General features: G+C 40.3%; 1 protein-coding gene across 5 annotated transcripts; it reads left to right on the top strand.

Moving 5' to 3' along the window:
• The first annotated feature begins 28066 nt into the window (after positions 1-28066).
• Mbip (MAP3K12 binding inhibitory protein 1) lies at positions 28067-45320 on the top strand. Of its 5 annotated transcripts, none has more exons than NM_001399697.1 (9): positions 28069-28280; positions 31578-31697; positions 33386-33604; positions 33693-33789; positions 36153-36218; positions 36498-36590; positions 38021-38115; positions 43244-43282; positions 44719-45320. In NM_001399697.1, exons 1-9 carry the CDS (start codon positions 28152-28154, stop codon positions 44824-44826), a joined length of 966 nt encoding a protein of 321 aa, NP_001386626.1. In that variant the 5' UTR covers positions 28069-28151; the 3' UTR covers positions 44827-45320. The 5 variants fall into 5 exon arrangements, with proteins under 5 accessions (XP_063118184.1, NP_001386626.1, NP_001102182.2 ...); NM_001108712.3 differs by having other exon boundaries at positions 36498-36650; positions 38021-38118; positions 44722-45320; NM_001399696.1 differs by having other exon boundaries at positions 36498-36650; positions 38021-38118.
• The last annotated feature ends 17334 nt before the right edge of the window (positions 45321-62654 follow it).

The following is a 62654-nucleotide window of genomic DNA, read 5'->3' as shown; positions in this document are numbered from 1 at the left end:
TCAGATGTCTCTGTCAAGAATTTTTGGGCTCACTGCTTTTAGGCCTGACATTAGCCAGATCATGATAAAGAAGAGTGTGTGATGGTACAAAGTGGTTCCTGCCATGGCAGACAAGATGGCAGAGGGAAAAGAGGGAGGGAGGGAGGGAGGGAGGGGAGAGGATGAGTCGGGGGTGACCTAGACCCTTCAGAAGCACGCATTCTTACTTCCTCTACTATTTGAAGCACATCATCCCCACTTTGCTCATTCAGCTACCAATTCACCAACCAGCCTGCTCATCCACAGATGAAGTAAACACCTTCATAGTCCAATCATCCTTCCTCCAGAAGAGGTGCGGAGCAACTGTACTATCCAGAGGATCATTGCTCTGAGACTGTGTCTCCTCGTAACATCAGAAGCTACACCCCACAAAGTCTCCCCAACATGACTGCGTGAACATGAGCTGAAAAAGGGCACTACGACCTGCTAAACGGACAGGAAGGAGAAAAGCCCAGGAGGCTTCAACCCCACACAAAGAACTACAGGCCAGAAGGAATGTTGACACTGAGGGAAGCAGTCTTATCCAGGAAAAAAAATGTGCTAATTGGTCATCCTATATCAAATGTCAGTCCCTCAGGATGTTTTAATTAAGTTTATATTCAAATTCTGTTACTTAGTAGAAACTCCGTTTCTTACCTGTAAGGTGGGACTATTAGTGGTGCTTGCTTCAGAGCGCAGTTATGAGAATTGAATGATAAATATATGTGTAATCTGTACCCCCTCCCCAAAACATAAACAAGCCTCATGTGTTAGAGGCTTGTGTTAGATGACCAGATGCATGATTCTGAAGGGTCTAAGGTCCCCTGAGCCCTAGGTATAATCATACACACAGGTAACACCATACAGACTGAGCAGCTTGTATTTATGTGTTTAGGAATATATATGCACATACATACATGTACATAACAACAATTAACAACCAAAGAGGCCATGAGTTTTAAGGAGAGTGAGGGAAGGGGGTATACTGGAAGGGTTTGGAGGGAGGTAAGAGCAGGAGGAAATGATGTAGTTTTATTATAATCTTTAAAAATACTGAAAAATATTATGTAGGGGTTTTGGCAAACTTTTTTCCTCAGTATTGTGTAATTCTCTTCCGTAAACTCTGCTGCTGTCTTGTCACAATGCCAAAACGATTATACTATCCAGAATGGATAACGGGCGTGGTTTAAGGTCATGGTCAGGCTCATTGCAAACTTCATCTGACCTGTTGTATGGGGGCACTTGTCAGCGTCCCCTTTGCTCCAGCCGAGCAGACGTAGCTAAGATCAGCTCTTTCCTTGCTCATTCTCATGTCTTGACTTCTAGTTGCTGCATTTTACAGCCGGAATGCTTTCTCCTTTTCCTTCATTCTTTCCTTCCTTCCTTCCTTCCTCCCTTCCTTCCTTCCTTCCTTCCTTTCTAAATTTAACATTTCATGCCTGTCAATAGGACATCATCCCCAAGAAAAATTGAAAACAACTTTTCCCATTCCACTTAGCATTGATCTAATCTTCCTTATTGCTTCATCATATGGCCCATCACCATATGGCCGATTAGGGTGATGACCGTAATTAGTTTATGGAGCCCAAGGCTATATCCTCCACCCAAGTATAGCCCTCTTGGCGGTAAACAAAACAACAAACCCAAAATAAAAGGATAGGTAGCATCAATGTTCCTTGACCAAGTAGGTAAATCTCTTTCTCTTTTGAGACTACAACCTTACCATTTACCCTATGCTAGGCTCTACGTTGCAATCCTCCTGCTTCAGCTTCCCAAGTCCTGTTATGAGAGGTATATATTATCATCTTGACATAGAATATGAAAACGTCTCCTCTCAAATCTGGCCTCAAAAAAAATGAGAAGAATTGTCTTTTTTTAAAAATAAGATGGTTATAGAAATCTTTAACATAGTGTATAATCTCTGGCCTTTCTTCTTCCGAGGTACATCATTGGCCTTCATAACTCCTGTTTGAAATTATGATGGCCATATGATTTACATCAGTCACTGTCATTAGAAGTAATGAACAGCATGCTTGCTAGGGAAGAAGCTTCCATAGTCCCAGTGCTAATTACCATTTCATTTTTTCCTCTGTGGTATCTGTAGAAGAATAAAGGTAGGGGCCCTCTTCAGCCAAGGTCCTTAACTGGCAGTAATGGAGAACAGACGAGGTCAGTTCATGATGGCCACATAAGAAGAGGAAGAAACAACATTGACTTACCTTGTTGGAAGTCACTAAGGTATACTACTATAGTGTAGCAAACTCTAACCTGTAGCACTGCTTACTAATGTCAACACGGGCTGTAGTGTGCAAATACAGACATAGACCAAGCACAGAGGAAATGGCAATATTGAAGTGTCTTTGACTGTGGCCCCAATCTAATAATTAGGTATCTTATTCACTTGGAGCCGTGGTTTTTCCACTGACCTAATGCTGTACCCTTTAATACAGTTCCTTATGTTGTGCTGACTTCCAACCATTATTTTGTTGCTATCCCACTATTGTAATTTGCAACTGTTGTGAATTTTAAATATTTGCGTCTTTCAGTGATCTTAGGTAACCCTCAGGGAAGGGTTGCTCAATCCCCAAATGGGTAGGGACGCAGGGGTTGAAAACTACTGCCCTGAAGTGGTAGGTGAAAAATCAAGGTTGATAGAACCTCCAATCATTGTACTGCTGTTCAATTTCTTCACCTGACCTCTCCTGTAGCATCTGTTGTCCTTTTTAATTCTATGCAGTATTTTGGCATTTTATACTTATTACAGTCTTTACTAAAATACAAACCACTGAAGATTTAGTGATGGATCTTTGAACTGACAAGTTGGTAGCAGATGTAATACCAGACTCACATTGTTGAAGATACAGTTGCAAAACTTTATGTGTATTTCCACCTTTTCTGTTGGTGTATCCAGAGAATCCACATAAGAAATTATAGATTTGACTTTACTAATCTATTTAAGCATTGCCTTCAACCAGCTATGGCGTGTGTGTGTGTGTGTGTGTGTGTGTGTGTGTGTGTGTGTGAGAGAGAGAGAGAGAGAGAGAGAGAGAGAGAGAGAGAGAGAGAGAGAGAAAGAGAGAGAGAGGAGGGGGAGAGGGAAAAGATTGTTTTCTTGTGTTAGTTTCAGAAACAGAATGTATTTCTAAAGTTTTGGTCGTGGAATCTAACTTACTCAGCACGATGACTTTATTTTATGCTAATTTTTCTTACATATCAATGTGCTGGCAGACACCTTCCCCCATGCCTATGTTCTCAACACACATGAGTACCATGTGCTTATGAATAATGAAATGATTAAACAGCATTATGAAAAAAATGGTACAACTCTTTTTTTTTTAATTTCTCACTCTTGAGGACTCTGCAATATTTCCTGCTCCATATTAAGTTTGAGAGCTTCTGAGAAGTATTCTTTGAATTCCAGTCTTTGGAAAGAATAATGATTCAATTAGAGTTTCTTAATCAAGATGATTACTTTATGATAATGATCTTACATGGCTAAGACGTCGCACTTACATTGCACTTCCTTGGAGCATTTGAGTTTAACCAATTCCAAGAACCATCCGTGACTTCATTGTTGTACCTGATTTTTACAAGTTCTTTATCCAAGGACCTCTCCATTCTGAGCTGAAATGGGGGAACGATTTCAGAGTAGAGTGAACCCAGTGTAGGCTGAAAACCACGACAAAATGAAAATGTTGGAACAGGATGAAAACAAAACAGAAATCCTCGTTTACAGTCTTAGAGTCAGCGAAGACGCCAGCTTTCCCTAGATCTCTGTAATTCCTGTGAGGTTTCACTGGAGAAACTGAATCCACAGAGGACACTAAGATACTAACTCTTCCCACAGGAGGAGGAGACACAGACAATGTCACTGTCACTGTTTCAAACATTTTGCTAAGCTAAAGGGGTGGGCCAGCCAAATTTCTGATAACTTAATTCACTCACACGGGAAGCCATAAAAAGGAATAGCACCTAAAGCTATTTTCTTGTAATTACAGAAAACATATTCTACAATGATGACTTTAGGGCTAGCAAGATGGTTTAACAGGAGCAGACACTTGGTACCAAACCTGAAATCGACACAGTGGAAGAAAGCTGACTTCTGCAAGTCGTCTTCTAGTCTCAACATACATGCGGTGGCATCCTCTCCCCCCGAAAATAAGTAAACGAAAAGCTAAGTCTAAAACAGACAACTCATTTTCCAACCTTGATTATGGCATTCCGTTTATCAGTGCTCATTCAACTAACAGTAACTGAACTGAGACTACAAAACCCATGCTACTGCAGAGAAGGAGTACCAGGAAATGTTAGTGTAGTAAATGCTATATGCTGGCACTCTCAAGAAAGCCTAGTGTGAGAAATATCAAAGTATTCAAAGTGGCCTTTAAAAAATAAAGAGTGGGATTTTGGTATTGGACACCAATTTCAGTAAGGGTGTGGCAGATACAGAGGCCAATCAGCTACAGCACTTATAACACACCATTGCCTGATAGGATGCTTGCCACATAGTTGATGGTCTGTTACTTTATGGTAAGAGAAAGTAAGAGAGCACAGGCTGGTGATCTTCGAGTTTCGCAGTAAAGTAGGAGGGTTATTATCTGGTGAGAAAGGAAAGGGTAAGTAGTGAATTACACGTGTGAACAGAGAGGGGACTTGAAGCACCTGCTAAGGGAAGTGTGCTGGGGAGTAAATGGAAGATCAATATCTGGGTTATCAAGCAGCCACGAGAACCCAGCAGCGATGGGATCGACTGACTTTCTAGTAGGTCGGGGTATATACATGGCGGCATGAATTTCTCCATGAATACAGTTGCCACAAAATTCACAGTGGCATTAGTAAAGGATTAAAGAAATGTACAGCAGCCAGGTGGTGTCTGAAGGTGGGGATTGCTTCAAAGGAAAGGGAATGAATACAGAGCAGAGTTTTGTGTTTTGCTAGAACCAAATAACTTGGTATTAAATGACGGTTATTACCCTGTAGGAGAATGAGTTCTCCTGCACCTTCCTCAGAATGCATTCCTATGTGATTTGAGTGGATATGGCATTAGTGAGTCTCTTTTAGAATAATTTTGTGCCAGAACCTCCTCGGGTGTGTCCCCTTGGGGTGAACTCTAAGGGTCATGAAATGATAAAATCTTAAATTCAAGATATTGCAAAATTAATTATGAGGTAGTGGTATCTGCTCTTCTGTTGTGAGATCATTGGAAATCTCATGCCATGTAGCCTGTAATACCCTTTTAAAAATTAAGGAAGCCCCTTTAGAGAACATTAAACATATAAAATTAAAGGTCAGTGTCTAATTTAGCTACCATTTTCATTTCTGTTGCCATTATAGAGTCAAATTTACATTTTGCATATTTCTTGTTAGCATATTTGTAATGTTTAGAAAAATATAGTAAAATGGTCTACCCCATTAAAAAGTGACATGATTCAATACATCCCAATGTTAAAGCTCATTGTGTCAGTATTTAGTATCTTTTATTTTAACCACTTTTCTGACACCTCGTTGTTTCTCAGTTTAAATAGAGTATTTCAAGTGGATAGAGGGCTAACTGGCTTTTTTCAATTTTCCTTTCTGATGAAGCCAGGTAGGTGAGGAAAATGAGATTATGCAGTCTTGAGGAAAATAACATTTCATGGAATAGGAACTCAGAAGCACTTTGAACATATGGTGAATCTTTTGCTTTTGGACTGACATAGCTTCTGTGTCCCTTGGGGTCAGACTCCTTGTAACCAGGAACTTGGTCCCCAGGATAATACTAGGAGAATTTTTTTTTAAGCCTTAAGGGACGAGGCTTCATAGGACGTCCTTAGGATGTCAGACATGCTACCTCGCAAAGGACTTCGGGACTGGTCTCTCCTTGACATCCTGTTTAGTTACGTACTCTCGTTACCTTCCATGATGTAATAGAGCCAAAAGACATGGCTTCCATCAGAATTTCAAGTATGCTAGGTTCAGAGTCGAGTCTCTAAAAACTGTGAAACAAATGAGCCTCTTCTTTATGTATCACCAGTTAGGTATTCTGTTTTAATAATGAAACGCTGACTGATACGGGAACCCTAAATTCCCAGGACAGGGTTGAACTCCCCCGTCAAAGACTCATATACTTGTGTGACTGTATTTTGTACCTCCGTGAGGTAGATGGAGCTGACACATCCGCAGTCGAATCCCCATAGTCTCTCATCCTCAGATACAATGAATGCAGAACGAAGGACCCTAGGAAGCCGGAGGGGGTTAGCTTCTGTTCTGAGTTACATTTTCCTAGGCAGCGTGTTGAAAGGGTCAGGCGCTGAACAAAACATCGCAATTTAACAACTGTCTTAATAATAGCTCATGTTATTAAACACCAAAGAACTTTTGGAACTACTCACATTAAAAAAATTTAGAAAATTGCATTCAAATTATAGGTAATTTACATATGAAATCACTTGCAGTTAATGTGCTGCTTAATAGACATGCATTTGTTCGTGTACATGTTAATACTTTCTCATGGTTTAACAAACTCACCGTTTTTTTTTTAGAGAAAATCTGCATAAAAATTCAATCATTCCTTATTCTTTCATTCCCTCATTATTTATTTTTAAGAGGATGGTGCCATTTCTCGGACATAAGGAGGTAAGAGCAGCTTAGGGGACTTTACGTTCACCTTTGAAACGGTTCACGATAAAGACAAAGGAGATGATACCGTCTACCAAACTCATGGGGATTTCCCAAGTGTTTTTGAAATCGATTTGTATTAACAATAAGCAAATGAGATAAAAATTGTCTGAAGAGTGAGTTTTCTGTGCGAGAATTCAGAGAATGAATTGTGTCATCTTTCAGTGATTGATAAGGACGATAAATGACCTTATATTTCAGTATACATTTCAATATTTCTTTCATATTGTTTATTTAGATTGATTTGGAAACCAAGAAGCTAACATTAAATCATTGAATTTTCCTATTTCTTCCGTTATTGAGGCAACAAGTAGTCATTATAGAATATTTAAGTACAGAGATCTATATATGAGAAGAGCCCTCTAAAGCAACCGTGGTTATTACATTGATGGTGTCCCTTTTATTCTTTTTCCACATAAGCTATTTCTGTGTGGAAGTAAACAGTCTATAGATCATTATTCACCCTCTCCCCTCTGGAATGGGTGTTTTATCCTGGCCTCTAAAAATAGTTCAGTAGCAATGTATGGCATGTCTAGTTTTCAAACATAAATAAATATTACTAGACCTTGTTTCAAGGTCCTCATTTTCCTAGGATGAATTATGAAATTGTATTTACTAAATACTAGAAACAACCATAGAATCCAAAGGGGTTTTTCTGCATAAAATTCATCCTAATGCTTTTGAGAATAATTCTATTTTCATCTTTTAAAACTGCATCAAAAGCCTGGCAGTGGTGATGCACACCTTTTATCCACCGCTCGGGAGACAGAGGCAGAGGCAGAGGCAGAGGCAGAGGCAGAGGCAGAGGCAGAGGCAGAGGCAGAGGCAGAGGCAGAGGCAGAGGCAGAGGCAGAGGCAGAGGCAGAGGCAGAGGCAGAGGCAGAGGCAGAGGCAGAGGCAGAGGCAGAGGCAGAGGCAGAGGCAGAGGCAGAGGCAGAGGCAGAGGCAGAGGCAGAGGCTGGCACATCTCTACAGCCTAGTCCATAGGTGAATTCCAGGATAGCTGAGGCTACACAGAGAAACCTTGCCTCTAAAACCAAACAAGCCTAAAACCTTCACTCTCTATTAATTATAAAGTTTTCTACCAATGTAAAAAAACAAGCCATAATAACAAAAAAAAGCATAATTGATTTCCCCCACCTTCTTGCACATTAAAGACAAGCCTTATAATCACAGTTTGCCTCATCCTCTCATGTTCTCTGGTAAAATTAAAGATCTACCTTTTCGATCTTGTAAGAGAGATTTAAAGAATGTTGTTTTGGTGTTTTTTTTCAAAGTTAGATATATTCTTTAAATTTTCCTTTGTTTTCCTAACTTTCTTACCTTTTGCATCACGGCATAATAAAATGCAGACACCATCATGACTCTTCTCTTCCTTCTCACTTTCTTTCTTTTTTCTTTTTATTTCTTTTGAGCAAGGTCTAAGGTCTAACTCTGTAGCCCTGGCTTGCCTGGAATTGACTCTGAAGACCTCTCTGGCTTTGAACTTACAGAGACCTGACTGCCTCTGCCTCTTGAGTGCTGGGATTAAAACTGTGCATCTCCACACATGGCTATGGTTTTATTATTTTTCTAACGGAAGTTCAAAGAGTACAGTTGAATGTTGAACATTAAAATTCTAGATGAAAAATGATACTGTGAATGGCTGCAGCCGAATGTACTGAGAATTGCTTGTGTCCCGGAACACTGCACTGAACACTGCACTCGATGCTGACAGCAGTGATTCAATAAAGAACGTACTGTAGAGGAGAGAGACGAAACCAATCTCCTTAACAAGCGATCAGTAGGGAGGGAGTGAACTTAACATAGGAAGGACATTGGGCTTTCTCTCAAATAAACCTGGAATATTAAAGGGAACCCTAGCTAATTACTCAGGGGATACACCAAAAGACACTCTGATCTCCAGGGTAGTACACAATCTATCCTTAGAAACCGTTAAGGATGGGAAAGAAAACCAACTGGAAGAAACAAAGCGCAAGCAATGACGGTTTTCTTTGCAACTAAAAGTAAGAAATGTCAGCAAATGTGACAGAAGGGGATATGAGTGAGGATCAACGCAAACCATCAAATAATTGAAATGACTAAATAGGCATGTGACAGTGTGAGAATATAAGAATACTAAAAAAAAATCAGAATAAGCCACCCGGAATAAATATCTCCCCTAAAACTGACCAAGAGATTCCTCACCAAACCTTTATAGCATCTCCCTGAGTCAGGCCCCACAGCCCCATCCCATCTGATCATGTAAGAGGCTAAGAAATTTCCCAGTGTTTCATGTGACGTTATTTCAAGAGCCAGAATTCCAATTCTAAAGTCCTTAAACACTACCGCCTGTCTCTTAGCACTCTTTCAAACACAAAACACTCAGAAATGGGGCAAACCAAGCATGAAACAGAACGCCAAATGTTCCATGGCCATCTCTACCCTGTCCCATTCCCTCACCTTACAAGGAAACAGAAACACTGTAATAAAGTAGATGGTCTTTGGGAAGGCATGTACAAATAAGGTTTCCCTTGTATGTTGTCTTTGAGATAACTCAAAGGGTTGCTAGTCTTGGATGATTAGAGAGAAGCAGAACATTTGAGGCATCAAAAAAGCAGCAAAAAGTCAAAAGATAGTAAAATTGAAGAGATTGTCAGAAATTTGATCAGACTGGATGACTTGTAAATATATTTTGAGATGATGTATGTAAGGTGGGTTCTTAGAGACCAGGTTGAAATGGTTATAGTGTGAAGGAAGTGTGGACAAAATTTCCTGTAGAAGATTCACCTTCTAGGCCATAGTGTGATCGGAATGTCGGTCGCCACTATAGAGAGTGTAATGTTACAGGTCCAGGGCCTAATTAAACCATCTTGGGATATTTGGTCTACTTAATATCCATATACTACCAACCTCTGCATGCGACCTAACGTCTCTGTGACTATTAAGCAAGTCATTTGGGATGTACAAAAGGACTGTTAGCTTCTACCAACCAAAGGCTAAGAATACTGTCAGAAAGTGTTCAGGTTTCAGAACTGATTCCCCCCTTTCCTCTAATTTGATGCTTCTACCAATGTAGTTGAAAAGTATCTTGATTTCTGGATGTCTTTGTTCTGGTTCTATAAAAATTTGGTGAAACTGCTATCTCATTGGAACACAGAATTTGGGTAACCTGAATCTGTGTTCCTGAGACATGGTCACTCATATTTGGCTCCCAGAGTAAGCTATCTCGTATCCCCTTTGAGGAGAGAGTTGTGGGTTTTGGCATCAACAGTAGTTAGATTGTCGTCAGCAGCCCATTGAAGATATGTGCCCTTCCTCGTAATCCACATCCACTTTGGATCCACATCCCATTTCCCAGGAATCACTGTGAAGGAAAACATTATAGCTGCCTCTCCTTAGAATCCACAAGCAGACGGTGCTGCTAGACTACAGACCTAACATATTTTCACTTACAAGTGAAGACTGACGAACAGAAAGTGATAGATAGAAGGCTTACGCAGTGTACTTGCAATAAATTCTCTTTTTCCTTTTATTGGATATTTTCCTTATTTACAATTCAAATGTTATCCCCTTTCCCAGTTTCCCCTCCAGCAAACCCCATCCCGTCCCTCCTCCTACTGCCTCCATGAGGGTGTTCCCCCATCCACCCACTTACTCCCTCCCTTCTTCCTGCCCTGGCTTCTGCTACACTAGGGCATCAAGCCTTCACAGAACCAAGGCCCTCTTTTTCCCATTGATGCCCAATAAGGCCATCCTCCACTACATATGTAGCTGGAGCCATGGTCCCTCCATATGTACTCTTTAGTTGGTGGTTTAGTCCCTAGGAGCTCTGAGGTGTCTGGTTGGCTGATACTGTTGTTCTTCCTATGGGGTGGCAAACCCCTTCAGTTCCTCCAGTCCTTTCTCTGATTCCTCCATTGGGGACTCCGTCATTTCATCATAAGGTCTTCTCCAATTCCTCTTTTAAAACATGGATTTGATTTTGTGCCGCAAAAAGGATGTGCATGAAATGTGAAAACTAAACTGTATATATTTAAATAATCTGCAGATTCAAATATACAAAGGTAAATTAAAGATAACGTACACATTTAGAGAAAAACATCAACTCATGTACTCTTAGTTTCTTAGTCAGATTCTCAGTGCCAGTGTTCTACCCCATAGACAAGCACCAGTGGTAGTTGCAAGAATGGGGGAGAAAAACAGGAGAGTAGTAGTTAAAATGTTAATTAGCCTAAATTTTATATATATATATGTATATATATACATATATATATATATATGTATGAGTAAGAAAACGTGCCTAGTCAGAGTAAAGATAACCCCTGTGATCAGTGTTGTGTTACATTAAGATATGTGGCAATGGAGACCCATCTGCCAAAGTATGACTTTTTTTTCTCTGCAGATATAACATGATTGCCATCTTGAAGTAAAGACTATCTTGGCTAGGTAGCCATGGCAACTAATTGATCAGAGCAATACAAAATAGGTAGGTGTATGTGCATGGTAATGGAGCTATTGATGCTACCTGGTAAATGGAGAAGGGGAAAGTGAGCAGGATGCTCACCCAGGAGTCCAGATATTACTTTATCTGGTTCTCTTGAAGCTATAAGTGATCCTGGGAGATGCTAGAGTATATAGGAAAGGAAGTGAAAAGTTAACAGAAATGGAGACCTCATGATTCAGCTTCCATGAGGTCATGTCTAGAGTGGGAATTTGTGATAATGAAGCTATTTTGACTTTACACATAGCTCTGAAAGTAACCCCTCCTCTATGCTCTCTGAGCAAGCCCATTAAAGTCACTGAATCACCAAGATGGACTTTGTTCATCTGTTGTTGGTGTCCTATCAGGGGTGAACAAGCACTTGCTCTCATTACCCCAGGAAAAGTTACTTAAGTCAGCATTAGTTCATACCAGATGGAGATCTGAGGGGGAAAGGAAGAGAAGCACAAATCTTGAAATGGAACTTACTTCCTGGATGTTGATAAAGGGGTAAATGCTATGATCACATATGGACGGGGCAAAGTACCACACTGGCAATGTCATCTCCATACATGAGCCTATTCACAATTCCCTAATGTGTTCTATGTGTTCTTGACATGACATAAAGCGTTAGCCAATGGCTCTAGAAAAGTGAGGTAAAGGGAATAAGAAAAAACATTTTTGCTACAGAGTAACTATTCTCTCTCTCTCTCTCTCTCTCTCTCTCTCTCTCTCTCTCTCTCTCTCACACACACACACACACACACACACACAGGAGATATTGCAAAGACAGGGTAAGATTTCCATAGCTGCTATAGTTTGCACTACAAATGTTTCCCAAAGCCCATAAGTTTAAGGCTTGCTCCTCAGAGCAGTACGGTGTTGGTTACTTTTCTGTGACTATGATCACCACCTGCTATGACCAAAGCAGAACTTGGGAGGCAGAGGCAGGCAGATGTCTGTGAGTTCAATGCCAGCCTTGTCTATATACCATGTTCCAGTCTAGCCAGGACTACACGATGAGACTATTTTTTAATCAAATGCAATAAAAATAAATAAATAAATAAATAAATAAATAAATAAATAAATAAATAAATAAATAAGAAAACAAATATCTAAAGGCTTTTAAAAATATTGAAATTAAAAGAAACAACCTAGAGGAGAAGAGGGCCTCAGCTCCAGAGACTCAGTCAGTCATGGCAGGAAGGGATGGAGCATGCCGCTGGCTTGGCAACCAGGAAGCAGAGATCACACCTCATCTGCACACAGGAAGGAGAGAGAAAAAACAAAAGCAAGAAGAGGGGTCAAAGCCCACATCTTCTTCAACAAGGCTTTAACACCCAAATGTTCTATAACAGCACTCTTAGTGGTGGGCAGGCAGTCATACACGTGAACATGTGGGGTGCATTTCTCATTCAAACCCTGGCAGTTTGGATTGAAGAGGGTGGAGTTTTAAAGAGGTAAGGACTAGAGAGAGGCCTTTGGGTCATTGAGGACATATCCATGAAGGTCATAATGCACCTCCAGTTCCTTTCTTCTTTTCATTTGTATTCAACCCATGAGATGAACTGTTTTGCTCTGCCATATGCCACGACCATGATTCACTGCCTTGGTACAAGCCCAAAGCAATGAGGTGGGCAAGTCATGGGCAGAAACCTCTATAACTGTGAGCCAAAATTAACCTTTACTCTTTATAAGTTAATCCTCTAAAGTTATTGGCACAAAACTTAAGGTTAATTTCGATACAGCATACGGCATGCATGTTTTAACTCTTGTATAAATATTATTATGTCCATGAGACTCATTTAAAAATACAAGGTTTAATCCTAGTCCTTTTAATAGCTGCTATTGCAAACTATTAAGCTTAAGTCGTTTAGGGAATACAACAATAATCAGGCAGTCAAACTCATGCTCATATTATAGCCTTCTCCATATTATCACCAAAATATGCATCGCGGGTTAAATTACTATGAATAGATAAGAGGGTCTTACCATTTCAGAGACTCACAGAATATGGCGTTTAAAGTTGGGTTTTTTTTTTATTAATTTCAGGCTACTTTGACATTGAGACAAGTCAGCTCCCAGCAGCACCTCATCTGAACTGGAAGATGTGACGAGATGGATGGATGGTGCCTGCGCAAAGGTAACCAGCCACATGGCAGAATGTAGGTTAACATAATTGGGTTGTTCTAAGTTACGATCTAGTCAGAGGAGAGACTAGGTATATGGCCAAGGGATTTGCAGATATATCCTCAGAGTCTTATTTCTGGGAGCAAGGGGCTGGAAAGGACCAGAGCTAACTTCTACATAAGGTGTTTATAATAGTAACTGAAATAAGACTGACAGTTTCTGGCCTAGCAGTTTCTGCTTCTGTTTTCCTTGGTTCTAGACATCTTTGCTCAGAACATGCACAGACTTAATCTAATTTAAAACATTGTTTTAGAGCTGGAGAGACAGCTTGATGGTTAAGAGTGCTAGCTGTTGGGCTGGAGAGATGGCTCAACCGTTAAAGGCTAGGCTCACAACCAAAAATATAAGAGTGCTAGCTGTTCTGGCACAGGACCCAGTGTGAACTCTCTGCGCTCATATCTAAAAGCACAATACTCACCTGTAATTCCAGTCCCAGGGGATCTCACATTTTCATCTGACCTCCAACAGCACCAGGCACACATGTGGTACGCGTACATGCATGCAGGCAAAACACTCACACACATAAAAAAACGAAAGTAAAAATAAATGAATCTGTAAAATACTGTTTTATTTATCTGACTTGGAAATATTATTAATCCCATGTGACAACCTCATCAGGCACAACTTCAACTCATAACTCTTGCCATGGAGGATTAGTAATTATTATTCCAGTTGCTAATGCATTTCACTCTTCTAACAGAAAATTATTTAATTTTAACCCTAATTATGATTAGTCACACATATCTTAAAGCTAATCACGAGGCAAAAGAAGTTATTGATTTATTGATGATTTTTAATGCAAGTATTTTAAGCATTATGTGTTGAATGACATAATAATAATTTGAAGTAATAAACACAAACCTTATTGAATGCTTATTGGATGCCATGATCTTTTTAATTGCAGAGAGAATATATCTTCTGATTCTATGCAAGTGTCACCTGCCAACTAAAAAGCCTATGGCCTATGAAAAAGGGTAGAATAGAAGGTGGGATGTCCTGGAGGTGGCAAGAATTCTGGGATAGAGCCAGGTGTGGGAGATTCGACTGAGAAGATGTGACTGGACAGACGCATGGTGCCTGAGCCCAGGTAACCAGCCACGTGGCAGAATGTAGAGTCAGTAGGTTATAATACCTTATGATTTAGTCAGAGAAGAGCTTAACTATGCAACTCAAGTATTTATAAATATATCTTGAGTCTGAATCATATTCCTGGGAACATGGAGCTGGGAGAAAGACCCAGTCTTAACTTCTACATTTATTTTATATATAGCAAAAGATCTATTCCTTATAGCAACCATGTAACGTGGGATTGTGGATACTCTCATCTTACAGCTTATAAAGAAACTAAAACAGAGATCTCTCACCCCAAAATGACACTAGTACTAATGGGTAGAACTAGAGAGATAAGTCAGGAAAACCAATGAAGCAACTAGGGGATTGAGCCTTGGCAGGACCAAGGGCTTCTCCTCCCATTGGTGCCCAACAAGGCCATCCTCTGCTACATACGCAGCGGGAGCCATGGGTCTGTCCATCTTCGGATGGTGGTTTAGTCCCTAGGAGCTCTGGTTGTTTGGTATTGTTGTTCTTAGGCGGTTGTATAGGATGATGTCATTATGCAGCAAGGCGGGTCCAGGATAAGGTGTAGCCTATCATTGAATGAGAAGAAAGGATAGGCGGAGAAAAGTCTAGAAAGGAGGATGATCCAGATACAGGTGGACTGGGTCAATTTTGTCTTGGCTAGATGGCTGGTTTAAATCTTTATTAATTGGCAGTAAATTTGATGCGTAGATGTACTGTGGATTGAGACTCAACATGTAAATCTAATTGCTAAATTACAAGTTTCTGGAACTTTGATTTACTGGGCTAAAGAGGACAGTGTGTGAAAGAAATGACTGAGAGGCAGTTGGAGCAGGTGGATCTGGTTCTGTTGCCTGTAAGGAGTGAGAACGCACAAGGGCCCGCAGAACGAAGTGTGTGTGTGTGTGTGTGTGTGTGTGTGTGTGTGTGTGTGTGTGTGTGTGTGTGTGTGTGTGTGCGCGCGCGCGCCAGGCACTATAACTACCTCCCAGGGAAGCGTGCAGAGAGGGCAGCTAAAAGGGCAGAGTAGCAGTTGGAGTGAGCGGATCCGGCTCTCAGGAACTGATAGGAAAGGATCCTTTTTCAATCTTACCACAACAGGGTTGCTAACCCCTTCAGGCCCCTCAATTCTTTCTCTAACTGCTCCAATGGGGACCCCGTTCTCAGTTCAGTGGTTGGCTGGGATGGTCTACGGTCTACCTCTGTGTTTGTCGTGCTCTGGCAGAGCCTCTCAGGAGACAGCTGTCAGGCTCCTGTCAGCATGCACTTCTTGTCATCCACAATATTGTCTGGGTTTGGTGGCTGTATGTGTATGGACTGGATTCCCAGGAGGGGCAGTCTCTGGAGGACCTTTTCTTCAGTCTTTGCTCCAAACTTTGTCACCGTGTTTCCTCCTATGAATATTTTTGTTCCCCCTTCTAAGAAGAACTGAAGCATCCACACGTTGGTTGTCCTCCTTCTTGAGCTTCATGTGGTCTGTGGATTGTATCTTGGGAAATTTGAGCTTTTGGGCTAATATCCACTTGTCAAAACAACATAGCCAAACTTATGGAACACAATGAAAACAGTGCTAAGAGGAAAACTCATAGCTCTGAGTGCCTGCAAAGAGAAACTGGACAGAGCATACATTAGCAGCTTCACAACACACATAAAAACTCTAGAACAAAAAGAAGCAAATACACCCGAGAAGAATAAAAGGCAGGAAATAATCAAACTCAGGACTGAAATCAACCAAGTAGAAACAAAAAGAACGATATAAGAAGCAACGAAACCAGGAGATGGTTCTCTGAGAAAATCAACAAGATAGATAAATCCTTTGCCAGACTAACCACAGGGCAGAGAGACTGTATCCAAATTAATAAAATAAAAAATGAAGAGGGAGACATAACAACAGAAACTGAGGAAATTTAAAAAAATCATCAGATTCTACTACAAAAGTCTATATTCAACAAAACTTGAAAATCTTGATGAAATGGACAATTTTCTAGACAGATATCAGGTATCAAAATTAAATCAGGATCCCCATAACTCCTAAAGAAATAGAAGCAGTCATTAAAAGTCTCCCAAACAATACAAGTCCAGGTCCAGATGGGTTTAGTGAAGAATTCTATCAGACCTTCAAAGAAGACCTAATACCAATACTGTCCAAATTATTCCACAAAATAGAAACAGCCAGAGCACTACCCAATTCCTTCTATGAAGCCACAATTACGCTTATATCTAAACCACACAAAGACCCAACAAAGAAAGAGAACTTCAGACCAAAATCTCTTATGAATATTGATGCAAAAATACTCAATAAAATTCTCACAAACCAAATCCAAGAATACATCAAAACAATCATCCATCATGATCAAGTAGACTTCATCCCAGGTATTCAGGGATGGTTTAATATATGAAAATCCATCAATGTAATCCACTGTGTAAACAAACTCAAAGAAAAAAAAAACACATGATCATCTCATTAAATGCTGAGAAAGCATTTGACAAAATTCAACACCCCTTCTTGTTGAAAGTCTTGGAAAAATCAGGAGTTCAAGGCCTATACCTAAACATAGTAAAAGCAATATACAGGAAACCAGTAGCCAACACAAACTAAATGGAGAGAATCTTGAAACAGTCCTACTAAAATCAGGGACTAGACAAGGCTGCCCACTCTCTCCCTACTTATTCAATATAGTTCTCGAAGTCTTAGCCAGAGAAATCAGACAACAAAAGGAGGTCAAAGGGATACAGATTGGAAAGGAAGAAGTCAAAATATCACTATTTGCAGATGATATGATAGTGTACCTAAGTGACTCCAAAAGTTCCACCAGAGAACTACTTAACCTGATAAAGGACTTTGAAAAAGTGACTGTATATAAAATTTACTCAAACAAATCAGTAGCCTTCCTCTACTCTAACAGGCTGAGAAAGAAATTAGGAAAAGAACATCTTTCACAATAGTCACAAATAATATAAAATACCTCCTGGTGACTCTAACCAAGCAAGTGAAAGATCTGTATGATATTCTTTTCTTCAAGTCCTTGAAGAAGACCTCAGAAGATGGAAGATCCCCCGTGCTCATGGATTGGCAGGATTAATATTGTAAAAATGCCCATCTTGTCACCTGAGTTTTTGATCCTAACCATTCCGATTGGTGTGAAGTGGAATCTCACGGTTGTTTAATTTGCATTTCCCTGATGACTAAGGATGTTGAACATTTCTTTAGGAGCTTCTCAGCCATTCAATATTCCTCACTTTAAACAATTCTTTGTTTAGCTCTGTATCCCATTTTTAATAGCGTTATTTGATTCTCTGGAGTCTGATTTCTTGTGTTCTTTATACATTTTGGATATTAGCCCTTGGTCCTGTGAAGGCTGGATGCCCCAGTGTAGGGGAATGCCAGGGAGGGGAGGCAGGAAGGTGTGAGTTTCTAGGTAGGGGAGCACCCTCATAGAAGCAGGTGGAGCAGGGATGGAATAGGGGGTTGCTGGAGGGGAAACTGGGAAAGGGGATAGATAACATTTGAAATGTAAATAAAGAAAACATCCAATTTTTTAAAAAAATGGATCCCATCTCTTAGCAATGTTGTGTTGCGGGCTTAATTCTAATAGGAATTTTAGGAGACATTCAAACCATAGCGTGTCCCATGGCATAGCAAAATAGAACTGATGAAAACCAGTGCAAAAGAGAAAATGTCAAAAACAATCGTGGTTGGGGCAGCCACATGTATACAGAGAAGAAAGACAGTGGAGACAAGTCACTGAAGCACTGAAATTTAAGAGTATAGAAAGAATTTCTTTGCCCAGAAACTGTTTAAAAAATTAAAAGCAAGATAATCTTTCACAAAAGCAACTTTTAAATGTTATATTTTTGATTAGCATGTGTTCACATTAAATAACATGTGCATACTAATGAGGTTTAATGTAATATTTCATTATATGTATTTACTGAGAACTTCAAATTCAACCTCCCTTTACCTATCTCTCCCCACCCTTCCTAACCATTAGCAGTCACTATCCCATACAGTCTGACTTTGCAAACTGCAGCATGAGAGGACAGGCAGTATATACTTTCAGTGCCTGGTTTATTTAAGGACGAAGTCCTTCATTTCCATGTACCCCTGCTTTGGGGATGAATAATATTGTATTGCATATATATGTATTATACATATCTCAGGCTTCACATTTATATAGCCATTGATGAGTGCCACAATCATCATGAGCTCACCGGTGTCTCTTTGTTATGTTGATTTCGCTTCCTTCGGATGCAGAGAGTGGGATAGCTGGGTTATATATACAGTAGATATATTTTTAAGCTTTATTCTTTGAGCAACCTCTATGACGTTCTCCATAACAGCTGTTCATGAATTACGTTATCATCGTCAGTATATAACAACTCCTTTTTCTCCACATCTTTCCAGCATTCGTCAGTTTTTAATTTTTGATAATCGCCATTCTAACTGGGAACAACGATATGGCATTGCAATATTTGTTCGTTTTATAAAACAAAATTTCACTCTGTTGGCTGGGTTCAATCTCATGAGCAAAAACGATCCTTCAGCCAATGTGGGGACTCCAGATGTGCACCAGCAGCAGTATTATAGGTTCAAGTTTTGTTCCCATGACGATTACTGATAGTGAAAACTTTTTATAAATTCACTGGCCACTCATTTAGCCATATCTTATTTTTGTTTTGCTTTTTGTTTTATGAGACGGGATTTCTCTGCATAGTCTTGGCTGTCCTGGAACTCAAACTGTAGACCAAGCTGGTCTCAGACTGAGAGATATGACTGTCTTTACCTCCTGGGTTTTGATCATGTTTTAATGAGTTTATTTGATTTTTTTTGTAAGTATTTTCAGTATTTGTAAGTGTACTCATCATTTGCAGATGACTAGATGGCAAATACTTTTTAGATTATTTTTGCTCTGTTGGAATTTCCTTTTGTTGTACAGAACCTTTTGCTTTGGATACCATTTGTCTCTTTTGTTATGTTTATACTGTGTTTTTAGCACACGCAAAAAAAACATTGCCCACACAAATGTCTTGAATCATTTCCTTGATTTTTTTCTTTGAATGGATTTACAGTTAGAGCTTTCCATGTAGGTCTTTGATTGATTTTGAGTTGATTGGGGGGTGGGGGTAGGATAAAAGATACAGACCAAGCTTGAGTCTTCTATATATGGATATACACTTCCCCCAGCAGCATTTGTCGAATAGGCTGTCGTTTCTCCGCTGTATACTTTGGGTACCTGTGTTAAGACGTAGTTGGCTGTAGATGTGTTGGCTTGGCTCTGAAATCTCTGTTCTGTCCATGGGTATAGATGTCTGATCTTATGTTAGTACCAGAGAGTTTCAACTATTAGAAATCTGTGGTATATCTGACATCAATTGCTGTGGTGCCTCCAACTTTGTTCTTGTTGTTCACTACTGCCTTGGTTCTTCAGGGTCCTTATGTGCCTATATAAACTTCAAAATGTTGTTTTCTAGTTCTAGTATACTCAGGGGATTGCACTGAATGTACAGAATGCATTGAATAATGTAATACTGGCAATTAAAAACCCATTTAAAAAATTCTGATCAAGATCTGGCCCGAATGAAGACTTAACCTGTTGGTTGGGCCAGCTCAATCACTTTGGCAAAGGATCACCAACCCCCTAGGAAGGTGAGTTAACCTTAAGCCAGGCTCAGGAGATGGAATGATTAGTCCTTTCATAAGATACCGAATGAGCATCTCCTTCCCAGAATTTGTATCCAGGGGCCGAACGTAGCCTTACATCCTAAACCTGTTGCTTTTCTCAATTATTCAAAATTATTCAGATAAGCATAACTTCTTTTCTTCTATTCTATGTGCATGGTTTTTTTTTTTAAACACCTTGGGCTTTCCACATTGTTCAGGGCTTCTTTCCTCTAAAGCCTCCCCCTGCCCTGTGGCTGCTTGTCTACTATGTCTGACCTCCATGACAGTGTAAATGACATGGATTCTTTCACATTTGCCTCTGTAATCCTCCTCTAGGCAGGTTTAGAGCTGATCCTGGGAGTTTTCCTTTTAAACTCTAATAAACATCGTTCTTGAGTTTCTTGTTGAAGCCATTCTTAATTTTTTTTTTCATTAACAAGACAAGGAACCCGGATCAGGGAACCCTGATTTCTTTTGTATCATCTGGTAGCCATGAAGGAACCCCAGTAATAATGCTAATATGGCCATTTGGAGATTGTTAACATTTTCACCCATGAATCTTTTCCTACTTTAGTGTTTGCCTTCTACAATTTCTTAGATGAGTACTGATTTGTTTTCAGATGTCTCTCATATCCTTGGTAAATGTATTTTTTTTTATTTTGCCTGTGGCTATTGTGAATGGGATTTTTAGATTTCTTTCTCAACATAGTCATTATGGGTGTGTAAAAATGCCATTGACTTAAAAACTGCCTTCAGTATTCTGCAACTTCCTTTAGTTACTTTGTCAGTTCCCTTTCACACGTAATTTGTTCAGCTTCTTTAATCATAAAAGAACAATGAATTTTATTTTTCCACATCTATTGAGATGTTCATATGATTTTTGTCCTTTGTTCTGTTAATGTGATGTGTTATATGTTGATTAAAAAACCACAGCTTAAAGGGAATAAGAGAGAGTTTGTACTGAGTAATTTTGAGTGGTCATAGCCTAGGAACCCAGATTTATGTCACTCCAGGCTCTAGTGCCAATACGGAAGTAGTTCCACAGGTTTTCATGGTGTTGTAGAGCAAAAATGCCCTAAATCAAGGCAACTTTAAAAAACACTAGTAGATACAGAAGACAGGCAGGTACAAGGAGATGGAGTAGCTAGCTATTCTATAAACCCAGGATAATGTTTGATGACATTATTAGCTCTTGGATCAGCAGAAGTTAGTGTTATTCTAAGATAATAGCTTCTAAGAGGTTTAAAAATGTATTATCATGAGGTGTCTGGCTGTAGCAGTAAACATTTAAAAAAGAATCTACCGTCCCACACTCTAGCAGGCCACATGGCATCTGCAGGGTATTTTCATCTTGATCAACAAAGTGTCTCAACCTGACTCACTAAGTTTCCAATTTCCATCCCAAGCTGTCGAGCCAGCTACTCTCTGGGCCCTGCAGCAGCCACCCTCTGGTGACTCTCTGCTGTGGGACTGTGCTCACATTCTCAGAATCTGCCCCCTGTGGTTACAGTCACAACTCCCAGTAACCCCTTAAAGTCAAAACTCAAGAAGCTTGTAATTTATCTATCAGATTTATATCAGTAAATCCTCACCCGGCAAAACGTCCACACGATAAACTCTGAGCCAATTAATATTAATATAAACTGCCCACCTGGATAAGTCAAATTGTCCTATAAAAATCCATGCCTTATGAAATATTCATAACTACCTGGGCCCCTTACGGCCACACAGATCTGGGTCCTCCTTCTCCTCCTCCATCTTGTTTCTCCTCTCCCTTCCTCCTCTCTCTCCTCCAAAACTCTGTGTCTGCCTTACCTTTTCACTGCCCAATCACAGGCCTTGCCTTATCCTGTGCCTGCCTTCAACCCACCTATAGACATCAATTCACATGTGGCAAGAAATGGCTGGTTCAGAAGGCTAAAGCTAGACCAACATTAAGCACTTATGGACCTACAAAATTCCATTTTCTCCACAATACTGAAATAACAGTCATTTCATTGGTCTCCGCAGACATACAAACTCCTTTCATGAGTCTTTGGCTCAGAGTTTGACCCAGCTTCTTTTTAGGAATATTTGTTCACAGTATTTATTAACTTGTATATGTGTGTGTTCTAGTTTCTACCGCATCCATGTCTTCGGTCAAAGAAGAGACTGTGATTATTAAGATTAGCCCCACTAAAGAGAAGTTGGCCACCAAGCATTGGAAAGGGCAGTAAACAAGCCTTTGGGGAAAGACCCCACCCACATTATTTTAAAACAGAGTCCACAAGATTTGTCTACCCCTAGAATATAAACTCCATGGGGGGGGGGGTGACAATCCATGCCAAGCTGGCACTCATAGTTGGCAGGGCCATCACATGGTACCGGTCTGAAATGCATGGAAGGTGGAAGATTGGCAGGGTGGCGGGGGTGCAGGGTGGGGGATTAGGGGTAGATTTTTCCTCCATGGTTTGAGAGAGCCACTGAGACCAAGCAATGTGTCCCCACAAGAAGGCCTGAGAGCCCACTGTGTGAAAGTGTGAAGGTAAAGCCTGGATTGCCTTGGAGACTCCATGATGTTGGAGATGCCAGAACTGTGAAACATCTGCCAAGGAGAACTGCAATATGAGTTGAACCAGTTCAAAAGGGAGACGTGTGGTGCATATGGTAGAAATATTATTGTTTGCTTTTTTTTAATTTTGAAGTTAGCTTTATCTTTGTCTGTTTTGTTTTGTTTGTTTTTTCTTTATTTCAATCAGAGGTCGTTAGCCCAACAAGGACTCACATTTTCTGAACTTGAATTTTCTACTTTGAACTAGTTAGCCAACAGTGTTAGCTTGTGAAGCCTGGCACTTATCAATGGGACAAGATGTAGTCACTACCTATGTCAAAGATAAAAGACAGACGTCATCTTGGCTAAATATGTGTTCTTGCCGCCCAGTCTGGGGCACCCCTTTTACAAAAGGAATTAGTTGGGTTACTTTGTTTTTGTTCCCGTGTTTCTTTGTGTGGCACAAAAATTATTCCTTATTCCAAACAGATAACAAAGCTAGAGGGATAGAGCCATCTGAGCCCTTCTAAATTGAAGCCTGAACATTAGACCTGGAGCTACAGGTTTTGGTATTTACCCAGCTAGGTTTTGGTCTTGACTTGGTCCAGTCTTTCCCTGCTATATCTCCAGTCTTTCCATTTGGATAGCACACAAATTTTTTTTTAATAAAAATGATGATGATGGTGGTCTAGTTAGGGTTTCTATTGCTGGGCAGAAACACCATGACCAAAAATCAAGTTGAGGAGGACAGTGTAATTCAGCTTACACTTCCACAGTAGTGTTTATCATTAGAAGAAGTCAAGCCAAGAACTCAGACAGGGCAGGATCGAGGAGGCAGGAGCTGATGCACAGGATGTGGAGGGATGCTACTTACTGGCTTGCTCCCCATGGCTTGCTCAACCTGCTTTCTTATAGCACCCAGAACCACCAGCGCAGGGGTAGCACCAACCACAATTGGATGTCCTCCCAACCCCATCCATCACTAATTAATAGGGGCTATCCCAAAAGCTGTTGCCTGTGTGTGGAATATGTTCTTCTAGCTGGGCTGCCTTGTCTGGCCTCAGTGGGAGAGGAAGTGCCTAACCTAGCAGAGACTTGAAGAGGAGAAGGGAAGGGGAAATGGAGAAAGGACTATGGGACGGGGTGACTAGAAGGGGGTGGTGAGTGGGATGTAAAGTGAACAAATAAAAAATAAAATTAAATTTAAAAAAGAAAGAAAGGAAATGGCTTGCGGAGGCACCCTCTCAATTAAGGTTCTCTCCTTTCAGATAACTCTAGTTTGGGTGTGAGGCGACATAACACTAACCAGCACAGAAGGCTATCCACATTTATTCATTTAAGGAGAAAACGAGCACTTTGAATTTTCTGTCCCCAGAGACAATAGACAGCAACACTTGGATTTTAAAAAAACCTTTGAACAGAATTCTTTTTTATTATTATTATTATTAACTTGAGTATTTCTTATATACATTTCGAGTGTTATTCCCTTTCCCAGTTTCCGGGCAAACATCCCCCTCCCCCCTCCCCTTTCTTATCGGTGTTCCCCTCCCCACCCTCCCCCCATTGTCCCCCTCCCCCCAACAGTCTAGTTCACTGGGGGTTCAGTCTTAGCAGGACCCAGGGCTTCCCCTTCCACTGGTGCTCTTACTAGGATATTCATTGCTACCTGTGAGGTCAGAGTCCAGGGTCAGTCCATGTATAGTCTTTAGGTAGTGGCTTAGTCCCTGGAAGCTCTGGTTGCTTGGCATTGTTGTACATATGGGGTCTCGAGCCCCTTCAAGCTCTTCCAGTTCTTTCTCTGATTCCTTCAACGGGGGTCCTATTCTCAGTTCAGTGGTTTGCTGCTGGTATTCGCCTCTGTATTTGCTGTATTCTGGCTGTGTCTCTCAGGAGCGATCTACATCCGGCTCCTGTTGGTCTGCACTTCTTTGCTTCATCCATCTTGTCTAATTGGATGGCTGTATATGCATGGGCCACATGTGGGGCAGACTCTGAATGGGTGTTCCTTCAGTCTCTGTTTTAATCTTTGCCTCTCTCTTCCCTGCCAAGGGTATTCTTTGAACAGAATTCTTACTATCTGTTACAATTTTTCTCTGAGAGATTAACTTCTTTTGTCTCTTTTCCATCTGACAAGTCTATTTTAGGCAAATGCGTCAAGCTCAGTGAGTATACACAGTAGCTTTACCTTTGTTGATGGCTTTGCTTTCTACAATTTCAGTTACTTCTGGCAAACTGTGATCTGCACATACACACACCTTCAGAAATAAGCATGTCACAATTAAAAGTTGCAAGTAATGCCGAGTAATGAGATTACGCTTATCTAATTTAGCTCTATATATTCTGTCTGAGGCACAAATAATCCTTCTGTCCAATGTGTCTACAGCATGTATGCTATTTGCCTATTATTCACTTACAGCTATCTCAGGTACCATGGCTGACACAGTATCATAGTGTTTATGTCCAACCCAGCAGTCATCCCAAAGCATAAGACTAATGCACTGGCAATCCTCACAGGCCAACCAAAAAACTGTGAAAGACTGCCTCTGAGTGAAAGAAGAAAGTTCTCAATACGGCAAGAATAAAGTCTGTACAGGCTGAGATTGCTATGATCTGTGGTAAGCATCAGCACTGCTCACTGTCTCCGGCATCCTCTGGAAATCTTGGGATATACCTGACTCAGACAGGAGGGACAACTGTACTGAGTGAGCAACTCTGTACCAGAACCTGTGCAACGATGTGAAATGGGTTAGTACTGAGAGGAACATGGTGTGTCATTCTAAGGATCTTGAATCTGAGCAGCAGGTGATGTAGAACCAGAGGCAACAACAAACATCTTTATTTAATTTTTTGCACCAGAAAAAGTAGGTTGTATTTTTTTATTCACATATTTTCAAAACCATAATAGCTTAGGTATTTTTCTGGGTGATGGACTATTTGATGGAGCTCACTATAAAGTCTTTTTTTTTTTTTTTTTTTTGGTAAGGAGATAGCCTAGATTCATTTCTAGTCTTAGTTGCTTCTTGGCATGAGATTGCAGGACAGTAGGAACTCTGTCTCTAATGCCAGCTCCAGCACACAGACTCATTTCTGCTGAGCAGCAGATTTCCAGCAACCCACTCCATAAACTGTAATTAGTTTTCTATAAAAGGACAAATTATTCCCTTTCTAAGTTTCAGTATTATAATTTTGCTATACATTAGTATCTATACATTTCTGTCTCCAATGAGCCCACGAGAATTCACATCTTTTCGTCCTAGAAAGCTTTCTACTTAAAATAGACAGTTTTATTATAAGAGAAGAAAATAAGAAAAATGTCACTGGGCATCAGAAAGGATTAGAAGATGCCATTAGACAGAACACGCAGTGCGTATTCTAAACATTATTTAAGTAAGCAATTATAAAATATAAGAGTGGGTCTGAACTTGGAATAAGAGAATTATTAGGCCGTTGAGAGATAAATCAAATGACCAGTTATTCTTATATTAGGGGTTCAAGAAATCAAGTAAGCAGCTGGCTATGGTGGCACACGCCTTAGATCCCAGCACTTGGGGGGCAGAGATAGGTGGATCTCTGAGTTTGAGGTCAGTGTGGCTCCAGGAGTTCCAGGAGAATCTCGGCTAGATACAGAAACCCTGTCTCGAAAAACAAAGACAATAGGACAACAACAAGATATCAAGTAAGATTTGGAATTTGCAGCTGGAGAAAAAACTCAGTGGTTAAGAATGCAACTGTTTGTTCTTGAAGAGGGCCAGAGTTTGACTTCAGGCACCAACGCTGGGCAGCTCACATCCCATGCCCCCTCTGGCTTCTTTGGGCAACCATGCATGAGAAGAAGCAAACATGCATGCTCGCGCACGCGCGCACACACACACACACACACACACACACACACACACACACACACCCCAAAAATAAAAATTGTGAAATGAAATGCTTAGATTTCAAAATCAGTCCTGACAAAGGAAAGGACGAGAAACACCGTAATCATTCTTGAATGTGTGGTAAAAGTCCTTTATTGAGTAAAAACATCTGATTTTCAGTACTTGGTACAGAACAAGGACTCTTAGGTTCCACATTACAATTGTCACCCATTAACAAGAGAATCAGAGACAAAGCGTGCTAACATTGAAATGAATTGTGAATTTCTATTACAGATATGAGTGACTTGAATGAGTGGGTGCTTGATTTGAGGTTTAATCTGGTGAAGATTGTATTGCCAAGCCTAAGTTTACATTTTACTGCTAACAAGGAAACAGACAAGCTTTCTCAAGATCCTGTTAAGCCCGATAATACCAGAAGTCTCTGGCTATAAGTGAATATGAGGCTCCTTAGACAGGTAAAAGGAGTTCTTTCATTTTTACTGTCCTTATCCCAGTGTTACTTAATTCCTTATTTCTTCCTTCGTTCAGTCTGCTCTCAAACTACATAGAATACCCAGTAACTTCATACTTCTACTTCCAGTAGGCTAAATGCGTTAACTATCACGAAGAAGAGTTCTAAATCTTTTGTTTGTTTGTTTGCTTGTTTGCTTGTTTTTTGAGACTGGGTTTCTCTGTGTAACCCTTGCTGTCTTGGAACTCACTTTGTAGACCAGGCTGGCTTCAAATTCAGGGATTTACCTGCCTCTGCCTCCCTAGTGCTTTGGTACTGAAGGCCTGAGCCACTGCCACCAGGCAAGTTTTAATTTTCGTTTTAAGTTTCGTCCTTTACCTCTTAAACTTGTTTTAAAATTTTAAGAGACCTCTTCATTATAAAATTATAACTTTTCAGTAAAATAAAGCTATCTAATAATATCCGATGAGTGTTGATCCAGTTTATATCTTAACGTGAGTGTGGTTACATGGAATAAGTTGGTTTATATTTTTATAAACAATTTTAGGCACCAATTTCCAGTTATTTCACCGAGAAACTGTTGCATGTCAGAACTTTGACATAACTCTGTTTTGCAGATGTAGTTATCAATGTCGTTCTATGGTAGGGAAAAGAGGCATAATGTAGCCCTTTCGTGGTTTTTTTGTTTGTTTGTTTGTTTGTTTTTGTTTTTTTTAATTCTTCGTAACAACAATCTTGTAGAGATGAAAATGTTCTGTCCAGTTACGATCATCCTGGGTATAGTTTTCAGTAATTAGAAAATTGTGAGCACTGCTCCACACTGACCCGCATTTTTTTTCCAAGACAACTCCACCCTGCCATGTTAGCAGTTTAAATTTTAATAGTGGGACCCAAATTCTAACACTTAACAGTAAGGCTCTGCCAGCATTCACGGGGAGCATCTAAGAGCTAAGTGAGTTTCTAAGGCAAAGCCGTCTACTGAAAACACCACCAGATAGTAGGTCCTGCTTAGCTCTCAACAGCACTCACTCATTCCCTCCGAGCGCGGATATCCTTGCTCTTGACTGGTCTTTGTGCACGTCTGTCACACACAGAGGGTGGGGCCTACCCTCGGGTCTAAATGAGACGCTGTAGTTTTACGTCATCTCGGTGAGACGAAATCCGCGAGGGAGGGGTCGGGGTGAGCACTCTTCGCAGTGGTTGGGGGCTGCTGTGAAGGTGTCATGGCTGCTACTGCGGAGCATAGTTCCTCGAGCAGCTGCGAGAAGAACCTAGAGCGAAGCTCCAGCCCCCTCCTCACCCGCGAGGTCCTCTGCGAAGTCTTTCGCTCCTTGCACACCCTGACAGGACAGGTAAGTGGAGGTGCGGCGGAGGTGGGGTGGGGTGGGGTGGGATGGGGTAGGGTGGGGAGCACCCTGTCCTATCCCCTTAGTTCTCTCTGAGGAGGGGGCGCGGAGCCCCCTGGCACGGTGTGTGCCGCTGGTGTGCCAAGGCCGGGCTGCCGAGACCCGGAGGAGCCCGGACCCAGATGCCTGGGACCCTGAGATGCCAGCGGCACACTAGCTGACCGAGCGTGAGTACCAAGGTCTAGAGAAAAGCGGGGTCGTGGCGCCGAACGCTTGCAGAAAATTGATACCCAAAAGATGAAGGTTAAGGAGGCTCCTGACGCTTCCTTTCGCCTCCAGTGTATTTAGAGAAATTCACTGGTTAATATGGCCTGAAACTTTTTCTAGCGCCATCTCCACTCATTCGGGGTGACTGACTGGGTTTTATTTTTTTTTTTATTTTTTCTCCCACCATTTATTGCATCTCTTACTCTTTTTACGGGGAGAGATGTATAAGGATTTCCACAATTTCATTTGTAGTATGCCTAAATTTTACTGTGAATAGCTGGATGAGTTATGTGCGGCCACTTCTAACTACATTACTGCTGTTGTGTAACTTAGCTAATTGCTCTTTACAGAAATGTCACAGTGAAACTGAATTTTAAAAACTAGGTTGCACTTTACTAGATAGTCATTCATAGTGTAAATGAGGCAATTTTTAAATAAGGAACAAAAGTACGTTTGCTTGCTTTTAGAAGTTTTGCGTCAAACATGTTTCCTGGTTTGTCTGGGGGCTGGTATAGTGCATGAAATGGACACAGCACACATATATGTCAAGGGCAGTGAGAATAGGGCATTTACCTGATTTGTGAGAATTATTTTTGAAAATCTTAGTAAGTTTATTTTGACTGGCTGAGTACTTGAGTTGTACATTCTGTTTGGTGTTATAAGGCAATTATTACTGGACTTTTAAAAGTTAAAAAATTTAAACTCTGCTTAATAAGCAATTATGAAAAAATTAATTACAGTCTTTCCTTATTAATAATATTTCAGTAGTAACATAACAGATCTTTAAATAGTTTAAAAGTTAGAGAACTTTTTGGCATGGATTTGGAACTTGTTCATTCATATACTAATGTAAAGATGAGAAAAATATTCTTGAATATTATGCTTAGAAGTTGCAAAATAATTTACATTGATAAATTATTTGAATATCTAAATTTTGCATACCAAATTTTTCAAAATTATATAAATTTATTTCAAAGGTTCAAATGGAAAAATGATTAAACTTAACTTACACCACCTGCCAAAAATGTTTAGAGAAAATGTTTTTTAACAGTAAAGAGACCTTTATACATGTGTCAAATATGATTTATTATTTATTTTAGTAATAGCATGTATTTTTAGATGCATGATTAATGATGAAAGCCATCTATGCTTAAAAAGTTGCCCCTGTGGAATGTGTCTTTTGCAACAAATTAAAAGGATTTTTAAGATATAAATTGTATTATGCCTAAGTTTATCTTAAGTATTGAATTACTAGCTCTTTTTGATCTAAAATGTAAAACTGAATTGTTAAAAAGTATTTTTTCTCCAAATGCAAAATATACTAATACTAACCTTTTTCTTCTCTCTCATTGGCCCAAATTACAAAGCTAAAGATTTTCTGTTAGTTTAAAGTAATGTGTTTCTACTGAACATACATAATTGAATAGACATTGTTAATAGTATATTAATAGAAAATCTTGAATTCCTAGTTACTGTCCCAAGAGTTATGGGGTAAAAATTCATAGACTCCACATGTTACTAGGGAATTTGCTGAATGTTTTGGATATATTTGGGGGTCATTTTTAAGTTAATTTGTTACATTATTGTTTGGTTTCCATAAAAGACCAAGTATCTTGAGTTGCCTTTGAAAGCTTCTATAATCCTTCCAAATTGACATGAAAATATGATCTAAATATTAAGATTTCTTTCCTATAATTATTTTCTCTAGAGAAGGTGATACTTTGCTTTGCTTTAAGACTTGCCTGTTTATTCCCCAAACATAAATTTGCCTTGGTCAACTATAGATCCCCTGACTGTAAATGCATGCTGATGGAGTACCTTTATACACAATAATAAATTCAGTTATCTTATTAATTAACCTTACTGTCAAATCTTAATTTAGTATAAGTTTGTCTTTGTCAGTATAGCCTGTGTAAAATTTTGTATTTCTTTATGTTTGCCAAATGTAGACTCAGATGCCTCTGGTCTCAGGCAGTAGGTCTCTATCCATTACTTATACAGTAGAGTGCTTAACAGAGGAACCTGAGATCTCTTTGGTTCCATGGACAGCGATTCATGTCTTGGTTTTTTATTCTTACAGCTCATTAAATTATATTTGAGCTCATGAAACATCTTTACTTTGTGGAAAATATGACTAAATTTTAATAAATTATTCTTACAAAATAAGTATAATTAACTTGCTTCCACTTGGATTGTGTCCAGAAAAGTTTATAGAGATTCCCTCATATTCAGTCAAATTATTACAGGTGGAAGCTTCTCCCTCTAAAATTTGACAGATTTTGATATTAATTTTATATTCAGTTCTTGGTAGTTTTCTAGATATACATTTGCCCTAATAAATCACTAGTTGATGAGAAATTTTCATGGTATGAGATATATCTTTCTAGAAAATCCTTAGGAAACATTGGGCATCCACTTTTGGCTTTGTTAACACTGCTGTGGGAAAGTACTTGTTTTTTTAACCTCAATAATTTCATAACTGATAATTAGATTTTTATTTGTAATTACTGTCATCTATCCCTATGTGTGAATAATCTTTAGTTTTAAATTTTTAATTGGTTAAATTTGAAAACAATAAGAGTGATTGAGAAGACATCAGGGTAATGACTTATTTTAGGCATGTGTTTGTGTGATACGTAACAAAGAGAATACTTTCTGGAAGGCAGTAGTTGATCTCCGTCTGTTGAATGCCTAGGATTCTGATTAGGGCAGACCTATTTTTGGATACCTTCCAAAGGTATTTAAGATATCAAAGTATCAAAAGAGGCTATGGCTTCTCAAAGATGGCCCTATTATACAGACGTAGAAACCAAATTAAAATAATAAGACATGTTTTTATCTTTTTTATTTTCAAAGCTGTGCCTTTTAGCTTTTTAAAATAGCAACTACAGAAAGCATTTTATTATGTCATTGAAACTTAGTAACTTGAGCAAAATAGGCATGCATTACTCTATAGAAATCTTATTTTTGTGATAATCCCAGATATATAGCTTAATCGTGTAATTTTTGTGATGTTGCTACTTTGCCTCTTTGAAGCTTAACCTCAGAGATGATGTGGTGAAAATTACAATCGATTGGAACAGGCTCCAGAGCCTCTCAACATCCCAGCCTGCACTGCTCCTTACTGCACTTGAACAACACGTTTTGTATTTACAGGTAAATTTCATATTAGAATGTTTACTGGATATTCAAAATAGAAATTAACTGTAGTTTAATTAGCTGGAGTATTTTTCAGTTCTACCTCAACATTCTGTTAACAATAACTGTTATTAGTAAAAGGTTGCAGAAATCCATATTGAGTCTAGGTCTGTTAATTTCACTAGTGATTGGGATAGTTATGAGAATATAGCCCAACAGACCGATGTGGGTTTGAGAGTGAATAAATGCAATTCTATTCAATTCTGGGCTTTGCTGAAAATTCAATACAGTTCATCTATGGTGGGTTATAATTAAGCAATAAGACGCGGCAGGTGTGAGTCATGCTATGATAATGATTCCATGCCTTGGGTGAGTTGGGAGGCTCATGGAGTGCTTTCAGTGGTTCAAGAAGTGGCATTATCCCAGCATGACACATCCTGGAGTGTCTATTGCAATTAAACAGTTTCAGCGTAGTTTTTAAAAAGAAAGTAATTTCTGTGACATTAATGTTTCATCTTAGTGAGTAGCCAGTCACTATTTCATCTTAATAATTTGAAATAATTTATCCTTTATTGGAAGTCAATATTGAATTATTTATCATGGTATTGTTACACTTTTAATATTTCAGCTTGAGAAACGAACAGTATTATAGCCTTGCTGCTGTTGTTGAACATCTCTGCAAGTGTAATTGATGTGAGTTAGAGCTTTTCTCTCATCAGGACAAGCAGAACTGTTTTTCCTGGTCACTTTACTGTGTCGAAGATGTTAGAAGATTTCAAAAGAGTACTTGGCATAGCAAACAATAGAAACAAAATTGTATGAAAAGATGATCAGGATATTGTTTAGAAATAATGTGTTAATTTTCAGCCCTGAATTCATTGACTTTCTGGGAACATTTAACTGTGTTTCATGATAAAAATAACAGTTAACAATTTGTCTAAAGGGCAGGTGATGAGCTATAGAACTCAAATGTGGACCATGTCAGGGTGGGGATGACGAGGAACAGTGGAAGTGAATTTCTATTATGAAGACATATTTTCCTTAAACCTACTGTAGTTGGAGTGATTTGTTTCCAGCTCTTTCTTCCTTTCTTTCTTCCTTTCTTTCCTTCCTTCTTCACTTCATGTGCATTTGCTCTTGTGAAGTTTCATTTCCTGACCCAATAAGATCCTTGCTATGTCAGAGAAGGCTGAGTGTTCACTCAGGGTAACACCTGGTATACTTCATATCCGTGCCCTCATTCATCGTGGCCCACTGTACTTTGAAGTGGAGAATCTCAGCGATGCAGTGATAATGCAGGGCTTTGCTGAGTGAGCACTGCTCTCCTGCTAAGGACGGAGAACACTCAAGCTAGTGTTCTGAATGACATGTTAATTAAGAGGCATCCAGGCCAGAGACTGAGGCTTTGATTTAGCACAAAATAAAAGATGAATGACAGAATGATTTCCTCAAAGAAAAATTTAAATGTCCTCAGGTTTTCTTTCTTGTCTTCTTTTTAAAAAATAATGTACAGCAAGCGATAAGGGCTATACAGTAGTAGAAAATAGCAAACCTGTGTGTGGTCAGACCTGCGGCGTGTCCTGTGTGCCACCAGCTTTTCATATTTAATAACTGGTAATACTCATTTATGTAGCAGCAGCTTATACAAACCTATCACTAGTTGAGATGAGTTTGAACCTGAGCAGATGTCACTGTGTTCTTTTCAGCCTTTTTTAGCAAAACTTCAGTCTTTAATTAAAGAGAATTCAACAGCTGCAGAACTAAGACAAACAGAAGCAGAGACCAAGAGTGAACTAAGAGCCAAACTTCCCACTGGGGACCTACAAGATGAAGGAAAGCTCAAAGACGATGATTTAGGGGATGTGAAAAAGACACAAATCCATTTTGATCCAGAAGTAGTTCAAATAAAGGCTGGAAAAGCGGAAGTAAGTTTGGGCTGGTACAAGGATCAGGGTAATATTACTTTTAAAAGTTCTGTTATGTTTAGATTGTTAAATTATTTGTTGTTTATAGATTGACAGACGAATATCTGCATTTATTGAGAGAAAACAAGCTGAAATCAATGAAAACAACGTCAGGGAATTTTGCAATGTTATTGATTGTAATCAAGGTAACTAGAAGTTTTTTTAAATAGAATTTTAAACATTTTGACAACTGATGTAATATTTTGTTTTAAAAATGCATAACAAAAACAAGATTCAGTCTTACAGGTTTTTAGTTGGTAATTAAGGCAGTAGAATTTTCCTTTATTTAGTGACGGGCCCTGTTGCCAAGCTGATTTTCATTTTGGTTACACAAAACATCAAGTGAAGGCCGAACTCTAGAGACAGATATTTACCACAAGTCCGAGAAGATCAAAGTTTCTTTAGAGAATGAAGGTGAAATGTTGGATGACAGAGTTGTTTAGATTTGCTGTTAGGAGAAGACAAAGGATTATGAACTTGAGGTCTGTAAATGTACCTGTGAAATTATGTTAATTCAGTGAGCCTAGTAGCAGTAATAGCATTCCTCAGGAGGGAGCAGTTTTCTCTTTACTCCTGAGTTTCATGATGCACCCAGCTTGTCACGAAGACCTGTGGAGCCCTAGGCCTTTCCCTTTTTCACATCGCATACCTTTGCTGTTTCTCCTCAGTCTCCTTGTCCTCTTCACTTGATGCTACAGTGTTTCCAGGTCTGCAGTATACCTACAGAATACCATATACTGTGTAGATTGCCATAGATCATAATCAGTTATCCTTGTAAAAAATTATGGAGAAAGGTTTGTAATTGGGCTGAACGTCTTATTGCCATTAATATCTCTTAGTGATTATAAACATAAAATTGCCCATTGAACCTGGAAGTGACTCAGAATCACATTGATATGTGATGCTCTTAACATAATAATGTGGGCTCACTGCAGATGCTAAGTTAAACTCTTCTACTGTTAACTTGTGTGGATCTCTAGACTTAGCTCTTTATAGCAGGTGTAGCAGTGGCAGAATCTCAGGTGTGGCAATCCAGTTGTACGCACTTCAAGAAAAGAGTTTGCTGAGGGAGCAAGGACATGTGTCACTAATGTTACTCCTCTCTTCCTTCTGCTAACTCCATTATTATAAACCACCAGGGGATAGACGTTGACAAGAACTGAAATGCTCAGCAGGATTCCTTAGCCCATTCAGTCCCTTGCTGGCTCAAAACAGTGCTGCCTGAGTTGCTGTGGAGAGGGACTGGCACTCATGCATTCCCTGTCCCCACACTGCCACATTGCTCTCTGATGGCTCTGTGCATTTGGAATAGAGCCCTGGAATGGATGATAGCTTTTTAAAAAAATCCTTAGACCAATGAAAGAATAGAAAGAGTAAAGACGTCTAGACCCGTTGAAGATATTTTGAGGTGTTTCCAAGGAAAAGAAAATGAGTGTTTAATCTTTAAATATAAAAGATCAAGTAGGTTTGCAATTTTATTTATAGTTCAATTTATCACAGATCCGTTAAAACTTAAACTTAAGAAATATATTTTTGTGTTTAAATACATGTATTGGTGTTTTTTTATAAGACCTTTAAGTTGGTGTAAGAAAAAAATTGATTTTAAAAAAATCAAATTTTGTGAAATAACAAAGGACTTAAATTCATTTTACATCCTTTTTTTTTACAAAGTAATATGAGAATTTAACAAAAAATTTACAGCCAATGTATAGCTTTACTGTTACTTCAAGCATTAATCTGTATTTCTATGTTACTATATTATATAATGTGTTCATGTATAACAATTATGCTAATATTTAATAGTATAGATTATATTAACATATGTCTAATTTTTTATAAATTATTTGTTGATACATAATTTGGAAGAAATTGTAGTTTTCACCTTGCTACAATTATTAGAAACATTTTTACAACATATTTTTCCCAAAAATCACAGTTTTTAAAAAGTAGGATTAAAAGGAGTAGATGCCTTTTCCTTAGTAATTTTCAAGTTCGTGTTGTACTTGAGGTTTCATTGTATATTGTACTTAAGGTTTCAGGGTCTTTTTTAAATGTAGAGTTCTAAGATAAAAATGTATAAAATATACAATTAATCCTTCTGTTACATGATCATGTTATTTAGTAATAACAAGTACACTGAAAAACTTAAGATAATTTGGTAAATTGGGTTCTATTTGTGTGATAGAGTTAGAGTATGGTGCTATATAATATATGAATTATATAATGGTTCTTAGTAATAACTAATTTTCATTAAAGATTATCAGAAGTTATGCCACTTAATGGTAATAGTTTTTATATGTAAATCTGAACATTAACGAAAAATATTACATGTGGTCCAATTTGAGGATAAAGTTCACCCAAAGTATTTCTGTATGTCACTGTAATGTAATTATTACTTTGACTTGAAATTTTCTTATGAGTAAAATGTGAATTATTAAAAGTTTATCATAATCTTGTACATTTGTAATTAAGAATAAATTTAAACTAAATGTATCCAAATTCTCCCTAGAAAATAGTTGTGCAAGAACTGATGCTGTCTTTACCCCTTATCCTGGATTTAAAAGTCATGTAAAGGGTAAGTGGCCACCGTTCAGTGCCCCTCTCTCTTTCTGGCAGATGTTTGTTATAGCCTCTTAGCAATATGGAATAGGAGTGCCTTTCTCATCTAAACGTTCTTCTAAAACAAAAGTGGTGACTTTTCTTTTCTTTTTCTTTTCTTTTTTTTTTTTTTTTTTTTTTTTTTGAGCTTGGGCTTTGCTGATCTTCATGGAAAGAATATAAAGTTCTATTGAGGAGAGAGAATTTCTGTTCTTGAAACATAAATTTACATAGGCTTAAAAGTTTCTTAACTTAGTTTCTAGAGTTGTGAATACATATGGACCTCAGACTAGACCTGAAGGAATTGCAGGGTCAGGTCACAAACCCACGGGCATGCTTCGAGATTGTGGTAATCAGGCGGTGGAAGAACGACTCCAGAATATTGAGGCTCACTTGCGATTGCAGACAGGTAAGCGGAGAGCTGGGTCATGTTCTGTGGTATGTCTTTGCAAGTCTTAGGGAAATTAGATTCCTTTAGCTTCCAGATTTTCCTTGAACATTCACTGTAAAGCCATCATTCTAGGTACATAAAGCAGCCAAAGGATCTGTAAGGTTCTTGGTGCTTAGGCTTTTTATCCTTATACTTCTTGCCACTTGGGAAACAAATTCCAAATAGATTCTCTTAGCCTCGTTATTGAAGTTACAACAGAAAATGAATGTAATATTTTACCATGGCCAATTTTGGAACTTGTATAGCTACCTCTAATTATTATTAGCCACCAACTACAAAATATAGATAATTGTGGTCCTGGTCCCCAGTGCACTCACTGACAATATAAATGAATAAGTGCATAGGGAAAATGAACCTATATTTATTGAACAGTACTGTTTGTCAGTGTGAACGTGTCGTGCCTATGCCAGTGTGGTATTTAATAGTACCCTGTGGAGGTGATGGTGCTGTCCCTATTGGAAGGATAGTAATTTGCCCAGGACATTGTAGGAAGTGACAAGTGGGAAACAAGCACAAGTCTCATTCATTTAGTTAGCGGGGTCTTGATTCTCCTCCTAATGCCTCTAGATGTTCCTCCTAGAGCTCACTCTTTATCCTGTAGCCAAAGCGCAGTTTTTCAGGCTCATATATGATACTGCTTCTACCTAGGTAAAAGTTCTTCAATAGTTGTCTGTTGCTCTCATACACATAGCAAACTCACTACTTACCCAGAGAGACTGGTGCTCTAGGCCGGGGGGTGGGAGGGTGGGGGGTGAGGGGGTCTGCGTGTGAAGCTTGAAGGAGTAGAAAGATTCTGAATATAGTAGTGAGCTTGGTGTCTGTGTATCTTTAATACACCATGCCCTCCTCTATAACAGTGATGGGGAAAGCCCCTTTAAACAGTATTCCAGGTCAAAGGAAAAAGGATAGCATGCTAGAAGAACTAGAAGCTGAAGAAAATGATAGGACATAGCATAGCCATCAAGTGGAACGGTTGTCTTTCACTGCATGATTTCCCTTCCAGTAACTACCAACACCTATTAGAAACTAGTCAGTATCTCAGAAAGTGAATCTCACAGACAACCCTGCAGCAACGTGGGAGGCAGAGGTAGTATTTAGAAAGCAGAAGTCTATAATTTGTCTCAAAGGATGCAGAGTAAAACTATGAGCTAAGGGTGAAGCCGTGAGCTAAGGATTTCAATCGATTTTGCTTTCATCTGCTTATTTTCTTAAGTTTTAAGTGCTTTTTGTTCTTATATACACATGTATTTGCATGATATTTTAAAAATAAAAATGGTAAGAAAACAGAACTATTAAGATTTCAGCATTTTTTTTTCCTATGTATTTAGGAGGCCCAGTACCAAGAGACATCTATCAGAGAATTAAAAAACTTGAAGATAAAATCCTTGAATTGGAGGGCATCTCTCCTGAATACTTTCAATCTGTAGTAAGTATTAATGTCTTCTAAAAGCAAAGTGTTCTTTTAAAGATTTTTGTTATGTAATAGTGCACTCATTGATCCACGTGTGTAAGAAACACTTTTAAAATTAAGAGATAGAGGAACTCAGTACTATGGAGGTGATTATCTGCCTCTTAAGAATTTTGATTCTGAATATTTTCAGTGTAGGAGCACTTGTCCTCACCTATGGAAATTCTGCCATCTTCATGGTATCATAACTCAGCCTTTGGTGGTCTAGCCTGTGACTCTAGCTGCTGTCTTGTGAAATAGCACTGGTTCTTTGTCTGGATGGTCTGTCCCTCCAGACTGTTTTACTCAGCACATAAGTAGCTGAACAGGCCATCCCTTGTTCTCTCACCCATTTCTCTTAGACTTTAGACTGGCCTGGGTCTGTATAATTCCTCCACTCTTGTTCTTCGTTCATTCATTCATCCTTAACCCCCTTTCTCAAGAAGACTGAGAAGCTCTTTTCCTAACAATTACCTTCTTTGGCACATCAGTGTTTCAGAAAATTCTTGAGTTCACTCTGTTTTCCCACCATCTTCTGACGAGGTGCTTCTCTTCTTGTTTTGCTGTGTTTGTTTGATTGTTTGTTTATGTTCTGAGACAGGATCTCACTATACAATTCATAGCTTGAACTCTCAATTCTTTTGTCAGCTTTTTTTCAAAGTTTACTAACAAACCATCAGCTGTGCCCCTTTCATTTATTTACTTATTCACTTGATGTCTACTCCATTCTGTGTGTCCCAAGATGAACTGTGGAGAGGTTCAAAGGAGAGCAAGAAACAGATATGGAGCCAGGAGTGGTGGTACTCACCTTTAATCCCAGCACTCAGGAGGTAGAGGCAGGTAGATCTCTGAGTTTGAGGCTAGCGTGGTCTACAAAGTGAGTTTCGGGACAGCCAGAGCTACACAGGACAGGGAAACCCAGTCTCAACAAAGCTAAAGAAAGGAAAAGAAAAGAAAGAGGTGTGGAAACATAAGTGATAGGTTCTCTAGTACGAGCAAGTAGTGTGGAAGCGTATTATATTTAATGTATATCGTGATTCAAAATTAGTCTTTAGGAATACTAATAAAGATAATATCTTTTAAATAAACTAGTACACTACAGCCTTAAACATTTTAAACTGCTATCGTAAAACATTTCCATGTTCAATGGTCAGATTTTTAAAATAATTACATTAAAAGATTACATTACAACACATGCTGGGCAGTGGTGTCACATGCCTTTAATCCTAGTGCTTGGGAGGCAGAAACAGGCTGATCTCTGAGTTTGAGGCCAGTCTGGTATAGAGTGAGCTCCAGGATAGCTACACAGAAACCCTGTCTCCAAACACAAAAGATGCAATACATATTGATGCTTTTCATAATTTTCTGCTTTTTTTATAATAGCTTATTAGGGAGTTTGTTTTTTAACAAATGGAAAGGATTTTAGTTCTCATTTTGTTCCATGAGTCAAATATAATTTTTTTCCTGTTAACTTTTACCTTTTTATATGGTATGCTGTAGTGATATTCAGGATAGCCAACCTTTTTCCAATTTCTAGGAGAGTCTACAAGGTTAGAATTCATCTACATGAAAGTAAAATCTTTTCATAGTTCAGAAGTTGTTTCCAACAAAAGATCAGTCCTTAAGACGTAGAAGGGCTCAATGTTTCCTCACATCCTAAGCAGAGAAGCTCGAGTTTAGTCCACGTTACTCTCCAGATAGAAGGGCATGCAGACTTCTCAGTCCTCGATGTGAAGATAACCCGTGATCCGCTTTGCTCCAGTGCGGTGTGGCTAGAGAGGACTCACTCTGTTATGGAATGTCAGCATAACTCTATCCTTTGCCTTAGGCCATGTCTGTGCATAAGTCTACAGGACAGTTAGTCTACAGGCGTGAACCTCTCCAGTTCTGTGTTAGCAACTTGCATGTCATCTCTAGTACTAATCCGTTGGATTTCTTTTATTCAGAGACATACTTTTAAAGATCTAGAAGTCCTTCTTTTACAAAGCACCATGGTATCCTAACTTGTTGTCCACTCTCCTTTTGTGAATGCATAAGTCACCTGGCTGATGTCGTCTGTTTCTCACTCTTCTTCCAGTGCTGCTGTGGAGTCAGCCAGCCTCATGTCTTAGTGTTGCACACAGTTAGTTCGCACTCTCTGGGCTTCAGCCAGCTCCTTAGCACAGAGTTTCTCAACTGCCTTAAGTATGGCTCATATAATTTAGAAACTTATTTGCTATTCCTGCCTTCATACCTTCCTCTACCTCTACATTGACATTCCCCTGAAAAAGATCACCCCTCCAGATCAATGACGGAATCATTTCACTAACCAGAAACTGGACTTTTCCTTGCTCTCTTCTCAATCTAACCACCAACAGCTGTCAGTTTTCTGTTGTACTGTTTGTTCTGTCCTGTCCTGTCCCTATCTCAGGATCTTACTTTATAGCTAAGCTAGTCCAGCACTGTCTCCTCATTCTTAGTTGATCTCCAGCTAAAATAATCTTTCCAAATACTGTTACAAGTCACTTCCCTGCCAAATATTTTCAATGAATCCCTGCCTGTAAAAGATAAAAAAAAGCTCCTGGATTGAAGTTTCTGTACAATTTGGTGAGTTCTACTTATGTAGAACAGATCCACAATAAACTAAAAATCCAAAGGGTATGGTTGTGGCAGTCTTGTTCTTTCATTAACTAAGTCCATACTAAGAGTCTGAGACTTGGAGTGTAGTTCTCACTGGAGAATCTGCTACAGCCACACTGTCTAATGACATCAGTTCTATTGTTAACAAGAACTGGACTAGGTAAGAAGCTGACCTTTAACCCTGCATGGCTGGTGCTTAGGTAGTGGACTTGGGAAAGTATGTAACTCTTGCTCCAAAGCAATGTCTAGATGCAACTCCTGTTTTTAAGGGATGTGTCAGTGGAAGAGAATGCTAAATTAGGCCAAATTCATACTGTATGTTCAGACTGTGTGATAGTGTTTGCTAGACCTGAGCCATGAACGAAAGTTAGATCTGGTGGAAACTTAGGTAAATACAGGTTCCTGTCTATAATGTTAGGAGGCTCCAGTGGGAGAGAGACTGGAGTCAAGGAATTGAGTTTAAATAGTATGTCATTGTTCATGCTAGAAAGACGTGCAGGTCTAAATTGTAGCAGAGAAAATATATTACACATAGAAAATTAGCTGCCCTTTACAGCTGGTTAGCAGAAGGTGGCTTGTAGGAGGCAGCCTCCTTGCCTCTGGGTTGCCTTAATGCACAAGCTGTATTGTGCAGAGATAGGATCAACTTTGATTAGGACAACAGGCTTTCTAAAGTGAGCTGTGAGTTACCTGCTAGTGTGAAATACAATGAAGAGACATTTGTAGATTATCTGTGTGACTGCTTTTGCTGGTTTGGTGAACTCCTAAATATTTTCTTTCAAGTGTCAAAACTTCGTTAAAATGTTTACCTTTATACATAGATAGCTTCATACCCTAAAAAAAAAAAAATCCATATACTATAGTGTATCTAAATGTTCTTGTGAAATAATTGTATTCAAACCTAAAATAAGCCCCAAAGACTCAGTTCACTGTTTTGGTTTTTTTTTTTTTTTTTTTTTTTTTGGTTTTTAAGTCATTGATCCTTGATCCACTGTGTACCTGTTCTCATTCTGGGTTTTGTTTGTTTTTTTTTTTTTTTTTGGTTTTTTTTTTTTTTTTTTTTGGTTTTATGATGATGATGTGATCATTTGTGGCATAGAACTATTGGTATTCCATTGATTACACTGTTGGCATCTCAAGGGAAAGTGTTTCAATGAGTATCTAAAAAAGCTACTTTTTAGGTAGGTAAGAGTCTGCACAGTGGACAGGTTTAAGTTAAGCTCCACCTGTCCATGTGGCCCACCGTAGCTACCTAGCTCAGCTTGGCAAAGAGGAGCATACTTATCTGAGCTCTATTATTCCAAGTCTAGTAATTCTAGCGCTGAATGACTGCTATTTAATACAGCCACTCGTATGAGGCATTAGGTGGTATCTAGACATGAAAGAGAATCTGAGTTTTAATTTCTTCTGAATCTTTGTGGTCATATATGTTCATTAAAAGTTCTTTCATGTACATACATTATGTGTTTTTCTTTTTTTTTTTTTTGTTTTTTGGGTTTTTGTTTTGTTTTTGTCAGATCTGTTCCATTAGTAATTGGACACCCAATAACTTCATTACATCACAGCTCAAAACACTGAGGAGTTTGTCTCTGTAAGCCCTGTCAGCTTGAGGAGAATCTAACATTCAGGCTAGTGTGCCTGTACACACACCACCAGGGATTGAATCCAGGGCTGGGCAAGTGTTTTACCAGTCTGCGATCTATTTAGCCCCACTGCAAGAAAATGAATTTAAATGGAAATTATAAAAAATGAGAACACAGTCTTCAGAGTGATGTAGCTGCAAAGTCAAGACTTGAATTCTTGCTCCTCTTGGGTCTATCTAGTGTTGGCTTCTTCCACTGATACATGGCAAGGCTACTATAAATTTTAGGTATTTTAGCCACATACAGCAGTGTCCCAGAGGAACCTTTGTTTTCTCACAAGAGAAGTTGGCAGAAAATTTCTCCTTAATCCCAGCAGACCCTCCTTACTCATTGGCTACAGTTAGGCTATGTGCATGTCAATTTCTAAACAAGAACATTGGGGTGGGGTAGGCACTGCCTTGAGTCACACAGAGGGCACATAGAGCTGCTTGCTTAGACTGGCACAGTGCCTTCCATGGTCAAAGATACCTGTTGCACATATGCACGTGTTATGTATGTGTTTACCTCTTACTTCAGTATGCCAAGTACCTTTTGCATCTATCCATTGTTGCTTCTCTTGGTCAGTTTCCCAGATGGGAGGGTTCCCAAGAGCTATTACTCAGATTATGAGAAGCTGGTAACTAATGAAGTAGGTATTTGCCAGAGAGGAGCTTGCTGTTACACTGTTATATACTATTTGTAACAATACCCTCCTCTGTGGGTAACTTTGTAGACTATGCTTCCTGATTTTAGAACTGTTTGGGGTTCACAAAGGCTTTCCATGTATCTATTACACAGTCTTCTACAAAGGGAGTAATGCTGATGTGTCCTAAATAGTCATTATTTTGTTACTTTTATACTAGAACTTTTCTGGAAAAAGAAGAAAAGTCCAACCACCTCAAGTAAGTCATTTTGTCTTCCTTTAGACTTCAGAAATAGATTAATGAGTTTTATACTTTATTAACAAATATGTCTACTCTTGTTGCTTTTAGTCATACCTTGGCAGACTTTAGGTTGAATTAGGGAAGCCATTTTATTTTAAGACCATAGAATGATTTCAACAGGCTAATGAAATACAAAAATCTTCACCTTGTTTTTAATAAAATATTGGGTTAGAAAACATTTAAGTGCCCATATAACTTTAGTCTCCTCCCACCTTGCCTTTTATGAGCACTACTAATTAGTGTTATCTAAATCAAAAAGAGGTGACATCGTGTCTGGGGAGATGGCTTAATGAGCAGAGGATTATATAACATTCAAGAAAACCTGAGTTCTGATCCATGGCATCTGCTTCAAAAGCAGAGCATAGCGGTGTGGTTCTGTTACCTCAGCACTGGGAGACAGCAGCTTACGGGGCAGCTGTCTAACCAGTGGGCTCCAGGTTCACTGAGACTGTCTCAGAAAGTGTGATAGGGAACAGTTGCGGAAGATAGCCACTGTTAGTCTCTGACCACCATAGGTATATGTATCCACAAACACATACTCTGTGCTCCCCTCCCCGCCACACCCATACACAAATGCTAATTACAGCGTAGCTCTCTGTCCAAAATACTTAATTAGTTGAATTAAAATAGTATAATTTTATGTCTTAATGATGTAAATTAGAGTTGGGGAAAACTTTTAAAATTTGCTATTTTTTTTAAATAGTATGTTGCTACTGGGTGTGGTGGTATATACCTGTAATCGTAGTACTCTGGAGGATGAGATAAAAGGGTCAGAAGTCCAGCCCTGCACTATATATGCAATATATATATAGTAAAGCCCTGTCTCAGCATGCCATGTCTCTCAAAGTAGCTTATTACATACTTATGTACAATTTTGAGTCATTTTTTGAGAGTAGTCTTTGTTTCAGAGATTAGTTGGTCCCTCAGAAGGAAAGTTCTAGGTATTTTAGGCATCTAAGCTAATCCTCCAGTGCTTTTTTTTTTTTTTTTTTTTTTGCTGTAGATTATGAGTCATTGGGGTTTTGTTTTGTTTTTTAAAAAAGCTTTTATTGGTATTTCAAAGCTCAGAAACTCCAGGAAAGCTTTGTCACTAGGGAGGAGACTCAGGTCAATATGGCACTATGTTATATATGCATTAGTTCTGTGTTGCTAGGATGAAATCCAGGGCTTCCCATGCGTCAAGCAAATGCCCTGACATATGGTTACAGCCCAGAAAAAAAATAGAAGCCTTGTTAGTTTATACCTCTAAATTATGGCACAGTCACCACACACAGCTTTCAGTCTCAAAACTACTATACAGTAATGTGCTGCTGAATAGTTAGGTATTTATAGTTCACTTAGCACTTTATCTGCCTTAAGAAACTTAAGTCTTATTCAGCAATTTGTGTCTCCAGCAGAACTATTCACTGGCTGAACTGGATGAGAAAATTAGTGCTCTCAAACGAGCCCTGCTCAGAAAGTCGAGAGAAGCAGACTCCATGGCCTCTCACCACCTCCCGTGAGACCACACTGTCACGTTGCTTCCCTTTAAGATGCGAGTGCGTGTACCTTACAAATGCTTAACTATTTGCAATGTATTCATCAACATAACCTTGTCTGGAAAGTCAAGGTTTACTTTTGCATGAGACTGGCCGACAGCAAATAATCAAATATTGCAGTGTTTGGAAATGATATAACCCTTGACCATAGCACTGTTGGAATTTGTTTCCTTCTGTTTTAAAGGAGGCATTTTGGATAGTACAAAACTTAATTTGAAAGAACTTCTTTTGGTGGACCACCAGAGATTTTTTATTTTGATAGTTGTATTTAAAAGGACTTTATATTTGTAACATTGATTAACCAATTTTTTTTTTCAGTTTATATCAGTACTTTGTACATAGTGGGCATTTAACAAAATTTATTGACAGTAAAACAAAAGCTGACAAATGCATGTGTATAAACTTTCTTTCATGTCTTTCTTATTGTAAATAAACACTTGACCAGTTTTATCATCTTGGCTGTGGGCCTTGAGCAGGTTAATCTCTGTGCCCTGATTTGCTGATCTGTAAAGGGAATGATGGGAGAGCCTCCTTCATCAGTGCTGTGAGGAACAGTGAGCGCAGCGAGGTTGGCCTGAGGAGTGACATGGAAACGGTAACGCTTGTGTGTGATGCATATTGGTCTGGGCACAGTAAAGCCTCCACAGAGCAGTCCCGTGGCCACATCTGGAAACAGCACGTAAAAGATGCAGTCTTACCAAGCAGCTGTTTGAGAATTGTTTGAATGAAAAAACTAGAAATTTACCTTGGATCACCAGTAAAGGAGAAGAGGTTAGAAAGGATCAGGAGTCTGGAGCGTGACTAGAGGAGACGTAGATAAGCATCGTCAGTTAGAGCCGCTCTGACTCAGTGATTCTGACTCACTACTGGCTGGGTTCTGCTCTCCCTCAGCACGTCTTCTCCCTCTTGGCTCTGTTTTTACGACATTTACACAGTCAAGAGAGTCTCTCTACTGTTTTTTCCAGCCCTCTCGACTTGGAGAGTGATAAAAGCCTCTACATTTTTTGTTTCCCCATATGAACTGATAGTAAAGTTCTCTTCTGTCTCTATGACTGCAACCACTTCTAGTGATCTGTGATCAGCTTTAGTGCACTTAGCTCTGAGAACCTCAGCTCCAAGAACCACTGCTTCCTGTCAAGTCTGGAACCTGCTGGAGCCAGGGTTGATGCCATGTTGCTGTGAGAAGGGCACATACTTTGTCAGAATGAGGCCCTTCTAACTTGTCTAGAGCTGGTAGGTTTTCAACCTTGAGTCCTGTAGTGTGTCACTCACTGGAGCAATGCTGGAAGTCTAGGGAGGCAGATGGCTCCTTTAATTCAAGCTACCAAATAACCATTCTCCACCCCACTGCTGCTTCCCAATGGCCTTGTCCTTAAACAAAATGCAGGTAAGTGGTTAGAAAAAGACTCGCTTCCAGAGACAGCAAAATACGTCCTTCCTAGTCAATCCCAGATTATACTTTATCGTGTGTTTCATAAGAGGTTAGGCTTCCCTGACATCTGGCTGTACCTAGATATCTATAGCTGAGTGTATCGGACCCACTCTTGAATGGGTTCATCAGAAGCACCTGTGTAGGAAGTACACCTTTCTTGCTTTGCTGAAGTAGATCCTGTCCAGACTTGGGTTCTGTGGGTACTCAGAAGTCATGACCTAGCTCTTGGTCTCCAGTCTTCTTTCTCCTATAATATCTGAAAAGGGGGGGGGGGGTCCTGTTTATTTGTTTGTTTTTCAATATGAGTCAGTTGTCCACCCCAGAATAGTGACCTCTGGCTTGATAGGATCTCCAAGCGCAAAAGTCGTTGTATCTGCCAGTCCTTTAGGGAATCAATGCCCCAAAGAAAATGGTCTGGAGCCCCCCGCCTGTGATCATACTGATGAGTATGCAATTGGCCTTGATAAAATTTCAATTTGCTGAGAAAAAATTTTCAGTGACATTAACTGAAAATGTTTTATGATCCTAGGGACATCTCACCCCATCAAACAATATATTTAGGTTTTATAGCTATAAGAATTAGTTATATTTGGGGGCTGGAAAGATGGCTCAGTGTTAAGAGTTCTAGGTTTGGTTCTCAGCACCCACATAGTAGTTCATAACAATATGTAATGGCTATTCCAAGTCATCTGATGTCCACTTCAGACCTCTTCAGGCATCAGGTATACTTATACACATACAGGCAAACATACACAGAAAAATCTAAAATGTTAAAACTGATAATTTATAACTTTTAAGTTAAATGTCCCTAAAAGGACAAAATTCATTCCAATATAAGTTCTTTGGACTCTTGTAAGATCTACTTGAGACCTTAGTAATTTAATTTGCCTTACATCTTTTTGAAATAGTTTGATTTTCTTTTATCCCAGGAATTAATCATCAGTTATCCTGAACTATGCTAAGACTAAAGGTGAAAGGGAAGTCCCTTCAAAAGATCATGCTGTTGCATGATTAACGATGACTGTGTGGTAGCTCCTTGTTTCATGTAGTCCAAAGGGATTGTTCAAGGAGTCTAGATGGACCAGAGTCCAACTCCCAACCCCTCTGCTGTAAGTTTTGTTTTGTTTTAAGCATAATGATAAATTTGAAAAGAAAACAGGATATTTTTTGACTAAAAGGTAATCAAAAGGTAAAAGGAATCAAAAGGTAAATTCAAAGGCTCTAAAGATGGTGTCTCCAAACTCAGTGAAGTGAGCGTGCTCCACCTTTGCTTGTGGCAGGTGGCAGGCAGTTACACTCAACCATCATGACTCATGTCAAACATGGACACGTCCATAACAAAGAAAGTAAGAAAAATGGTGCTTACTGTGTCTGAACTATTTTACTGGTTTCAAATAAATAGTTTAAAACTCTTAATACTTATATAAGTTATTCAGAAAATGACTTTAAATACATCTACTTTTTAAAATTTTAAGATTCATTAGAACTAGATGGTAAATTATGTTTATTTTTCCTGTTATGTTGACAGCTACATATACTTTTAAAACCTCAAGATTCTGTAAAATTCATGTGCCTAACATTAAATTTTTAGTTTCGAAGTTAAAATTATATCTGTATATAAGCAAATAACTTTCAATTTTTTTTTAAATGATTCCCAAGAAACTTAATTATGTATGGAATTGCTTCCCTGAGCATCCTTCCTTCTGGAAGCTTTAGTTAGGAGGAATGAATTTTAAAAAGTGAGAAAATTCTCATTGCAAAATGTGACACAAGTTTCTACATATTTTGGGGCGTCTGGCAACCTACTTTCTGTGTGTAAAGGGGAGATTTGTTCAGCCCTAAAAGGACAAGTGGAGTCAGCTGAAGAAGAAACTTAATTGTGTATCCAAGTAAGAGAAATGTCTCTAAGGACCTCACACTGTACAGTTCCAACCACTTACCTAAACATTGGCAAAATTACAGAGGAGGCAGAAGGTCACAGGACAGTATGTTGTCGGGGAGCAGAAGAATCTGGGGCGAGTGGGTAGAGAGCAGAGAAGGTTTAAGGCATAGGAGAGAAGAATCTGAAGTGACAGGTACGCGTCAGTATACTTGGGTTTTGTTTGTTTTTTTGTTGGGTTTTTAGTTGGTTTGGTTTTGGTTTTGGTTTTCCAAGACAGTGTTTCTCTCCGCAACCTTGGCTGTCCTTGAACTTTCTCTGTAGACCAGGCTGGCCTTGAACTCAGGGATCCGCCTGCTTCTGCTACCTGAGTACTAGGATTAAAGGTGTGAGCCATCAACACAGCACATCAGTGTACTTCTGTCTGAGCCCCATTGTGAGCTAGCATCCCTGGTGATGGTGACAAAGTCTATCTCAGATCAGCTGTAGTCTGTGAACACCTGAGGAGCTAACCCTAAATCAGCCTTACAAAAGTAAAGTCTCAACTACGAATGCTGACACTTTAAAGAATAACCTGTCCTTGAGGAAAAATACTTCAAATGTTCTTAAATGTACAGCTTTTTGGTAAACAGGTCTGGGCTTAAATGGTCTTTCCAGGATGATCCTCTGTGTGCCAGTCACTAGGAAATGGTCTTTTTTTTTTTTTTTCTAAACTGTCTGGAATTAGAAGCCTGGATATTGATATAATTTTGCTCTGTCAAACAAAGGAAAATTAAGTTAATTTTTGCCATTCTAGAATTTTGAAATTATATGTTCATTAAAATATGAAACATTTCAAACATACAGGGAAGATTATATTAAACAACTCCATCTTACCATCCAGACTTAACAGATAATATTATTGGTCACATTTACATCAGGCCAGCCAAGGCTACATGAGATTTCATTGTAAATAAAATAGCCCACCTCTTTACCCTATTTCCTCCACTCTCCCATCTCTGGACTGGATCCAGGGCCTCATGCGTCACTTTACAGGCCTGCATCCATGCTCTATCTCCAGTTAGTGTGTGCATGCCCTCTAGAGTGGGTGGCTTTTCAAGTACTTAACTTCTAGTCTTAGAAAACAAGCCATAAGATCTTAGATCTATTAGAATGTAATTTTAAAACAGATGGATCAACCAATTATTTGTTACTGATTAAAGGGGACCCACAAATGGTAGCCATAAGAGTAGAGTTGGAACCAACACACATGTTCGTGTTTAACCAGCAGCTCTGTTCCCTATAGCATCCCCCTGGATTCCAGCATGTACTTCTTAACAGTTTGGGAATTGTACTTGCAAAGTCTCTGTGCAGCTAAACTAAAACTCTGGGCTTCACAAGGCATCCAGTTAAATCGCAGCTCTGCACCACTGCTTTTTCCTTCTCAGAGCCCCAAGCTTACCTGTGGTAGAAAGATGAGCAGCCATTGAACTATCATGGCAACTGGTAAGTGCAGGAAAGAAGCAACGTGATGCTTGGAAGGTCCTAGCTTCTGACCATCATACTTTTACAACGAAAAAATCGGAAAAGGAGGAATTAAAAGCCATGAATGCACACAGTGCACAGATACATTTGCAGGCAAAACACTCAACACTAACACACACTGAATTTTAAAGAAAAGAATATGGCCCCTGTCTCAAAATACCTTGCTGTATGGTGGTCTCTTTCTTTGTACTGATGTGAGAGGACAGTGCATGCATGGCAGGTAGATGAGGTGAAAGCCCTATGTAAGCCCTACAACAGTAGATCTGAAACAGGCCTCCCCAGTGATGTCTGGTGGGAGGTGTGCACAGTAAAATGTTGAGCACATTCAGGTCGAGTAAAATTCAAGATTTCATCACACTGCCGCAAAGCTTAAACTGTCATGTCTGGAATTTTCCATGTAATATTTTTAGACTGTGACTGAGTATAGGGAAAGTCACAACACAGCCTCAGGTAAGGGAGGCGACAGTCACACCGATCCATGAAACAGGCGACATTTTGGCCATGTAAGGCCACACTAGTATCTGCGTCTTCCATATGCCTGTCGGCAGTCCCGGGAACTTCCTTTTAGAACTATTGGAACCTTTTAGGAAAACCCCAGGAGCCTATTCAAGAGAACATAAATAAAAATGCCAAGAAAAGCTGAACATCATTAGTGTTTGTATAACTTGTACTCAGTGTGGCAGGGGAGTTGCCAGGACTGACTCAGGGATGAGGCTCACAACCCACATTGGTTATTCCACCAGTTCTCGTTCAATACTGCCACTTGAGGACCTGGTTTCTCCCAGGTTTCTGTCCTTACAATTTAGGCTACCGACAGCTGCTCCCAGAGATGCCCTCTACTGACTTTAATTTCCATCCTCACTCCTAGCCCTTTCCTGTTCCCCTATACCTCGACACCTGAGGCCAGGCTGGACTGCCAGTGGAGAGAGCAGAACACCAACCCACCCACAAACCTTCCACCCAGCTTTTCCTGCTTATAAGATGCACAGGGATAAAGATGGAGCAAAGACTAGGGGAATGGTCGGTCCACCAGTGACTGGCCCAACTTGAGATCTATCCCACGGGAGAGAGCCAGCCCGACACTATTAATGTTGCTATGCTATGCTTGCAGACGGAACCGAGCATACCTGTCTCCTGAGAGGCTTCATTCATCAGAGAGCCACAGCCAAAGATCAGGCAGAGGTCAGGGAGTCTTATGAAAGAGTGGGGGATAAAAAGGACACCACAAGAATACATAAAGTCAGCTAACCTGGGCCCGTGGGGGATCACAAGAGACTGAACCACCAGCCAAAGAGCATGCAGGGGCTGGACCTAGATCCCCTCTACGTTTGTAGCAGATGTGCAGCTTGGTCTCCATGTGGGTCCCCTAACAATTGGAGTGGGGCAGGGCTATCTCTCACTCTGTTGCCTGCCATCAGATCCCCTACCCCCAACCTACACTGCCTGGTTGGGCCTTAGTGGGAGAGGAGGTGCCTGGTCCTGCTGGGACTAGATAGGTATACCAGGGTAGAGTGGTCTCCAAGGGGGACTTCCCCTTTATTAATGAGCAGGGCGGGGGTAATAGGGGAAGGGATTTATAGTAGTGGGACTGGGAGGAGGAGAGGGAGAGGAGCTGTGATTGGGAGGTAATGTGAATTTTTAAAAAAATGAGGAAAAAAAACAAATTTAGGCTATCTCATAGTGGCAACATGGATGTCACACTTTTAGGTGTCACATCCAGATAAAACAGTCCAGAACATTGGGAAAAGCAATGTTTTGTTTAGAGTCTCTTTCTTCAACATCCTCTCCACAATTGCACCCTATGCTTCTGTAAACCAATTACCAACAAGGGTGAGTGCACATCCACAGTTTGTTTAACTTAGCTCATATAAAGGCTTGAATGATATGCTAAAAGTTTTCCATCTTTAAGTAGTTTTTCAGTGTTTAATTTTTCTGTGGTTGAGTGTTTTGCCTGGATGTATAACTACAAGCCATGCACATGCAGTGCTCATGGAAACCAGGAGAGGGCATCAGAGTGCTTAGCACTGGAGATCACAGATCGTTGCGAGCTCCCATGACAGTGCTGTGAATCAAACTCAGGTCCTTTGCGAACAGCCAGTGCTCTAAATTACTGAGCCATCTCTCTAGACCCCAAATCTTCTCTATAACTCAAAAAAAAAAAAAAAAACCAACCAACCAATCAGATGAAAGCTCATGAATATATAGACATTGATATGAATGGGAAATTGAAACCTGTGTTAAATAGCTAACTTTGTCTATACTGTTTCCATTATGACATACTAGTTCTCCCTGAGGAGACAAGGTTAACAGAAAGTATGTCTATCTGTCCCAGGTGTCTGTGGTCCCTGATCCTCCTATCCACAAATCTCACTAAGTTCTTGCTCTTGGCAAAATAATTACAAATCAGAAGCTTCTAGTGATAAATACAATAGCAAGTCATTATAACACAATAGCTAAACTCATTCATCAGGAAAATTAAGAACACTGTTCTCTCAAGAAGAAAGTTAAAGGAGCCCTTTACTCCCTGAGTGATATTTTAATAATGAGTCAAAATTTATATTTTATATCAATAGCAGAACTAGTTTAACACATGATGACAATGGGAAAACAACTCCCTTAGTCTACAAGGACTTTGCACTATGGAAGTGCATCTCACACGTTAGCAGAACTACATCTCATTCCTACCCTGGGCAAGAGTATACAGGGTTATGGCATCCACCACATTTCTTAGGTGTGGGGGACGAAGCATGTTGGAAGTTCAAGACTTTGCCGGAAGCTTCGTAGATTTAAACTGAATTACAATATTCTTAATCCGTTTTGGGAGCAATTCAATTTAACAATTATTTTTTTGTCACCGTAAAAGCCCACTTATAAGACCTAAAACTTAGACCATCACTCCTAGATAAATTCAAGTATGATGCCGCCTTATAAAGCTCTCCTTCTCCAGTGCCTCAGCGTTCATCGCCCTACACTTAAGGACCTTAGATGTGAAGAATCGTTCTTTAACATTTCCCTCTTGCCTTCTCATGGTAACTGCTGTGTGTTCCACATTATGAAAATACCTTCTTTGGGGAAGACAAAGTATACTCCCTACTCTTGAGGTCCCAGTGGTGTGGGTAGTCCCCCACAAAATTGCACCTGTATCCAGAAAGCCTTTACCCAGAAGGGATAAGTCTTCCCCTGTAGCTATTTAGATAGTGAAGCTCACCTCCATTCTCACCCTCACTGTCCTTATCTCCTTCCTTAGGCCACATACAGTTAGGGCAGAGTTGCATACAACAGGGTTGAGGGAGGGGCTAGAGCCTAGATTAACAGACTTTCAACCTTCTCGTTCCTCCAGAAATGGATGTAAATGTCAGTAAGTCCGGTTGGAATAATCCTTTTGCAAGGGGTGAAGCCAAACCCCAAAGATGGTAGGTAGCTATTTGGCTTGGGGGTAGTCACTCATAAACTCCCGACTTCTTCCTCTGGTTCTTGGCTCTTACTTCTTTCTGCCTCTCTTCTACAATGGTCCCTATGGTGGTTTGACTATGCTTAGCACAGGGAGTGGCACTGGTAGCAGGGGTGGCCTTGTTGGAATAGGTATGCCACTGTAGATGTGGGCTTTAAGACCCTTGCCAGCCCCATACAGAGATCCATCCTATATACTGACACCAAACCCAGACAACATTGCAAATGCCAAGAAGTGCTTGCTGATAGGAGCCTGATATAGCTGTCTCCTGAGAGGCTGTGCCAGAGCCTGACAAATACAGAGGCAGGTGCTCCCAGCAAACCATTGAACTGCGAATGGGGTCCCTAATGGAGGAGTTAAAGGACTGAAGGAGCTGAAAGGGTTATCAACCCCATAGGAAGAACAGCAATATCGACCAACCAGACCCTCCAAAGCTCCCAGGGACTAAACCACCAACCAAAGAGTACACATGGAGGGACCCATGGCTCCAGCTGCATATGTAGCAAATGGCCTTGTTGGGCATCAATGAGAGGAGAGACCCTTGGTCCTGTGAAGGCTGTGTCCCCGTGTAGGGGAAAACCAGGGCAGGGAGATGGGAGGGAGTGGGTGGATGAGTGGGAGAAAACTCTCACAGAAGCAGGGGGAGGAGGGAAGGGATAGGAGAACTCTAGAGGGGAAATGGGAAAAGGGGATAACATTTGAAATGTAAGTAAAGAAAATATCCAATTAAAAAAGGGGGGGGGGGAGTATCTAGCTGCCTGGAAACCTGTCTTCTCCTAGCAGCCTTCAGATAAAGATATGGAATTCTCAGTTCCTCCTACACCATGCCTGCCTGGATGCTACCGTAGTCATAATTACTAAACCTCTGAACCTATAAGTCAGCTCCAACTAAATGTCCTTATAACAGTTGCTTTGGTCTTGTTATCTCTTCACAGCAGTAAAATCCTAAGACAGTCCCTGAGCCATGGAGGGGGTGATCTAGATGTGTTACTACATGGGGTGGTTTGAAAGAAAATGCCCCCTCACCCCCCATCGGGAGGTGTGGCCTTGCTGGAGGAGGCGTGGCTTTGTTGTAGGAAGTACGTCACTAGGGGAGTGGGCTTTGAGGTCTCAGAAGCCCAAGCCCTTTCCCTCTGCCTGCTGCCTGAGGATCAAAATAAAGAACTCCCAGCTCTTTCTCCAGCACCATGTCTGCCTGCACATCACCATGTTTCCTATATGTCCTGATGATATTAACCAGCCCCAGTTAAATGTTTTCCTAAGTAAGAACTGCCTAGCTCATGGTGTCTCTTCACAGCAGTGAAACCCTAACTAAGACACTGTATTTCTGCAGCAGCCTCGTTCTCTTTCTATTCATTTCTCCATCTCCAGAGCATGGCAGCTAGTGAATCTTACGGGCATTTCTCCTACTAAAAAAAAAACAAAAAAAAAAAAAACCAGGAAACAGAAATGTATACAAATAGACACTGACTGCAATATAACCTATGATTGTAAACACAATTGTTGGGAGCACGTAAGCTGGTACATCATTTAATCAATAGCCTTTGTTTCTTCACCACCTATTTCTTCCCTGGTAATGGGCTTTTATCTAAGTTACCCCATCCAGATGTGAATGGTTTCCCTGTGAAGTGGACCTTAAATCCAGTCAGAAGGTCGGTTTATCCATGACCACTGAGGCCACTATTGCATTGGCTGTCACGTCTTACTTGGTCCTTCCATTGTGAAGCCGGATCCACAGCTGAATGGCCTTACTTCTCCCCCACATACTTAGTTGCAACTTCTGGCTCTATAGGAGCTAGCATTCTGGGAGGGGTCACTTGGGGCCAGCCAAGTCCTGCCTTTATTTCTCCAAGACCAGAAGACAAAGCATGCCACCTCACAGTAGGGTTTTACCATTTAGTTCTGGAATGTGGCCAGCAACAGTGGTGACACCTTTACTGTTTTAGGCACCTCTGGAGTCTCTACCTAACAGCTCCCAGGAAGATAACCTAAAACCAGGCCCCCAGTTAACCACGTATGGCTTTTAGGAGCATCTGTTTTTAAACTTGTTGTGTTCTCTCTAATGTTTTGAGACACTGGCTATCGCAAACTTTTCCCAATTCCCTTGTGTCTTACCCAATCATAAGGTCTCAGGGTAGCATATGACCTTTGCACCCTTTCGTGAGTTAATTCCCAATGCTTGCTCCTTCACATGTCTCTAAATCTGTAAAAAAAACCTCAAAGGTTAGCATCATGCTATTCATAGTGTCAGGTCCAGAAGAGAGCAGAATAAATGACCTTTGTGCTGCCTATTACCATACCTCCAGGTTCCCACAGTATCACAATACCCGATCCTCCCCTCTATGCTCCCTACCCTGAACTTCCCCCAGCTCATGGGCTTCCACACCACCAGCTTCTTATCCCCTTATAACCCTACTATGCCCTCTCTCTTTTGTCTTCCTCTCTTGGTGCCTTTCTTTTGCTCTCTTTTGCCTGCACTCTCTTGTTTTCCTCTCTAGCTACCCCATCTCTCTCATGGCCCAGTCCAGTCTGCTGAACCTGTTCTAGCTACTACTTTCTCTCCTTGCTGGACTCTTCCACTGCCTCTGGCTATACACTCCTTCAGATCCTCTCAACCATACCTTGGGGCGGTTATGTTTATACATCTGTTGCCAAAACCCCCAGTTTATATACATGTGCAACAACACAGTTATACCAGGGAGGGGCAGACCAATGATGCAAAGTCTCCAGTCCCAAAGTCCCCATGTTGCTTCCACAATGAAGAATGGGACTATAGTCACGATGAGGCACTTGGAAAGTCTGTTGTCATCTGTCCCAAGCCAGGTATCTGATGATTGCATAAGTTCACAGCTAAGGAGATACTGAAGTCCAGCATAAGCAAGGTCTAACCGGGCACGAGAAGATCTCACCCATCAGTATCACCGATCAATGTTGGGTACCTTAGTTAGCTTTGCACAAACTTAAGTCACTCTCTCTGAGCTCTCTGCTTCCAATACTCTGTAGCTCTGTCATTTCTCTACTCCTGATGAATTTGGTGGGGCTGACCTGTGATGCTCCGCCCTGCCCAGAGCCATCGGGAAATGACCTCATTTCCTGTCACACCAGCCCAACCCTCCATTCGTGAGGGTAAGCAGTCAACAAGCCCATTTGGGACAGACCTTTTGCGAGAGGAGCTCAGCTCCCCCAAGATGATTGCTTGACTCAGAGGGAAGTCACATACCATCCACTGAACTCAGAAGGATGCAGGCATTCTGTCATTCCATCATTCTGTAGGTCTGAATGCTTGTATGACTTTCAATTCTTCATAACTTCTGAAAAAGCCTACAGTCAAGGTAAAAACAACCAGGTTTCCTGAACTGGACCCTCAGAGACACATTTGAGAAAAATCACTAGAAGGGGCTTCATGAAGGACAAAAAAGATTCTTCCCATTTTTATTTTAATAGGAGAAAAGTCAAGAGGTGTTTTGAGCCAATTAAACTTTATTATCTTTCAAAAGTGATAGATGGGTGAGATTCAAATAAAGCGAGAAGTTCAAAGAAAAGTTATCTTCTACCTAAAACTAGACAAAAGGAATGAAAACGTTCTTAAAGAACCTTTCTCTTTCAGAACACTGATTTAAGTGGAGATTACGAGAACACAAACTCTATCTGCTGCCCAGAGTAGACTCTGTATAAATGGGCTGCGGCATGGGGAAGATTGAGAACCGCTGCTTTTAGAGGCTCTTGCATCAGATGACATTTTCACCAACCTTGGCTCCTGTTTTGTTTTGCTTTTTAATATACTACACTGAGTTTGCATAATATGCTAACTACACCTCCAGAATATACCCAAACTTTAACAAGCTGTCACGGTCCAGCTCCTACCATTCTGTTGTGAGCCACTGTCATGGCAGTCCTTTAGAATGATCACTACAGCCTGCCTCCAACTCCACCGTGGTGGCTTTGCTCTTTCCAGGTCACACACAGCAGTCAGAGTGGTCCCTCACAGTCAGAAGCTGGTTCACAACGGATTCTCCATTCACTCATCTGAAGGAACCAAGTCCTTCTGAAGGCCCACGGGGCCCTACATGGTCTGCCCTTCCCCCAGCCTCCCTTGTCATCCAGTCTGACACACTCCTAGATTACTGCCCTGTATCCCTTTCATATCTGCCGCAAACCATACTTTCCATGGAACATGGTTGTCATGTAAAATGCTTGGCACAAGTTACATGAGAAATACAGATAGGATCTGAAACTCACATGTAATTAGATGGCTCTGAGGTGGTCTTTTGTTTTGTTTTAGTTTGGTTTGGTTGGTCCTGGTTAGATTTCAAAGGACTCTACCCTGACACTGGTGCATCCTGCCTCCCCTCCACAGGGCCAGATCTCTTCACCTGTGCTGCGTGTTTCTCTCTCTCTCTCTCTCTCTCTCTCTCTCTCTCTCTCTCTCAATATGTATGCATATATATACACATACATACACACCTATACTATATAATACACACACACAAATACACACAATATATATATGCATATATATACACATACATACACACCTACACTATATAATACACACACATATATAAATACATACATACACACACACACATACACTATACGCATGCACACATACAAAATTGACTCCCATCACATGTTTATTACCTGGCTCCCCTGGTAAACCATCTCACCCGAGCAAGATTTAATTTATCATTAAAAAAAGCTTTCTTTTTCAGAATATTTCTTTTCCACTGTTTTCAAGAGCTAGAGGGTTTTATTAAAAAATACTTGTGGAAGTAGAAGAATTGAGCAGAGACTATCTTATGTCAGTATAGATGTGGCACCTGTCAATAATAAATCTGATGGCCTATGGCTTAGGCAGGGAATAGGAGGTGGGACATCTGGGAGGCAGAAGGAATTCTGGGATAGAGCCAGGTGTGGGAGATCCAAGAGGGTAAATGTGATGAGACAGACCCTTGGTACCCAAGTACAGGAGACCACAGGTGACCACAGGTAACCAGCCACGTGGCAGAATGTAGGTTAAAGCAAACAGGATATCTTAAGTGAGATCCAGTAAGAGTAGAGCCTAGCTGTATGGCCAATGTACTTATAAATATATTGTGAGTCTGACCCTTATTTCTGGGAGCATGGGGATGTAAGGAAGAACCAGAACCATTTCTATATTTTTCTCACTTTTACTAACTTTTACCCTTCCTCATTTTGATAACTACTAATTTTACACATTAAATACACAGGTGTGAGGATGGATGTGGTTGGCTGCTTCCAGCTACCGTCTACCTTTCCCATGCCCACTACTCTCGTGGCTCACAAAGAGGAAAATCCCAATAAAAGGGGAAACACTATGTCAAAAACAAAAGACATCTAAATAAAACAGGCTGAAGTTTTCAATCTGAGGGGTTTTTTTTTTGGTTTTATTTGTGTGTGTGTGTGTGTGTGTGTGTGTGTGTGTGTGTGTGTGTGTGTGTGTGTGTTGTTTTTTGTTTTTTGCTAGAAGCCAAATGCAGATAGATATTAGATTTAAAGCTCATGGATGAAGTTTCCCCTCAAGCAAGTCTGGCTGTAATTCTCTGGTTCAGTAAAAGCTCTGGAACCTGCAACCGCCCTGGTCTTCACTTTCACATTCAGCCTGGTTCATTGTTCACTGGCGTGTGTGGAGGGCAGTGCCAGCCGCTGAGGAGAGTGTACCACAGTCCCTACAGAGGGAGGATGGATGTCAGTCCAAAGTGTTTACAAATAAGGCAAAGAGGTCAGTGGAGGGGCCAGAGTGTCGCCCAACAGACCTGTGCATTTGAGAGCGCACTCTGACTACCACGCAGAGAATTGATGGGGATACTTTGGTACATTATCAAGAAGTGGTTATGACAGAAAGGATTTTAACCTTTAAGTCTCAGAACATCAATTTCAGAAAAAAATCCACACAATGAAACTACAATGAATATATTTAGAATACCTTATATCTGCTTATATGTAGTTTTTAAAAGTAGCTATACTAAAAATGTAAAATTTTATTTAATTTTGCATTTTAATAATGGACAAGTGGTACACACACACACCTGGCTGAAGCTAAAGCTCTGATGGTCTTTTAATGCATTTCCTCATGAGGTGAGATGTGTGCTGTCAGCAAAGAGGCTGCTGTCTCTGTATCCCTGCCTGCAGAGCCAGGCCAAACTCAATGACAAGGAACCAAAAGGGCTGGACGGCTTCGCCTGACTTTGTCTTCTCTCGGGTCAGTATTCTTGCCTGTTCAGGGAGAGGACACTTTATTTACAGGGGATCTACATTGCGATCAGGGGAGAGAATGAAGTGGTCTTCAATAAAAACAGAAGAAGGGGGTAATTGGTAAGTTAAAATTATGAAGATGACCCCCTTTCACTGCAACATTGCAACTGGCATCTCAAATGAAGAGATACAGAGTTCATCAAACTTGATTTTTTTTAACACACTACATAATTTCTAGCAAGCAACATAATTGCAAAGATGGCTTTTTGATTAGGTGCTAATGTAAAAGAAGAAATGCCACCGGAAAGAAACCCACCTGTGAACTTTCTGATATGACCCCTCACATGCCTTGACATCCGGCATTGACTGACAAGGCTCTGCCGGCTTCATCCTCCCCACAAGCAGGTCAGCAAGACTGTGCCCCAACTTCTGGAATGAACTCTGTCTTTGAAGGAGAGCTGCTCATCTTAACCATCATGACTCTCCTATGAAAAGGGCAAATCCAGCCTGTTTGGGTGGCTTAAAGGTTTGTCACCCACAGCCCTGATGACAACGGGATGGGCAATTTCTCTTTGCTCAAAGATGCCTCACTCATATGTAGTAGAAAACTTGGATTAACTTGGCAGAATCATGAGTCACATACTTTATTAGGTAATTACCTACCACATACTCCAGAGAACAGAACATAGTACCAGTGGTCTTGACAGGAACATCATGGACTGTCCAGGACAGCCTGTCTCAACAAGGATGCCTGCAAGTGCATGAACTTTAATCAAGAGGCTAGGCGCTGCATGTCTGATATACCCCAGTGTTGAGTATCCAGTCATTGCTCAATGTTCCTTCTATAAGATATGAGAAGTAGGGCCTAGGGCATCATCCGTGGAATGATGCTTATTGGGACAAACTTTCCACTGTCAAAAAGCATCTTAGTTGGGCAAAGTGGTAGTGAAGGTCACATACATCTTTCTGTGGGCTGTATGTGAGCTCTTCCTTCCCCCACCCCAAATGAATGGATATTGTTTGTTCTTCCTTATGTATCAGGATAGCAAGGAAAAGGGGGGAGGAGGAGGGGAGGGAGAGAGGCGGAGGGAGAGAGAGGGGGAGAGGGGGAGGGAGGAGGAAGAAGGGGAAGGAGAGGGAGAGGGATAGGGAGAGGGAGAGGGAGAGAGGGCATGACCAACACCAAGTCATTGTCTGGGCCTTCTTGGAAGCTTGTATATAGCTCTGCTCAGGCAGGTAGCTTAATTATAATTTAAACAAGTTTGTCCTGAGGTGGCCTTTACTCTTGCCCCCTTTTGTTTTTTCAGTTTGGGGTAGAACTCAGGGCTCTGCAAAGCTGGACAAGTGCTCTGCCATTGAACTAGCTGTCATTGAAAACAATTTTTTCTTTCTCAGAGACTGGAAGTCTAATTGACATTATGTATCTGGAAACTCTGAAGCAGCAGACAGTACACTGGGTGGAAACAGAGGAGGGGAGGGAGCACTGCCTCACAGAGCACAGTGCAGAGAATGAAAACACTGGCTGACTTGTAGCCCGGTGATTTTGCACCCTGGACATAGGACTTGCCTGGAGCTCTCTCAGTGTCTCCTTCGATTTCTGCCACGCTATTAGCATTCAGAATGTCCTACAGGCTTAAAAACACTTTTCCTTAAGCTGTTCCATTTTTCAGTTACTAAAGAGCTTTGAGTTTAAAAGTTCACCAACAAAAAAAGGAACCCCATCCTGCTCCCATCTGGGACATGCGCCTTGCCTAATGGGATGTAACAAGACCACCCTTTCAGACACTTCATGCACATTATTGAAACACCCAGCTGCCCTCTTCCGCACTTGGAATGGACTGTGCAATAAACCTGTTTGATCTCTCTTTTATTACCTGCTTCAGGAATGTATGCAAGCTTTTCTCCTTTGCTATAGGAACAGGTTTCTTCTTTGCAGTGTAGGAAGTGATTCACCTCTAGGAGGCTAATTTCTTATAGTTGAGTGCAGGATCTTAATAAATAAACCAAAAAGTGAAGTGCTGTTCTGAACAGCCCTCACACCAGCAGGGAGACTCTGTGAATGAGGAACCATGGAAGACTGTTCACCGCACACCCATTTACTCCAAAATAGTATTTGGAACAGCACTGGATATTTTGAAATAAATTATAAGTGATTCTTCTTTCTGTATTAATTAAGAACTTACACTACTCCTCAAGTGTTTTAACTCCCCCAGTGCCAACCTTAAGTCCTCTGGATTAATCCCGATGCATGAAGAGCTTTGAAAACACAACAATCGCAAGCAACAACCCAGAGTGATTAAGAAATCAAGATGTGTGCAGGTGCTTCGAGAAAGAACACACACAGAGAAAGGCAGCAAGTAGAAATTACAGAGATTGCCCAGACATCATCAGAACAAACTACAAACTCGATCAGAATTGGTATTGCATCTCACCTTCAGGTGTGTGTGTGTGTGTGTGTGGTGTGTGTGTGTAGGCAGAAGAGATTGGCAGGTGTCCTCCTCCATCACTATATTCCTTTGAGGTAGGGTCTCTCCTTGAATGTGGGGCTCACGTTTTCTTAGCCAGGCTGGAGGACAGCAAGACTATGGCTTTTCTCTCTCTGCCTTCTTCTAGGACAGCAGACATGTATAGGGTGCTCAGCACGTTACGTGGGTGTTGGTTCCCAGACTAATCCTCAGATTGTCCAGCAAATGCTCTTAGCAGCTAACCCGTCGTTCCCATCCCACGTCTCACTGTTAGATGCAAGTTTGGGGGAGAGGAGCACGGGAAGAATATGAAAGAACATCTCTCTTCACAGAAGCTCAGCGCACAGAAAGTACTTGGAGAGCAGGAAATAGAAGGTAGTGCTAAAAGATGAGGACTAAAACCACTTTCTTGGGGTGATTTTATGCAGTAGATCTACAGAAGGAACAAGATGAGAGAAGAATCTTTTGCCCAGGCTGGTTACATCTGAGGGGAGTCTCTTAGGTATCAGTCAGTGTACACAGCCTTGTTCAGCTTAACAAGTGATCCACCAATAATTCTCCCTCTCCATCCTTCTTGCTCTGAATTACAAGCCTGGCTCCTTATGCATTCACTCCCCTCCGGTAGGAGAACTGGGAGCAAATGTTTTCACTCACAACTATCCTGGGATTTTCAGCCCAGTTCTTCATATCCGGAAGCTTCTTTGACAGCGAGGGACCACCAACAGGCAGTGATGTTAAAGCATCTAGATGGAAACAGGCAACTGGAACCAGAAACCTGAGTCACCACACTTTCCAGAAATGATTGTCAGAACAGTTGTGATGTTG

The sequence above is a fragment of the Rattus norvegicus genome, chromosome 6, assembly GCF_036323735.1.
Source record: "Rattus norvegicus strain BN/NHsdMcwi chromosome 6, GRCr8, whole genome shotgun sequence".
NCBI lineage: Eukaryota > Metazoa > Chordata > Mammalia > Rodentia > Muridae > Rattus > Rattus norvegicus.
Note: the sequence above shows the minus strand (reverse complement) of the source record. Positions and strands in the feature narration are given on the sequence as shown.

Coding starts and splice junctions, on each gene's coding strand:
- Mbip (NM_001399696.1), top strand. CDS start 28,152: ATGGCTGCTACTGCGGAGCATAGTTCCTCGAGCAGCTGCGAGAAGAAC. Junction 33,790..36,152: donor TGTTATTGATTGTAATCAAG/GTAACTAGAAGT, acceptor AATTCTCCCTAG/AAAATAGTTGTGCAAGAACT. Junction 36,651..38,020: donor TCACTTGCGATTGCAGACAG/GTAAGCGGAGAG, acceptor CTATGTATTTAG/GAGGCCCAGTACCAAGAGAC.